Raw genomic sequence first — 60,948 nt, forward strand, 5'->3', positions numbered from 1 at the left:
GAACGCCTAATTGGCCATCCGTATTTTGAAGACTACATTCAGAGTCAAAGTAAAGCAGATGTACCTGGTCTATCACGAACAAAGTCTAAGGTGAATACTGAATACTCATTGGAACGCAATGGTGTGCAACTAAAATTGATTTTTGTTTTTATTTTTTACAATTTTTAGCAATCAAATATGTCGTTGCCATTACTTTCGTCAACGACCGAAGCAACAAAAACGTCTTTGAAAATTCAAAATATTCCGTCTGAACATCATTTTCCTACGATTTAGAGCAATAACAGCAAAACATAAAAATGAAGTTGATGATTACGGTTCGAAAGTGACTATATAGTTTGTCGATGTTATGAAATTTTAACTCACAAATTACAGTGAAGCGCCAACTGAACGTTTAGCTATAATGTTAGGTAGCACTATGGTCTCGATATCAAACAAAATATTCAAATTACAGACATTGTCAACCAAATTTGTGTATAAATTTGCTTCAGCTGTTTTACCAGCTGGTGAACCGATCCAATTACACTGTGTGTGACGATGAAACCCGTATAAACACGAGAAATCGGTGTGTCTGTATCAGTGGACCAGCTGGTGAAACAGTTAAAACAAACAAAATCAGTTGACATTAACTGTACCTTTGATTTTAACAAGCTACGGACGGCTATCAGCTGTCTTATGTTGTTAAAAGCATTTTTAAAAATATTAAGTAAAAAATTTGAAATCAATCTCTTGAAAATACTTAAATTAAATGAAGTAATGACATGCTGATATGATTGCCGTCTGGGAAGGGTTAAGTAAATTGGTAACTTGATGTATTTTAAATAGATAACTACGATAGAGGTGCGTCGATATTTATATATAAAAAGAGTTATGAAACGGGCGGTGAATATTGACATACTACAAATGAGGTTTCCATAATACGAACGAAGTGATATTGTTATTTGACTAAAAATACGAACCAAGAAAATGGTAAAATTATGCGACCGAATTGCAAGATACTTCTTTGGCGCAGATAAGTTCAAACATCGTTCTTTCAATATCATTCAAATTTACCTACTTTTCTCCGTCTTTCCTTTTTATCTGTCCCTGGAAATGTATTGCCAAATTTTCATGTATATTTTCAGCCGACTTGTACGGGTTTTACAATGTTTCCATTGCATTTACCCTTTGCTTCACTGTAAAGTACTTTCTAAAAAAAATAATTGCGACTGCAAGGCTGCAGAGACTAGCGAATTATTTTCCTTTTATACCTCAAATAGTACGATTTTTTTCTTGTTTTAATGTAAAGGAAAATATATTTCAGCGATACGGGGTCATTCAAATAGTGTGTATAGTCCTGTAGGGTACTATTATATGAACACTAGAAAGTGGTACACACTAAATATCGTAGAGTGTACGGAGAGGAATCGAAAGATTGTTCGTATGCGCACTTATTTGGGTGATTCTATAACAAAGTATGGTGTCTATGGGTACGTGGGTAGTCAAAATGTTTAATTTTTTCAAATTTTTTCAAATTATTTTAGATATTAAATGTAATTAAATGTAAATGTAATAAAGGGTTGTTATCGTAAGACGTACACTTATACCATTTTTTGAACAGTTTTGGACGTCGCATGTAACGGAAGGTAGAGTTCACGCCGTAAGTGTGCCTAAAATTTGAATTTTAAGTGAACGATTCGATGAAAAAGTGAACCAAAAAATACATTTCAACGCTTCATTGAATGAAAATGACGCTACGTTAAAAAGACCTCCGCACTTTCCATTTTGAATTTCGACCGCACTTACGGCGTCAGTTATACGAATAGCATTAAAGAGCAAACAATGAACTTGTCGAATCTTTTGGTATGGAACACTTTTTCGATTTTAACAGAGCAGATCGGTTTATAGACCGAGAGTCTGTATGCATAAGAAAAGCATTTCTTCTGCGGCTTTTGTACATTGTAGAAGAAAATTTTCGGGAATTTAATTCCACTAAATAAAGTATTAAATTTTCATTAAAAGAAGATCTACCTATAGTGTATAGTGAAGGACAAGTCGAGGGGCAAACCACTCAAAAGAGTTGCAAATGAGTTGCAAATAGTTGCAAAGAGTTGCACGCGAAAAAAAGAGTTGCATCGGAGTTGCACGCGAAAAAAAGAGTTGCACCGGAGTTGCACGCTCAAAATGAGTTGCAAAAGAGTTGCATTCGAGAATAAAAAACGAGTTGCACTTCTTCCGCTAAATAATAAATGTTATTCAAACGATTACTTGAACTACAAATAGTGAACACTGTTATACTCTTCAATGAGTATATAGAAGAGAAATGGGCAAGGCAGGTTTAGTCCCAAACACACCGAGAAAAGAGAGAAAATAGAAAGTTATTCAACAAGTCTTGATATGTAAATGTCCATTTGTATGTAAAATTTGTATGTAAATTTGTATGTAAAAGTCCAGTTTACTAGGAATAAAGCAGTTCATTTAAGTGAGCTCGATGAGGGCACACTATTTTGTACATTCTCTTTCACCACTGCAAAATTCTTTGATCAAATCAACGGACATCAAGAAAAAGATTTTCGAGCGACAGCTGTCAGACTGTCAAATTTTTTTACAGTGCCAAAATTTATATGATACACTGTCGGCTTTAAGTGCTCTATTGAGAGTATTGCTCATGCTTGAAGTGCCTTGAATATATGCCCGTTTTTGGCAAAAATACAAAAAATCAAGATGAGAAAAATTGAATTTGAATGCCCGCCCATTGATTTTGCATTCCACATCGTTGAAATCAATGGGATTTGCCGATAATTAACCGATAATCCTTGTAAATTTTACCCTTGTCGGTTCCATTGAATATTTTTGTCGCTCCTCAGGAACATCGATGTCGGCATTTTACAATATCTCTATTAGGAGCGTTTAATGTTTGGTAGATGCTATTTGCACCCGGGTGCAAATAGTCATATAAAGACTATTTGCACCCGGGTGCAATTAGTCATATAAAGACTATTTGCACCCGGGTGCAAATAGTCATATAAACACTATTTGTACCCGGGTGCAAATAGTCATATAAACACTATTTGTACCCAACTATATCAAAATCCAAGGAAATTACGTTTTTTTTATATGGAAACTATTAGAAAAAGCTGCCGTTTAAGTTAAAAGTAACAATGGAAGTACTTAGTGAATGAAAATTGTATTTTTATTTATCAAAAATACAAAAAGAAAGAATTTCAGTGTGGAAAAGTACAAAAAAAATTAGATTCTGCAAGATTTGCAAAAGAATGTCACATTTACTTGTTTTGCTGCAGCGGCAGTAATATCAGTACATAACAAATGGAACCAATCGAGGCAAGTACACAGCACATTACCTGAAATGTGTAGATAAACAAGAAAATTCAAAGCACTGCCGATGGTTTTGTACTGATACGATAATCTGTAGTAGAACAGAACTTTGTTTTTGAAGTAGATACATTTTGGATAAGGTTCAGACTCAATATCTGAGCTGCGATCTAGTGTGTTCGGACCCATTCGTAAAAGGAAAAATCTAATTGCTAAAGTCCAACAGAGTATTTTCGTTCCTATTCGTAAAGGGATTAATCTAATTGCTAAAGTCCATCACAGTATGTTCGGACCCATTCGTAAAAGGAAAAATCTAATTGCTGAAGTCTATCGCAGTATGTTCGGACCCATTCGTAAAAGGAAAATTCTAATTACTAAAGTCCAACAGAGTATTTTCGTTCCTATTCGTAAAAGGATGAATCTAATTGCTAAAGTCCATCACAGTATGTTCGGACCCATTCGTAAAAGGAAAAATCTAATTGCTGAAGTCTATCGCAGTATGTTCGGACCCATTCGTAAAAGGAAAAATCTAATTGCTGAAAACTACCGCAGTATGTTCGAACTCATTCGTAAAAGGAAGAATCTAATTACTAAAGTCCAACAGAGTATTTTCGTTCCTATTCGTAAAAGGATGAATCTAATTGCTAAAGTCCAACAGAGTATTTTCGTTCCTAATTGTAAAAGGATGAATCTAATATTGCTAAAGTCCATCACACTATTTTCCTATTCGTAAAAGGACGAATCTAATTGCTAAACTCCATCACAGTATGTTCGAACTCATTCGAAAAAGGATGAATCTAATTTCTAAAGTCCATCACAGTATTTTCGTTCCCATTCGTGAAAGGAAGAATCTGATTGCTAAAGTCCAACAGAGTATGTTCGAACTCATTCGAAAAAGGATGAATCTAATTTCTAAAGTCCATCACAGTATTTTCGTTCCCATTCGTGAAAGGAAGAATCTGATTGCTAAAGTCCAACAGAGTATGTTCGAACTCATTCGAAAAAGGATGAACCTAATTTCTAAAGTCCATCACAGTATTTTCGTTCCCATTCGTGAAAGGAAGAATCTGATTGCTAAAGTCCAACAAGGTATGTTCGAACTCATTCGTAAAAGGAAGAATCTAATTACTAAAGTCCATCAGACTATTTTCGTTCCGATTCGTAAAAGGAAGAATCTAACTGCTAAAGTCCAACAGAGTATGTTCGCTCCTAGTAAAACGGTCACTTTTTTCTTATTTTTCCATAACAAAAGCGGGATTATGTTGGAGTTGGCTGCAAATAGTGTTTATATGACTATTTGCACCCGGGTGCAAATAGTCACTTCGTTAATGTTTTTCCATTTTTTTTGGTTTTTAAAAAAGGTTGTTGATTTTCTTAACATTTTTTGGATGAAAACAAGTTAAATACGAAAAGAGTTGCACAGAAAAAGAGTTGCAAAGAGTTGCACGTGAAAAAAAAAGAGTTGCATCGGAGTTGCAAATGAGTTGCAAATCGAGTGGTTTGCCCCTCGGGACAAGTAAATATTTCGAATTTTCCATTTGTTGTGACTTGACTAGAAATGCAATTCTTATGTTTAATTCGTCAATTGGCACCACATAAAAGCAATGTGGATTTACTGATATCGGTAACGGCTGATACTTATACTTTCTCGTTGGGGTTGTGCTAGCGCTCAAAACGAAAATTAGTCAAACCAATAATTTACCTAACATTTTACCATGTCTTTGAGAACTGAATAGTATTTGGCATTACATACTTACCGACTACCGAACTGGATCGACTGCAATAAAGCCAACCTCCTAGATGAACTGGTGATTCGTAATTGGAGTCAATCAAAGTCCACTTTCGTTCACCATGACCGTTTAAGTCGAATGCAAGTACAAATATCACAGTGCAGTTTCTTCATATCATTTAATTCAAATGATGATCGATCACACATTAAACTCATGGATCACAAAACTTGTGTTAATTTCAAATTGATACGACCTCTATCTGCATCCACTTTCAACACGATACATTCGACTCTGTCCCCTATACGAGGCGCCATACGCTGCAATTGACTGGAATGTATCAATGCATCTCTCCCAACGCCAATGTCAACGAAACAACCGAAATGAGTGACATTTGTTACAGCACCACTTACGGTCGCGTTGACGGCCAGATCGGAGAGTTTGGTTAGACCTTGTTTGAACAGTGGTTCCTTACGAAAATCTTCTCTGTAATCACGGAATCGTTCTCGTTCCAGCGCTTCTATCACGCCCTCAATCTGAAAATGAGAAACTTTGGAGAATTTTCTTTTGTTGAAATATTTCCACTTTCTCGTACTCTTTCTTTCGGCTTCTTGAACTCCTTTGCCAATTGTTCGCTGGAATTCTTTTGCATGAATTCCTTGATCTTGGCAATAAATGGACCCGTTCCAATGTCCTCTTTCTTCACACCACATTTGCACATAATTCGCTCAGCAAGAATGTAACTTTCTGGATGAATCCACGTTGAGTCCAGCAAGTCTACGACGTCGTCTTCCGTAGTCGGTTCAATTCGAAGAAAACCAGCACACTGCTCGAATGTTTTGCTGCCAATTAACTTCACCTTTTTCAATTCTTCTCGAGATTTGAATGGTCCATTCTCCATACGATGTTTGAAGATGTTTTCTGCTCGAGATTCTGTTAGGCCTGCGACATGTCTGCAAAAATCAAGGATTAGACGTGTACGATGGTTATTAGTTAGTGCATAGTATGATCTACCTCAGTAAGGTCACACTCGACGTGTTAACATTCACTCCAACGAAACTAACACATTCTGTTACGACCTCGTCTAAAGACTCGCTTAGATGGCGTTCATTGATATCATGCTGGTACATACCCACACCTAGATGTTTTGCTTCAACTTTGACCAATTCACTGAGAGGATCGGCCAATCGTCTAGCAACTGAAACTGGATTATAATTTGTTGCGGTGAAATGGGAAACACGTAAATTAAAAATGGAAAATAACTGAAATCTTACCGGCACTGATGACATTGACATCCAAATCCGGAAATTCTTTTTTCGCCAGATCGCTGCAGGAGTATATTGAAGTGCCTTGTTCATTGATGATACTGTATCGAATGCGTTTCGAATCGAGAATTCCCTTATCGAAGAGATCGGATATCCATTTTTCCGTTTCACGACATGCGGTGCCGTTGCCAAGAGCAATAGTCGTGCAGCTAAGAACGACTTGTATAAGCGGTTTTGAATTGTGAATTATAAGAAAAAATCTTACCCGTGCTTACGCATCATGATCGCTAACATGTGACCGTAATTTAAGCTTTGATTGGTTTTGGTATGTGGATAAATGACATCCGTATCTAACACCTCATTACACTCGGATATCAGCGCAATTTTACAGCCATTTGTAAAACCGGGATCGATTCCAAGAATTCGTTGACCTTTCAGCGGCCCGGTAAGCAGTAATTGCTTCAAATTGGTGGCAAATACATCAATTGAAGCTTTTTCCGCTGACTTGGTTAACTCTTTTCGAACACGACGAGTAATCAACGGTTGTACTGGAAGAGCAGGAACAATTTTATGTTAAAATGGAAATTGAATTTTTACGTGCGAGGTAACATTACGCACGTTTTTTCGAAATGTATTCGTTGAACGACTGACTCAGCACTTGTTCACGATCTGAATATGAAACGTCTTTGTTATACTTTTTGTACAGAAAATTGTAGAGGGCGGTTTTACAGCGATCCGGTATATCTACGGTCACTTTCAAGATCTGAAAAAGTTTCTTGTGAGAATTTCACCGAAGCGAATCACCCCAAAATCAATCACACGTACCTTCTGACTCTCTCCACGATTGATAGCAAGTGTTTGATGGGGCTTTATCATTTGAGTGGTTGTGTGGAAATCGTAATAAGTCTCAAATTTACCATCGTTTTGATCGGCATTTTGAGAGGATTTTTTGCCATCATTTTTGGACGACTTTGACTGCTTTATTTGTGTTGAATTTATGCGAATCGTGTTCACTTTGAGTCTAAGAAAAGGAAAGTGAGTTAAACAGCCTTTTCCTTTTCGTGGTCAAAAATAAATCAAATCAAAATGCTGAAAAAAAACCCAGCTAGAGCTTTTAATGCACAACCGAGACTATTGCGTGAATCGGATCGGGCTAGAAAATGAGATAAGTGTTTCGGCTACACATCTGTTCTCGACAGCGACGATAAAAATAAGCCTTTGGTTGATATTGTTTTTTATAAGGCATGAGCATGAGCAAATAACAGCAGTTTTCTCTCCTGTATGGCGAATACCATCATCTGATTGGTTCAAGCTCTCTGACGTCGATTATTGTTTGATTGGCTTGTTTACCCTATTCCAATCTCTGCACTTGTCTTATATCAAAATGTCTGCAGAAACTGTTACAGATGTTGTAACAATCACCATGTGATACTTTGAACAAACGAAGTACCAGATTTAATGATTATATTGCGGAACGTTGGTCGTTAGTATACGGTTAACTATACGTGAGAAGAACAGCGAGCGGGCTATTTCCGAAAGTTCTATGAATTGAACCCTCTCATTCGAACGGGCCAGGCCATTCGGGTCGAGAACCTTGTCAAAATAAAAATTTAAAAATTTGGAAGCACGGACGTAATGTACTATTACAACAAAGTTGACTCATTACCGCACAATGAATTACATTAAAAATATCACTAGAACAATGCTACTGCTCAAACAAACTTTTACTTGACGATAGCTTTCATTTGACAGTAGCAATGGAAACTGGAAATAGATAAGTTGTTGCTTGAATCATTAGTTAATGTCAAATTATCAAATTGTCAAATTAATCCGATGTAAAAAAAAAGGAAAATTATTTTCTTGATGTCCCTAACAAGAAAGCCTCAGATTTGCAAACTGCTGACACCTTACAAAGTCCTCCAAATAAAATCATCCTACGAAAAACTACACTTTCCTTTACAAGACACTTACAATCGTCTAATCTCCTCCAGCACGTCCACATCCTTGTTGATGATAGTCAATATGATGTTCTTGAGGCCTTCACGAACGGATTGCACATCATCCAATCCGTTGGCAGCATTCACAAAATCACTTAACTTCACAACGCCTCGTCCGTACAAAATCTGTTCAGCCGGATCGAGTAGACCTTTGGATTTAGCCTTTTCGGATAGGGACGTCTTGCTTGCTGTTTTGAATGGTTCATACTGGGATGGATAGAAAAGCAGTGATGTTACTTGTCGGTCGACAACTAATAGATGTTGACGAACAACTACGAGCGAACTAAAGGTTAGCCTCAAGATTACAAGTCAAGGTGAGTGTTGTTGCAAGGGAACGGATTCCGAGATCACATTTGCATTTACAATTAGTTTCTTGTCTCCTCTACACAAAACATTTTCTGGTAGATCTACATACCAGATGATCCAATTCATCGGAAGACTTAACAGCCAATATGTTTCGATGCAGTTCATCGCTCAGTGTATTCGCTTTTTCCAATTTAGTGATCACACTTTCCTGCTTAACTTTCAGCTTCAACAGTTGATTGTAAGTGGCCTTAATGTCTCTCATTCTAGAAGTGAATCAGTGAATAAAATGCACAGAAATTGATTGGTTATGATGCCCTACATGTCCGGTGTAATGTTTCCAATCAATTCCTTGCGATACCGACATATGAACGGTATCGTATTGTCTTCCCGGAACAGTTGTACAATGTTATTCATCGTGTGTGGGGATGTGTTGTACGTTTCCGACAGTAGGTCAGCTTCGTTCCACGTTGGTAATAAGGGTTTCTCAACTGGAACATCTCTGTCGGAAGGTTGGACCTTCGTTTGCGATGTTTCAGTAGAATCTACCAAATTAAAATCGTTTTCTCAAGAGGAATTATGGCTTTTCAGTCGTTTGATGTATACTGACCCGTTGCTTTCAATTTACTCGACTTAGTAGTGGTTTTCGATTCGGCTTTCGTTTTGCGAACCTTCTTTGTAGCAACCTCATCATTTTCATCCGAACTGCTAGCTCTGTCTTCAGCCGGCTTTCGTTTAGGCCGCAACACTCTCGCTGATTTGGTGGTTGGTTTCGTCGCTGTGTTTGTTTTGCGAACTCTTTTTGCAGGAACATTGTCAGTTTCGTCAGAGCTGACATCCTTATCCTTATCCAACTTTCGTTTCGACGGCGGCATTTTTGTCGATCACACAGTTAATTGTTTTTTACAAGACAAACAAATTTGAAAACAAGCAGAGACAGTAAACCGGACAAAAAATTGATTTTAACTGACGTTTGAATTAGATGGCGGGTTCGTAGTGGTTTACAATGGTAAGTTGAAACAACCAACGGCAACACGGGCAATACACCGTAAAAATATTCAGCTTCTACAGAAACTTCATGAGCTATAGAAGGTATAATATGAATTCCAATGAGTATAATGAAACGCGTTCGATGGCTTCGCCCAAATTTCAATTGTGCTTGTCCATAGGTTACTAGAATGCAAATCCATTTGGTTACTTTTGATTGAACGTCCGACCGTTAGAGAAACACTGACACTGACATTTCATAACTCACTCATATTTTGCGGAAAGTAGACACCGTAGATAGAAGGTAACATAAATTGACTCAACACCTTAGTTCGAAATTCCACAAAGTACCAGACTCGCTCATCCGAGAGAAAACAGAGATCCTCACAAAAATAAATTAGTCCTCGAGAAGATCCGCGATAAACTTTCGTCACTTATCAAATTTAAGACTTGAATTCAAAGACTTGAAATAGCCAGTGTAACGACAAACTCTTCAGTGAAAGTTTAACATTCTCATATTACAAACAATCAATTCGCTAATAATTGAAGGAATCAAATTTTCGCGCCTTAAAGCATTACATAGATGTCCCGCTCCTACCGCTCCCAGCGAAATATTTTTTCTTTTGAAGTTTCTTGATTGATTTGTAAACTAACAGATGGCAGAAAGGCAATGACGTGTCTTCTCTTCTATATGTGATTTTTTTCTCCAGCCGGAACGTGGTAGTTTCAATGTATTTCTGAAGCACTTTCGAATGAAAAATACGTGATTGACCGTTTCACCGGTTAGATTCATCAATAAAACAATCATGAACAAATCAACGAAATCGTTGATAAATCGCAAAACGGCGGGCTACTCATCCTTGATAACATTTGCGGTATTGTTGTTGGCATGGATTTCTGGATTTTCGTCCAGACTGTTTGCCGTGATCCGATTCGAAAGCATAATTCATGAATTTGATCCTTGGTAAGTGACATTGTCGGGACAATTTTGCTTCGGGTTTCATTCAAATTATTGATCTGATCAGGTTCAATTACCGAGCTACGGCTTATATGGTACAACATGGATTTTATGACTTTCTGAATTGGTTCGATGAACGGGCTTGGTATCCATTAGGAAGAATTGTCGGTGGTACTGTGTACCCCGGATTGATGATTACGTCGGGCGGTATACATTGGTTATTACATACGTTAAACATTCCTGTCCATATTCGCGACATTTGCGTGTTCTTAGCACCAATTTTTAGGTGAGTTGTAATGTTTGGACCTGTTTTTGTATGGGTTTTTTTCGATCACATCTCAAGCTGTCATTCGCCGGCTTTGGAGACAAATATTTTTTTTAAACAAAAGTCTGTGTTGATTTAAGTGGCTTTCATTTGAGATGTGTGTTTTAGATGTAATTTCATTTTTTTTGTCTGTATTTTTGTTGCATTGTACGTATTATACGCCTCATCCGGACAAGTGATTCAATTTACGTTTTTTTCTTCTTAACTTTGATTACAGTGGTTTAACAGCAATCTCAACATATTTCCTTACAAAAGAGTTATGGTCGCCAGGTGCCGGCCTATTTGCAGCAAGTTTCATTGCCATTGTACCCGGTTACATAAGTCGATCGGTGGCTGGCTCGTACGACAATGAAGGTATCGCTATATTCGCCCTACAATTCACTTACTATCTGTGGGTGAAATCCGTCAAAACCGGATCGGTATTCTGGGCAGCTATGGCAGCTCTGTCCTACTTTTACATGGTATCCGCCTGGGGTGGCTATGTGTTCATCATCAATTTGATACCGTTGCATGTATTCGTATTGTTGCTGATGGGTCGCTATTCAGCCCGATTGTTCACCAGCTACACAACATTTTACATTCTGGGACTGTTGCTGTCCATGCAGATTCCATTCGTTGGATTCCAGCCGATTCGCACAAGTGAACATATGGCTGCGTCCGGTGTTTTTGTCCTTCTGCTAGCGGTGGCATTCCTGAAGCATCTACAGACGATTCTGTCGAAGCAAGAGTTCAAAAAGTTATTTATCATTGGCGGTTTGGTGTCCGCAGGAGTTGTATTTCTGGCCGTAGTGTTGCTGACTATTAGCGGTGTCGTTGCACCGTGGAGTGGTCGATTCTATTCGCTTTGGGATACTGGCTATGCAAAAATTCACATTCCAATTATCGCTTCGGTGTCCGAACATCAGCCCACCACCTGGTTCTCGTTCTTCTTCGACTTGCACATATTGGTGTGCACATTCCCGGTCGGACTGTGGTATTGCATCAAGAAGGTGAATGATGAACGAGTGTTTGTCATTTTGTACGCAATATCGGCGGTATACTTTGCCGGTGTCATGGTACGATTGATGTTGACATTGACTCCAGTCGTTTGCATTTTGAGTGGTGTTGCATTTTCGGGATTGTTGGAAGTGTTTTTGAAGGAGGACAACCAACCGGATCGCATTCAAAACGAAGAAACGGAAGACTTGGAGAAGAAGAATATGTACGACAAACCAGTGGTAATTTTACTGTAGCAAATGGCATGTTGTACCGATTCTAATCTAACCAATTTAATCATTCAGAATCCAACAAAAACAAAATTGCGACCAAAGACCGATCAACAATCAAACGATTCGACTGGCATCGGATCAACGCTGAAAAGCATTGTAAATGTTGCAATTCTAATGCTGCTAATGATGTTTGCTGTGCATTGCACTTGGGTACGTGTTCAATTTGATTCGTTTTTAAAATCACATATTGTGGAGAGCGATTGTCACGCATTTATTCCCCTCATCAATTCACCGAACGATTAAATTAACGTTTTCATACTCAACAACGAATGATACACCAACGAGTCGGCGAAAGATAACATTCTCGGTGCGCTACACGTATAATATATAATGCGTTCGGTTAGAATTATAGTTTTCACTTATCTCTCCATTTTTTATAATGTTTGGGAAATGTTTTTCGAAAATTATGTCAATGTAGCTGACGACAAATGTAATGAGTTTGTGTCGATAATTACAGTTAGATTACTACCTGTCATCGGACGGAATGGAAATTATTTTTTTTTGAAAGAAAATTTAGCTCGGCGGTTAGTTGTAAAACGGTTGTATCAACCTCGGACACTGTTCTAGAGACTACTAGGCTTTGTGTATCGTTTGTATCACCTTCAATTCGTAGCGGGGTGAAGCAGCGGCAATTTCTCTTCATGACAAGGTAATCGTAATTGCGAGATTAAATCGTAGATGGGCGAAATCAGTCGAGTGCGTGCGGAGATTGTGACTCGTGACACTTGGAGGGTCCTCAAGGCCCTCTGAGCACATCGTCCCGAATCATCAAACGAAAAGTAGTTATTTAAACAGGAAATGAAAGTTCTTGGAGGACATGAATGACGAAGAAAATTTTTATGAAAATCGGTTCATTCGATCATGATTCCTGCGAGTGAGTTTAAGTTGATCGACTCGGTCCCAGGATGTTCAATAGTTTCGATTTTAATTTTATGGCTTCCCGTCTTATCTTGTAAAGTATAACTTGACGGAAATTTTGTGTTACCCAAGTAGGTGTCTATGACCTTTGTCTGGTAGTTTAAAAATTTTCACTTTTCACTGTATCTCCTGTATGGTACATTATATGCGTTACGACCTGTGGTCTTTGGACAGATTCTACTATAGTATGTATGCATGTCTCAGTAGATACGTTGTTTCTCTCGATATGAACAAAAATCAAAATTTATCTACGCTAACTACGCTAACCAGTAGTATTTGAGACTGAGCCAAATTCGAATTTCAGGATGAGCCTCGTGATGGCTAGTATCGAATAATTTCGGTTGTTGTCAAGGACTGAATTGAGTGTGATATTGATCAACAATGATGTCTTCCTGGTCAATTTGATTTACCAAACATTTTGTGTGTAAAACTAACTTAACGAAAATAACTTTCCTTTCAGGTTACCAGCAACGCCTATTCGAGTCCATCAATCGTATTGGCTTTCTATAATGGTGCTGACGGGTAAGGGAACAAAGTGTTTGTTCTGAGTCCAAAGAACTTTTCTAAATTCTCTCTACAATAGAACACGCAACATTCTGGACGATTTCCGTGAAGCCTACTATTGGCTGTCTCAAAACACTGCTGATGATGCTCGAATAATGTCGTGGTGGGATTATGGATATCAGATAGCCGGAATGGCGAATCGGACAACGCTAGTGGACAATAACACTTGGAACAATAGTCATATAGCGCTGGTGGGGAAGGCAATGTCTTCCCCGGAAGATAAGGCTTACGAAATTATGACGTCGTTGGATGTTGACTATGTACTTGTGATATTCGGCGGTGTGATTGGTTATTCGGGTGATGACATTAACAAATTCTTGTGGATGGTCCGTATTGCCGAGGGTGAACATCCAAAGGACATCCGGGAAAGTGACTTTTTCACAGACAAAGGAGAGTTTCGCGTCGATGCCGAGGGTGCACCGGCGCTACTGAACTGTTTGATGTACAAATTGAGTTACTATCAGTTCGGTGAGCTGAAATTAGATTACAGGTAACGTTACCGACTCTGCCACCGACGACCTGAATCGATTTTTTTTTTTAACACTTGTGAATTCTGTGTGCTCTGTCAGGGGTCCACCGGGCTTCGATCGAACTCGGAACGCTGTCATTGGAAATAAAAATTTCGATTTAACATATTTGGAGGAGGCATACACATCGGAACATTGGCTGGTTCGAATTTATAGAGTTAAGAAACCACATGAATTCAATCGACCAGCTATCAAACCCGATGAGCGAACAGTCCAGTCGAATTACTTTGCATCGAAGAAGGTTGGTTTCGAATGTTTTGCGATCGTACCGTATTTTCAATTTTGATTTTCGTTTCAGACAACCAAACGGAAGAAGGGAGTCATCAAGAACAAACCCGTGATTGTGAAGGGAAAACGACCAATCAAATAACCAGAACATAGTCCCGACTCACACCTCAGCATTTAAGTCTAAATAGAAAAGAAAATGTTTTGCCAAAAAAAAGAGAAAGAAAGAAAGCGAAAATCGTAAATTGAAACAAGAACCACATGCACACACATACACTTAACAACAACTTCAACAACAAATAAAAATTAAAGAAAATCTCACCATTGAATCAATGTTACAACAATAAATCCAACAGCAACAATTACTGAGACACGAAAGAAGTTAATTTATAATGTGGCCTTAAATGAAATTACATTTTTCCATTCGACATTTTTTAATTGAAATTTGGAATGTGAAATTGATAAGGGAACACCATTTATAAATTAAAAGAAAAGAATAAAAAAAACGACGAAAATTTTAATCCAAAAACGAAAAATAGGGACATTGACCACACACACACACACACTGACACAATTCGATGAAATTTTCTTTCTTTAGGTTCGAGTTTTTTTTAAGTACGAAAGTAAGTACGGAAAGAAAAACCAAATTTTCTTTCTCGATTTGTCTTGTGAAACACACCACTTACCACTTGATTTAAAAAAAAATGTTTTTGCCTTTTTTCCACACACATACACAAGAAAAACAACGTCACATTCAAACGAAAAATTAAAAAAATTAAAAAGATTTGAACACAAAAAATGTTTCATGGAGCAGGGGAAGCAATTAAATTGAATTCGGATTTACAGCCCCATATAAGGGATGTTTCCGTTTTTTTTTGTTTTTTATTTTAAGAAAAAAAAAAAGAAGAAATTACGAGTGTCGATTGTTCAATTTTTATATTTTCTTATTTAATTGTAAATTGATTGAACCTCCCCCAATTTTAAAGTACAAAATTTCGTATTTTAATTGAAAAATCGAAAAAAAATGATTTGAATTGATTGAACAACCAAACAATTTTAAACTTTAAAGTCAATGAATGTTGTTGTTTTTGGTCCATTTATGATTTTTTTTTTTGTTGCATAAGAACAATTTTGAAACTGAATAAAGTAAGTCTATCACAAAAGACTGATTGAATGAACTTTATGGCGCAATGTTGTTTCATTTCAACCAGCAAGGTCCATTTGTGATTCACTAGGCAACACGTTTTTTTTTAGTTAGGTTTTGTCAGTTGAGCTACCCCCATCTTAGACCAAACACTACACACTCACTCACTACACAAACATTTCTCGGATGATTTTCTGTTCTGCAAAGCCTACAACATTACCAAGAATTTATCACGTTGCCGGTTATTGCGACTTGTCAACTTTAGGCACGCCGGGAAGTGCTAAGGGAGTCGAGGAATACCTCCAAATAAATTTCTAAAAATCAAACATTTGACTTTTGATTTTTAGAAATTTATTTGGAGGTATTCCTCGACTCCCTTAGCACTTTCCGGCGTCCCTAAAGGGCCTGCTCGCGCATTATCCCCTACGTGTTAAGCCCACTTGAGCAAAAATCGAAACATTTTCTAGATGAATTTTTGAATTTTCAAGTTCAAGATTCAATTTTTCATAGTCGGCGAATTTTGACGACTCACCAAAAAGATTTTTCGACAAACTTCGTCCGGACTTTATTTTTTTCTGTAGCACTCGAATCTAATTAGTAGAATAGGACTAATACAGCTAACAAAAATCCAATTGAAATTTTTTTGTAGAGGTCGAAATAGGTAGGAGACCAAAAGCTCGAAAATTTCGCTTCTATGAGTTGTCGCAAGTTGTAAATGAATTAAGAAAAAAAAATCAATCGATTTTTGACATCTCGGGATGATAAGAATTTTTTGTGTACTACGCCAATTTCGATCCTATATCCATCGCACACCCCTATTAACTGTTACTGACCGCAACTCGATACATTTTTTCGGTTTCAGTCAGTTTTTAAAAAATTGTAAGACCCACTCACCTTTTAAAGAACTCACGGTGCACCATCGCTTTTCGACGAAAAAACTGTTTACTGAAGAGGAAAGAATTGTGTCCAGAATGAAATTGACATAGTCATCACCTTTCAATTTCTGATTTTGACTAAAGGGAAAATTGAAGACCATTTAGAATTTTTTTGAAGCGAAATGTTAGAGACGTGATGCTTATAAAAATCTATCAAATCGTCAGATCACCTAAATTAATTCATTTGACATTTCACATAAAAATACATTCAAAACAGAAATTAGATAAATGTAAAAAATGTCAATCTTAGTGGAGGAAACCCATTTCAAACATCGAATGCTATCTATTAAGAATTTGGAGAGACCATGATTTAATATAAACTTCTGTAAACGGTAATCTCATCTGTAATCTGGGTAATCTGTTACTTCTTTTGTTTCATGTATCCCTTAGACTTGATGCCAAACAACCAAATCTTTTACTTCACTTTTTTTTAACTTGTCGGGTTCCCATCGGAATACAAATTTTGTTTGTATTGTATTCTTTTACTTATAAACACTTTCTAATAAGGCATCTAGCAGGGCAGTTCAATAGTCTACTATTATTTTGCTGTACATACATTTTACATTCTTATGCACGGTATAAAATATTTTTCTAACGCATGCTCACCTCCGGCTCGAGCTGGAAACCTCTTATTCGCTAAAAAAGCCTTTTAGCATAAGTTAGGAACAACGTTTTTCCTAAACGACAGTGGAAATACGCAACAAAGTCGCGATATTTTAACACTAGTTAGGAAAAGTGAATTTTTCGTCACTGTTTGTGACAGTAATAATGCACTTACTGTGCACAAGCTTGTGTGGTTACTACACAAGCCTTCGGCTCGTTCCGCAATGCGTACACTTTACAAAAAAAAAAAAAAACTTACAAGCAAGGACGTAATGTACTATCGTATCCCAACCTTCACTGTCATTTAAATTTTTACAAAAATTCTGTCACTCGCACCATGCTTAAAAAGATCAAGATTTTAACAATCACAATTATATCGATCCCAAATAATATAGATTACCTGATAGCAATTTAAATATTTTCATGTGTTACAGCAACAGACAGTTGATAATCTATGCCAAAATTTCCCAAAGCCGATATTGAGTAAGTGCAATCGTTTTTAAACCATTTTTGCTCACCAAATATTAGCAAACACAACTGGTTCATGGTTCCTATTCCAACTGTTTTTTTTTTTTTGTAAACTTTTTAAGCATATAGATGAATCGATAGATCTCATGTTCGTTTAGTTTCCAGAGTGATTTATGCGGTACTTTGGTTTTTCCAGAAATATTTAAGAGAAAGGTAAATTCGTCGGTTCATTACCGTCTAAATTATCAATTCTTGTGTGGAAAAACATTTCCACGAATCTCGATAAATCTTGTAGTCTGACGTGACGACAATTAAACTGTTTCGAAATCTAAATGTAGTGTAGCAAGAAACTGAGTAATATTTATGAATGAAACTTTTGGCGTGAATCTATTATGACGAAGTTACATTCTTCTTTTGATGAAATTGATTGGAAAATAACAAAAGCGATAACAATGTTAAATGAGACTTTTTTGTTGGTTTAGATAAAAAACAATGTTCCTAGTTACAGTTCGAATGGCCTTTAGAAAATACAGAATCACAATAGAAATATTGTACAGTGGATGTCAGTGAAATTTGGACATGAATCTGCTTCAGCAATTTCACTCGTATAAAGTAGCTGAAAACAGTTGAAGTAAATTTATATCTAAATTTCACTTACGTCCTGTAAACTAAGAACATTAAATTTATTAAAAATGTTTTAAAAACAGTAATGGGAACTTTTTACAGAATTTTTCACATTTGCTTGGAGGGTAATACCAAATACGTCAATTACTATAATTTTCTAGTTTTTCTGGTTCAAGCTCAAAAGCCTCGAAATGAAAATTAGGTCCAACCTTCAAAAAGCACAGCTTGGTGAGTGGTAAACTTACAGGAATAATAATATTCTCCTTTAAAAAGCTCTCTCTAATGTCTCAGAAGGCCTTGATAGTTGATATATCACATAAAAATACTGTACACAAAATTTATAACTTTTGCCATTAAATGTTTTAGTCTTTTAAATTGGACTGCGCATCATTACGTTCAAAATACTAATTTAAAAAAAAAAATGTTTGTTCTCTCTTCAAAAATTCATTATAATGACTAAAGGCGCCGGAAAAAGACGTACACCTGTAGCCAATTATGCAGCATACACATTGCAACAGTTAATCTAAACTTCTGTTTCCTGTTTAATAATTCAAAACCCATTCATGTTGACAAATGTTTTCTCATTCTCCGATATTATGTATACAAAATAATAATTTATTGGCATTGAACTTGACCGTTCTCATGTTTCATTTAGGTACATAAAGTATACATCATTGTATATGCATAAACAGAATCGCTCAATCAACAGGTATACTTTCATACGTAGTTGAGTGCACATGATATATGAGTTACAATTTTCAAACTTTAAAAAAAGTTTCAGTCGTCCAATTACGCAATGATAGAGGAGAATCGGAAATCAATAAAATTGAAGACTCAATTGAATGACTTGTAGAAAAAGAATTGTTTGTAATTTGTTCAGCCAAATGATGCAAGTAATTTTTCGAGAAAATATTGGGGTTCTATTAGCGCTGCTAGTTTCAAGCTGATATAGACTGACGTTTGCATATTTTGTTTCGTTAAACAGAAAAATAAATCAACAGAAAGAATATGAAATTGGCTTTCACTAGCTTATTCGTTTGCAGCTGTAACTGATTCAATTCGAAAACGAGCCATCAGAACAGTCGGAGCGTTTGCTGCGACTGAGCCCCGTACAAACCCGTATATCTATTGCGTACGTGACCCTATTGCGTCTGTCACCCTACTTTGACCGTAAACCTATTGCGCCGGTTAATGTAGTTAAAGTAAAATTATTATGGAATGTGTACATCTTAGAAATTGCGCATAGCGCAATTACGAAGCCCCGTACGACGTTCCTTTCAAATGAAACAAAAATTTCAAATAGCCCTAAAATTTTAATTTATTGAGTATAAATACACATAGGGCCCTAGTACCGGCCTTAGTCCGAGGACCCAAATTTATTTTTTTTTCTCAACTACATTCTATTCGGCCTTCGATTACCTTCTAAATTAAACAAAAATTACGACAAACGGATGAAATTTACGCGAGTTGTATGTAAAATACACATAGGGCCTTAGTACCAGCCTTAGTCCGAGGACCCAAATTTATTTTTTTTTCAACTACATTCTATTCGGCCTTTGATTACCCTCCAAATGAAACAAAAAATACGGAAAACGGATGAAATTTGCTCGAGTTCTATGTAAAATACACATAGGGCTCTAGTAGCGGCCTTAGTCCGAGGACCCAAATTTATTTTTTTTCAACAACATTCTATTCGGCCTTTGATTACCTTCCAAATGAAACAAAAATTACGAAAAACGGATGAAATTTGCTCGAGTTATATGTAAAATACGCATAGGGCCCTAGTAGCGGCCTTAGTCCGAGGACCCAAATTTATTTTTTTTCAACAACATTCTATTCGGCCTTTGATTACCTTCCAAATGAAACAAAAATTACGAAAAACGGATGAAATTTGCTCGAGTTATATGTAAAATACGCATAGGGCCCTAGTAGCGGCCTTAGTCCGAGGACCCAAATTTAATTTTTTTTTCAACAACATTCTATTCGGCCTTTGATTACCTTCCAAATGACACAAAAATTACGAAAAACGAATGAAATTTACTCGAGTTCAATGTAAAATACACATAGGGCCCTAGTAGCGGCCTTAGTCCGAGGACCCAAATTTAATTTTTTTTCAACAACATTCTATTCGGCTTTTGATTACCTTCCAAATGACACAAAAAATACGAAAAACGAATGAAATTTACTTGAGTTCTATGTAAAATACACTTAGGGCCGTGTAGCGGACTTAGTCCAAGCACCCAAATTTTAAATTTTTTTCAACAACATTCTATTCGATGTTCAATTAATTACCTTTTAAATGAAACAAAAATTAGGAAAAACGGATGAAATTTACTCGAGTTATATGCAAAATACACTTAGGGACCCAAATTTTTTTTTTTTTCAACAACATTCTATTCGGTGTTCAATTACCTTTCATATAAGACAAAAACTAGCAAAATTGGATGAGATTTAATCGATTTATATGCAAAAAACACTTAGGGCCGAGGAGCGGCCTCAGTCCAAGGACCCAAATTTCAAACATTTTTCTCATCACATTCTATTCGGTATTCAATTACCTTTCATATAAGACAAAAACTAGCAAAATTGGATGAGATTTAATCGATTTATATGCAAAATACACTTAGGGCCGAGGAGCGGCCTCAGTCCAAGGACCCAAATTTCAAACATTTTTCTCACCACATTCTATTCGGTATTCAATTACCTTTCAAATAAGACAAAAACTAGCAAAATTGGATGATATTTACTCGATCTATACGCAAAATACACTTAGGGCCGAGGAGCGGCCTCAGTCCAAGGACCCAAATTTAAAACGTTTTTCGTCACATTATATTCGGGCTTCGATTACCTTTCAAATGAAACAAAAATTACGAAAAAAGGATGAAATTTGGTCGAGTTAAATGCAAAATACACTTAGGGCCGAGTAGCCTTTCACTTCTAGGGCCCTAACTCACGGTCCATTCACCCGATTTTAATACACTTTTTTTCCTGGATCGGTATCGACAATACCTATCATTTGCCGTGTCATTTACATTTCCATCGTTTATTTTGCCATAAATATCACCAAAAGACCTTAAATCACTTAGGTGGCCCTAACTCACGAAGGGCCGACCCGAATATGCCCATCTTCGAACTTAGCCTCACTATTTTGACTATCTTTCAGGGGAAAAAAAATTTTTGAAATCGGATTTGATTTATTCAAGATATCGACGTGACGGACAGACGGACAGACGGCCCAAATTTTTATTGCGGATTCGTCATCTATGAACATAGGCAAACACTTTGCCCTTACCGTCTGCTTCGAATTCCATCAATTACACACGGCATCGTAATCCTATAAGCCCCTTCGTACTTCGTACGGGGCTAAAAATTGCTTATGCTCATCAGTCCCAATTTTTTTGAGCCTAATTAAAAATTATGAATCTGCCTTTTAGCCTAAAAACAATTGATTTGGGCAACTATCCTGACATACCGTGGAAACCATAATATTTTGTTACAATTTTGTTGAATTATTGTCTTAATTCTAAGTGGTTCGGAGTAGAAAACCTTAAAGCTTCTCCTTGCTCTCTTATAAATGTTTAATAAATCGGCACACATAAGTTTTCAACTAGTTACCGAAACACATTAGCGTCGTTAAATTTTTTTTGTTATTGTTTGCCTAGTCAATAAAAATTAGAATTTTCGAAAGAACATTCCCATAACCGATTTCATGTTTTATTTATTAATTGCCTGATGCATTGTTTGAATGAAAGTTTTTTTTATTATCATTTTACCACAACGCAGCGGAAAAAATAAACAAAAACATTTTGTTATAAGCAGGAAAATAACTCGTTGATTGAACACGCATTTTTTCCTGTGCATTTTGTAAGACAGACAGACCTATTAAAAGAAAATTTTTCAGATTCCATTGATTATATCTTAGGTGTAATCTTAATAACCAATCTAGTAATTATAGATAATTCAATAATGCAGATATGCAGTTCGATTTTGCTAACACTTTATATAGATAACAGATAAAGCCGGATGAAATATTTTCACGTAAATCGTAGTTTCGTTTCAGAAACTAACAAAATATGTTGTTAAAATGATAGATGGGTTAAATTGAATGCTTTAGTCCAACATATTTTCTGAATCTTTTACTTCAATAGTTTTCACAATCACATACACATCTAATACAGTGGTGTAATGTGGTTTCGTAGTTACACTCACCTCAAAATAGCCAGCAAGATTTTCAAATGTCTCGTGGTACACACACCACTTCACAAACAAATTCACCAAAATTGAACTAGTATGGTGAGTGAATTTTTTGTATGAAAAGTGGTGTATCTCCCCCGTATCTACATCTGCATGACCTTCCCAAAGTTTACAGTTTTACCAGATATATCTACTCTATGCGTGCTGCTATAGTGAGCAGTAAATCCAAGTAACCATAACATATGAAACGTGTGGGAGTAAGACTGACAGAGAGTCGCTTGATTATAGCTAGGTATTTTGAGGTGAGTGTATGTACATATAAATATAAAGTCACGTTTACATGTGATTGTTGACCTCGGCTTCACACGTAAACTCGTTTTTTTAAACTTTTAATGGTAAATAGATCACTATGTAATCTATTTACCATTATCAGCCCACATTGCAATGCCCCCAGCTCATAGTTTATTTTTATGATTACTGTTGATAACAGATGGCATTAGATGACATGTACTGAATGAGTTGAATTCCGTCAAGCTTTAGGACTTTAGGTGTTGTAGCTTACCTAATTTTTATCAAACTTGACGTAAGAACAAAAGGAAAATTTGGATTACTTCTGTTTTGCGTTGCTATGTGTAGCTACAGTAATACAAATATTTCATTTTCATTTAACAAATGAAAACCTAGATTCTTATCTTTCATTCACATTCACATTTCGTCGAGTGTAATTTCTACTCTTAGATGTAAAATGTTCGGTCTGTGTTATAACAGTTTAGCAGTCATAACAGTCATAAAACTAGAGTTTTTTAGCAGATGGATTTTGCTGCCACAAACGATCGAATCCGGTCAAAAAGGTACGAATCTGCTCTTTAAGGAACAATCGTCAATTTAGATTATTAAAAAGAAAAGCACCTAGTCCACTGCTCATGCACATTGCACATAGTATTTTCAATATGTTCATTTACAGATGACATAAATTGAGATATTATTTCGTCTTAAATCATAAATTCTCTCTGTTTTCAACAGACATTACATAATTCCACGAAAAATATAACAACGAAAAATTTCCCATTAAGTAAATGTATCTCGTTATATTTGTTGCATTTAAAAACAGAAAGGAAAAAAAAATCATTCACAAATTGGTGATTGCTGTGTATACAACACGCTCACATTAATCGAAGCTTTCGTGCCGCGGGTAGTCGTGAGTGTATAAACAATTTTTAAATATTTTCTGTCGTATATCTGCTGTATTGTGTCAAATCTAATAAGATCATTGCTGGTTAGTTTGTGACGGTTAATTTGATAATTGTTCTTTATTCTAAGATTGCAGAAAACGTATACTTTTGAATGCAAAGTTTAGCTGAAAAATTGTTAGTCTCGTTAAGAACGTCGAATCCGTACATCGCGCTCAATTTTCTTTTCGTTTTTTTTTTCTTTTTGCTGTTTTCAAGTCTGTGAACATTTTTGTTTTTTTCTCTGATTATTTAACTTTTGTTATGATCGGTTCTTGTGCTCTGAATTCGCAGTCAAAATATTGTGATAAAAAAACATTCTATAATTAAAATTGTTTTCATTTCGATTTTTGGCAACGCATTGCTTTTTTCTTCTTCTCCGAACTGTGTTTACGAATTTATATGGTAGGTTAATACGTACACACTACTCTCGCAACATTTCTATTTTCAGTTTTCTTTAGATTTAAGTCGTAGAATCGATATGATTGGTGCATTTTAATCTGTCTTTTACAGAGTCGGTAGGTTGAGAAAATTGTCGATTTCTCTCGCTTTCTCACTTAAAAAAATGCAACCATCAAAGTCAAAAGGTCTTGATAGCGCCGCTGATGGCCTTTTATTGGTAGACCATGTGTATCACAACGAAAAGAAAAACAATAAAGGGACTTTTGAAATCGTCTTCTTAAAGGAACCTCCGAGACAACGGATACAACGAGAGAACAAACTCTTTTGTTTAAATTGCACCTAAAATTTCCTTATCTAATTTCAACCGGGTTCCGACTGCCCCGAAGTCATCATCAGTGACTTGTCTTATCGACTAAAAAATAAATAAAACTTTTTTTTTAAATATTTCTCCACAACTTTGAAACTTTTGATAAAATATGCTTTTCATTTCCCATCCGTCTGATCGTTCATCCGTATCAATTTACATAGTTTTCGCATAATTTTCAAGACTTCAGTTGTTATTCTTATAGTGGGAATGGTGGACTACGCTGGCAAATAAATTTACCGATTGTTAGTGATTTGAAAAATTGACTTTCCCGCCTTTTTCACATCTTTTTTCATCAAGTGTTTGAGTAAAGAAGTGATTCATGTTCTTTATTTTAGATGTTTATAGATTTACGTGACGTGCTAGAATCTCGGTGGAAGTGACTAAATGTATCTGACCTATATATGAACGGTGTTTTGTACATGATAAACGAAAACAAGTATTTTAGTGCGGCTTTCGTCATTCAAATGTTAGTTAAATGAACTTAACTAAACGTTTCTCACAGTACTAATCGTTTCCAATGGTCCGTTTAAGTATGTTAAAAACTATTTACTGCAAATTTATCAAATCAGATTACTGTAACCGTGACGTGACGTCATTCACCATCATAGTGAATAAAGATGAGATGAGGAAATTGCAACATATAAGTATTCTTCCAGCTGCCGCAAGAACAATTTTTTTGTCTTGTGCAATGATAGCTCTTAATTTGCTGGAGTATTATTCGGAAAATATTGAAAAATGTAAAGAAATCGTTTTTCTTACGAAATAGTCACCGTCTCAAATACAAACCGTAGAACAAATTACAGGTCGACTTTGTTGAACGACTAATTTAACATCACAATTTATCACAAAAACACTTATGAAATGCCCAAAAGTTTTATGAATTCTTTTAGTGCTTTCTTTCGTAAGTGACTTTTATGATAAATTGTGATGTAAAATTAGTCGCTCAGCTAGGTCGTCGAGATATTTACTTATTCTACGGTGTGCACTGTGTATTCATTGTTATTTCTAGTCAAATTATGCGCTGAAGAAACATAAAGTTACTATAAATCATATTAAAGATTATAATTCCTACCTACGGTCGAGAAAACAGCCCCCGTCAGAGAAAAATTATAAAATTATTTGAATGAAACAGAAAACCGATCAGAAGAAATTTGAATCGATTTTGTAACGAATACCTACCTAAAACCCCAATGCATGCACAGTGATATGGTATAAGGTACTCAGCCACGCGCCATAATTGTTGTTTAATTGTTTAAGAAATGGTCGGTGCTGCAGCGTGTTTTACGATAGTATATTTCATATGTTCCTCGGCTAACATTGTAATACCTTCCGAACAATTAAGTTCGGTTAAGTAACTGAGAATATCTGGTCAGATTTCAAAGTTATATCAAACATCAGTGCTTCATCCATCAGAATCGTTGTGGTATATGGGTTCGGATCGGTTCCCACATCTACATCAATTTTGCATTTTAAATTGCATGTCCACTGTCCACCAAACACACTACACTTTACTTATACATCATAAACAAGCGAGCGCATGCTATTCGGAATTAATGCGGGAAGTACACAGATCTGAACAGGGATTGTGGATGATAGTATTAGCACTTGAGTTAGATTCTCCGATCCGGACAATTGGTCCTACGGAATACATTTCGTTGCTCAACCAGAGTTTGCCATACCGTGTGTCAGATATCGACGAAGCATTGAAGGACTTCCCTATTAATTACTACCATTAGCCACTCAATCCAATTGTTTTGCCACAAAAATGAGCTGAATTGCCGAAAGATTTTGAGGCGTACACCCATCCCCAATTTTCTTTTCTCATCCTAATACCTATGCTGGTGCGCGGGTCGCACGAATAACAACGAAGCAACCTCACTTATCAATTCAATTTCTTTTTCAAAATTACCCCAATTAACATTACAATACGGAATTATGTAAAACATGTCATAAAACATTTTCTAAATGAAAGATTCGAATATTTACATGTACTCAAACAAGTTGTTCAGTCCACCGTTTAATATACAAGTTTGTTTTGCCGACATATAATTTCAATAAATATTGAAATAGAATTTAATTAATTGAGCAAAGATGTTTAAACATTTAATTATTATTTTTTCAGGTATAACTGTTTGCTGATAACAATGCAATCGGATAAATAAAATTTTATGCACAAAATTACGTAACACTTAACGTTGAACAGTGATTACAACAACAATCACTAATTTATATGCATAGAAAGCTATAAGTGATTAAAGCAGGTATTGTAGCATTTCATGAACGTATTTAATGTACCGAGGTACATATTATACACTTGGGACATATTGACAAAACTTTTGTCGATTATTTACTTTTAACAGACGTCGAGAAACAGTGATGGACGTTGAAGGAGAAAAATTGGATTATTTTCGAGCGGTTCAGGATGAGAATACAAGTAAGTTGAAAATGTGTGCACACATTCAAGTCGTTATCTGTGTTGGACGATTGATTTTAGCAACGCACTTCAAGCAAAAGTGCTATTAATGACAGCTGCCAAATAGAGTACTATTTTGTATGAAATTTTATCCCAATCTTTTTACAGTGTAAAATTTTGTATGGAGCACTGTCAAGTTTCAGTACCCTATTAAGAGTACCACTTTTGCTTGAATTGCGTTGATTTTAGTCAATCTCGTGCCTAAGATCAATCGTCCAATAGAACTTTTTTTCTTACACGAGAAAATTTCCAAATTTCCCTTACATCGAGCATGAAAATTGTTATTTTCTCAACTCTAGCGCCTAAAAACGCATTTATCACTAGGTGGCATAAATGCTTCTTTATGTCATTGGGTTAAGAAAACCTGTTTTTTCAGACCTAGTTCAAAAAAGAAGCGAAAATGCATACAGTGTGTACAATTTGCAGTATAGGTAAAGATTGTGATGTAGCTTTACCCCTGAGCTGTATTATAAAATGATGATTGGTGGGAGACAGTGCCATTCCGTCCTAAGCTTTCGTCGAGTCTTTTGTGCTTTCACATAGAAATACGCAAGGTATTATCCAAAGTCAATGAAGTCAATAAATAAGCAAAGTCGCAATTTCCGAGATAGACAATTGTCTAATGTGAATGTTACTTAAAAATTCAGATTTTAGCCGATAGATTAATATCGATTATTAGCATACCTAATTAACATGATTAACTTGATAAACGTAATTAAACAGTTATTATACACTTGATATACAGAATGCGTATAGCTCGTGTGACGTTACAAGTCGTCGTTTTCAACATCTCGCCCTCGACTCGCTTAAAATCAAACTTATTCGACTTAGGGCTCAATCAATATAACAGGTCGATACCGAAATTGTAATTTTAAAATTTGGTATGTCACAGTCTCGGTAATTTGTAGGTCGCTTAGCATTACATGTCGTAATAGGTACAAATCAATTATTTATACCTGCAAAATATAGAAATTTCGTTTTAAAGTCATTAAAGTAATGCAACTTTTTCAATTTCACGCTCGCAGAACAATTGCAGCAATAGTTATTTCAAAAATGTTTCTTATAATGTTCGATTGTTCGAAGCACCGTCATTGCTATATATTTTACTAACGGCGTCTGGTCGTTAAATCAGATGAGATGATTCGATGGATTTGATATCTGAATTGAGGTAATTAGAAAAGAATGTTAGCAATGGGCCCTGACCACGCTGGCTGTGTAATTTACCATTATTATCGGCACCGGAATTTATCTACAATTTTTACCTGTGAAATAAAATCAATTTTACATTGCCGAAACAGAAAGAGACAGTGTGTGAATTTCACACCGTGAAACTAGTTACGATGGTCAAGATCAGTGTCACAATTCTTAGATATTATTTTTCGATCAACAATTTGTCCTTCCTGTTTACAAATACTGGTCGAAAACTTACGGTTTAACCAGTAGTTATCATTGATTTTTGAGCGACTTACCTTCATTAAAGTTTGTTGAACTTTGAAGTCTGTGTTCCGACGACAGATCGTCTAATTTATTGTAGTACTCGTGCATACAGTTATCACCTCTTTAAATTGAAAACTCCTCTTGAATCACCTTTAAGTTACTCTATTGATAAGAAAACTTAGAAAATGTATTTAAAAAAAATTATCTGTTTGATATGGGTAATCGTAAAATGTTAAAATTGGATCGGAATCGTTTCAAAAATAAGTGACCATACACATAACACCGTGACCGACAGCCCACACGCAGTTTTTCATTGAAATAAAATAATTTAATTGTTTTCATCTAAATTAGGCAAAGATGAGCCATAAATTGATTGTCTTTATTCGTAACATACATATATTGATTGTCGTTCGTATTGACATTCAATCACAAAATAAATTTCATTGTTTCTCCTTCGATACACGATTTGGAGGTGCCTACCTTGATATATTCGGGTTGAATGGACCAGCATTGATATAAAATAATTGAAAACAAATATTAAGCTGACTTTCCGCTATCAAAATGACTCAGAGCAAAATTCTGTTGAACTTGTCTGCGTGCCGCATTTTTACCATTAATCATATTCAAGCACTGAAACGTCTTAAACGTCTTATGTTGTAATAATGGACTTGTAAGGTTACTCTTCACTAATCAATAAAGTGTCGGTTTGGTGACAATTCACGTGGTATATCTAGACTTTCCGTTGCCCTCTGGGTTTATTTATCAATCAGATTCAAAAATCAAGACTTGTAGCGATAACGACACGATGAAAATTGTACTTCCATAAAATCAATTATTTTTTTAATCAAGATTACAGTTTTTAACATTCAAAAGTGTCGACATATTATACATTTCTTATTTCGCTTACTTCTCTCATTTCTCCATATACTCGTTATAGAGAACTGAGAGAAGTTGGAGAAATAAGAAATGTATAATATGTCGACACTTTTGAATGTTAAAAACTGTAATCAAATGAATTGATAAAATTAGTTCAAATAGAACTTTTTTTCAGAAATTTCATTTAAAAAAAATATCTTCTGTATGCCCGAGTAGATTGAATTTCTTTCTCTTTTAATGCACGTGGTAAGTCATGTCCCGTTTTGGCGCTTTTCTTTGAATAGATGAAGTGCCAAGGATATCAGAAAAGGCAGACAGATTATAACACAATAACTTTTCGGTTAGATGATGCTATTGAGATGTTGACTTAAATTGTTCGTAAATCCATAAACCTCAACACAATACCCAATATTTGGTAAATTCGATTTAAAATGTCCAGATCTTACCTCGGCTTGAGCAATATTTTTCTAAAGAAACTTACCGAGTGCACATGTTCAGGTTTAACACTGAATAATGTGAAACCTAAAAAAAACTGAAACCTATCCTAAGTGCATGGAACTATTAAGAAATTCGCATTTTTTTTTGTAATCCCATCGTGTTATTGGGCTGACATGTGTCATTTTTACTTTAAAAACTTTTCGACAATTTTTTGTATATTAGCATACAACTGATGCGAACCAGTCAGCAGTCAGTTCCAAATGGTCTCTGTGGCTTCTCATTACATGACAAGAGATACAAAGTTAAAAAGTCCAGTTTTCGTAAGACGTTTCAACCCGAGTTTTGTAATGGATTTTTCGTAACTAGTGCTAAAATATCGTGACATCGTCTTTTCCGACGTCATTTAGGAAAAACGTTGTTCTTGACTTATGCTGATGGCTTTTTTTAGCGAATGAGAGTTTTCGCCTCCGGAACCGAATTCGCTAAAAAAGCCTTTCAGCATACGTCAGGAACTGCACTTTTCAACTTTGTATACCTAAGAGAATTTTTGAGCATAATTTAGGAAAATAACTATTACTTACAAACCAATTATCTCGTTTTCCCTAGTAATATAATAACTTATTAATAAGCAATTTTCGACACTAGTGTTCTTGAATTATCCTCATTCGCTAGTATACTATTCACAAATGGACAGCAAAGTACTACAAAAGCTTTCGCGGCAAAATGATCAACAAAGGGATGTAATCTTTCACCACTTGTACTCGCTAGTCGTCTGTCTTCGAAAACGTGCTTAAAATAGTCGATTGGCTGTGAAAATGTACTTAGTCGATAGTTTAATCAAACGAATTAACAGATTACCTCAACTTACTGTTCGTAAAAGGTTAAAAGTTAAAAGTATAGCGATATACGAACATATGCACAGACTGAAACTAATGCCAAGTTCATGAAAAGTAAATAGATCGTTACTCTAAAAAGCTCCATTAATCTTGCACAATTCTTTCAAGGGTGAACCGTAAACGATACAATGAGAATGTATAGTATATTATTCATGAGTTCTTCAGAACAATCTAAAGCATAGCCGATTTTTGCTGTACTTCTGAAAGGAGAAAAAGGCATTTAAGTCTCAAATTAGAATGAACCTTGTGTGTGCACATAATATTATCATATGTGAGAAAAAACAATAATAAAATTAACCGCAAATGGGCTATAACCACATAAACATCTAGTGGTATATACCTATTACGCTATTTCATTTTCTTTAGAACCAATTTGCAATTTGCATTGACCTTTTTCCATTCGAAATGTGAACATACTTTTTAATTAAATACTGAAAATTTCCAGAAATTTTTGTTTAGCAACCGATTTGTTATAGTAAAATAGATTGAAAAATTGATTTCAAGGTGGTTGTTAGTTGTTTTATTTACACATAACGGTGCACCATTTTAATAAAATGATTTTTATCGTCGAAGAACTGCATCATGCGTCTGTTAATACATGTTTACTTTGAATTGATCTTCCCTTAAATAGAAGTATAGATGCTAGACAATTTTCACAGTAATCAGTAACAGTACCGATTGAAATGAAAAGAGTAACTTGAGTAAATGGCCCGGAGAAAATGTGCAATTGTAGACTGGTTTCCCAAAATCGATAAAGTTTTTGTAAAAATCGGTTCACTGGATCAGACGCCGAACCCGAGTATAAATTTTAACCGATTGTCAAAACTGTGAGGTTAACAACGAATAAAATGTAATAAAAATGTTAACGTTGTGGACATACTCGAATCCGTTTCAATTAAGGGTTTCGCTCTGCCACGTAAAGCATAGCAGTTGGAAAGGGTAGATTATAGAGCGTTACGACTACGAGAGTATATAAAGTTTCTATCACAAGATCTTTCCCTGAAAAAGAGTTTTCATTATAAGCCTCATCTCGGAAAGCAATGATTTCTGTACTTAGCAAAGACTTGGTCTTCTTTGGATAGATAATACAGCAGTAGGTCTACGTAATAGGTCATATTATGTTATTAGTCGTGCTATATGTACATATCTATCGCATTAGTATTAAGTAAACGCACTTGGTATACAGGATTGTATACGGCTCTAACTTCACAAGGATCTGTCTATGTTCCCCACTGGCATATTGTAATTTTCTTTGTAATAATTTTCAGTTCCTATGGTATCATCGGACGGTGAACCTCATGAAATTCTGACTTTGATAGCAGTTGGAACTGGTCTTGTGGCGGCAGTTATAGTCCTGATATTTTTAATAGTTTTAATCGATTGCAGAAAAAGGTAACCCACCCTCAAGCGATTCAGGTAGTGCAGGTAGCTCAATATATCGAGAATTGCATCGAAAGGATAACACAAAGGAATATCAAAACCGGGAGATTGTTATTTGATGCAATTTTCGTTTGATTTGTGTGACCTGCATAAATCTTTGACGAACGTTCCAAACAATGAATGTGTAATCACCATTTTTGAATTTACAGAAGTAGCAAAGTGACGCTACACACACAAAACCAGGAAGTATTTTCGATATTCGGCAACAATGAAATGCTAGATGCACGAATGTACGAGTACCCGAGTGAACGATTTATGATTTCTTCAACAATACCGACAACTTTGAACGAAAAGCTTGATGTTGGCGAGACAATATTCAGTAAGGCGTTGCCGGAAATTTCGACCGTGTCTTGTTGATTGATTTAGCATGTAATTTAGATGTAAGATGTAAGATGTAAGACATAACAGAAGACTGACACAAAATTTAATTGTAGCCGATTTATACGTCGGATGATATACCGTAGGACTTAGGACTCAATGCTGTTGTCTATGCATTTCATTTATTATTTATCATTAAAATAAAATTGTTTCGGAAACAGATGTGGAAACGAACCTTTGCTTTACCATATGTCTTTTGATTGTAGATCCAACTGTTGGGTGATTTTATCGGGACCAAACTCAAAATACCACAGTCGACGAAACGAATACACCACAAACGTACAATACTTTTGCCAAAACTTTATTTGATTCTTAACCTAATTTCGATATACTCTACAAATAGTCAACTCAAGACGACTTTCCCAATACCATAGCCAGCAAAGCCATTCGAACGTACATTCCGTATTCAGCTTGTCGGAAATATGCAGCCCGTGGATCCGTGTCGAATTCGGTGCTGATCTCGAAAATTCGCGGTAACGGATGCATGACCACCATGCGACGCTTGGCCTTGGTCATTAATTTCGGTGTTACCACATAATGACCGCACGATCTGTTATAATCTTCATCAGAAGCGAAACGTTCTCGTTGTATTCGCGTCATGTACAAGACATCGGTTTCGGGTAGCACTTCCTCCAAGCTGCTGTAAAACTGTTAAAAAAGAAAACTTTACAACTGGTAGGCCGGTGAAATAAATTGTTTGGCTCACCTTTTGTGATATTCCTTTCGAATCGACGAAATCGACAATATTTCTTGGCATTCCCAGATTTTCAGGACTTACGTACCGCAACTGAACGTCGTATAGAGTCAACAACCTCGCCAAGGAATGTACAGTACGACCATTCTTCAAGTCTCCAACCATTGTTATAGTTAGACCGTTAACTGTTCCGATCTCCTGTCTGATCGTGAAAATATCCAGCAGTGCTTGCGTGGGATGTTCACCAACACCATCGCCTGCGTTTATCATGGGCTTACGACAGTGCAATGCAGCCCGAGTCGCAGCACCTGGTTCGGGATGTCGAAGAACAACAACATCGGAATAGCCAGCTAGAGTTGCAATACTGTCTTCAAGCGTTTCTCCTTTCTTCACTGACGAACTGGTCTCATCCATGGTGATAACCTTTCCACCTAATCGCTGCATAGCTGCAGCAAAGCTGCTACTCGTTCTGGTACTAACTTCGTAAAACACCAACGCCATAATTTTGCCCTTTAAAATATCGTTCAATGGTCGATCTTTGAGCACCCGCCCTTTGAAAATTTGCGCCAAATCAAAGATGTCATTCAAGTGCTCCTTCGTGAACATGTCTACGCTCAATATGTGTTTGTGTGTTAACCCTTGAAGTGGCACCACACTTGCGGCTGTTGTATGTTGTACCAATTCCTTTAGCGTTGGATTGCTTGTAGAATCACAACGAACTCGAGATGGCAACGGTGATACGGGACGAACACTTTTCTCGCCGAAGCTTACGGTAAACTTGGGCGATGGCTCAGCCAAAAGTTTTGAAAACGCATCGTTGGCCTGAACGTCTGTCACTAGATCAGATGGCTTCACTTCAGATCGGGAACCGTCCAAATTGTGATGGTCTATTTTTTCTAGTGATTTGTGAAACTCGGACTTTTTCATTGGCCAATCTCGAACATTTTTACCATACCCTGCATCGACTAAAACTTCCCCATCAACATATGCAACTTCTCCTCTCAAAACTACTCGATGCACGGAGCCTTTGATTTTCATTCCAGCGAAAGGAGTCCATTTTGCTTTCGAATATGCCGTTTCCTTCGGAATGACCCATTCCTCATCCATGTCAACCTCCACGTATGTATTGCTTTGCTCCGGCAGATTGAAAATTCTTTTCGGATTTCGATGGAATTTATTAATTACATCGTCAATCGTCAAGCGATTTTGGTTGACGGCGTTCAGTAGTAATGGCAAAATCGTTTCTAATCCTGGGAAACCGGGCGGTGGATTGATGGAATCTTTTTCGGCCCGAGTATGTGGTGCATGATCGGTAGCGAAAACATCGATGTAGTCTAAATTATTCCACAATGCTTGTTGATCCTCAGGCGAACATAATACTGGCCTTACTTCGGACCGTCCACCACCAATTCGATCAATATCATCGGTGGAAAGGAACAAATGGTGTGGACAAACTTCGCACGTGATATTAATTCCTTGTTTTTTGGCTGCTCTGATTACAGTAATTTCTTCCTTTCGAGCCACGTGCGCAATATGAATTGGTCGATCCAAAACGCTTGCTAAAAGAATGGCAGCGGCCATTGTCTGTCTTTCAGCATGCACTACCAACGGAGCTCGTTTCGGCCAGTTAGTGAAATGCTTCTCCCACACATTCATGTCATTCAGTTGTAATGTTGAAAATGTCTGATTTAAATACATTTTTAACGCTGCAGCTTGCGGAGCAAATTCGACAATTGATGAATAATTATCAGACGAAGCTCCCACGTACAAAGCATAGTCACATCTCGCACCTGCCTTGGCTAATTCCTGTACTAGCTCAAAGGAACTGCGATCCACGATTGAAGGATTTGTATTAGGCATGGCACAAATAAGGGTCACACCACCAGCCAACGCTGCTGCTGTGCCAGAAGCAAAATCTTCTTTATGGGTAGCACCTGGTTCCCGAAGATGAACATGAACGTCAATGAATCCAGGTAAACGAATCATTTGTCGCGATGTCATGCAATCGGTGAATGTTTTCATTGGAGGTGGCCCACGAATGGAACACATGGCATCGACTAACAATTTGGCGCATTTAACATCTGTGACCAGGGGAATAGAATAGTCGACGGCTAATCGGCGAGTTCGATAGCCATGTGTCATGAACGAAGACACCCGACGAGCACCGCTGTTTCGCATAGGTAGATTGATCACCATATCGAATTGTTTGTTGGCGAGGAACTCAGCTAAGTGACGTAATTCACCGCCATCCTCACTAAATTTATCGAAAGTCCATTGCACTGACTCAACCTGTAAGCAGAACAAAACAGAAAATGGTTGAGGAAGGCTTTTTATTGGATCATGATTTACGATTTTGTAAAAATTGAAATTTCATTTTAAATATCCGAGTCTTTGTCACGCATTTTATTAAGAAATCGGTAAATAATCGGGAGTTTGCGTAATCAGTGCGTAATGCGGATAAGATAACGTCAGAGGAAACGGTAACTCGTTTGAAGTGTTAGCACAATACAACCTTCTTCCTAATTCGATAAAATATGCAATAAACGTTTACGATGTTTGTTTATCATTTTAGTTCAGTTCGAAGAATGCTATGGCCAGAGACTCATAAATTTTTGCCACAATAAAAATTTCATTTTGCATTCCTATTGTTAGTCTCAGTTTCTATCCAAACGGGCAAGACAAATAAAAATCAGCACATCCTCAATTACGTTATTTTGAAGGCGATAACGAATTTTTATTGACACCAGCGATATTAGCTATTGTCGTGGCTATTGTATTGATTTAATTCATTTGCAACTTGACATGTGATCGGTGCATGAAAAATTGGTTGTATTGGGGAAAGAAATTGAGAAGAAACGGTGAACACAAAATTATGAAAAGTGGAACCAAATTTTCCCGGATAAACTATCCCTTTAGTAATGTATTTCAGTCAAGCTGACCTCATAACATCATATAGGTACACAGAGACTTGATATTTCATCTCTAGATGAAATTTTATTGCGATACCCTCGTGCAGATCTATGACGTATGTAGATACCTTTAGACCAATAAATCTAGCGTGGTCTATTTTTGATAACTTGATTCGGAAAATTCTTAAAATTCATAAAACTTCTAAAATGTATACAGTCAGAGGTAGTGAAACAGCATGAATTTGCTTCAGCTGTTTATCAGCTGATCTACACATAACAAACAATAATCGAAACTGTCTTTACGGTTCTGCCACCACCACGCGCGTGCGGTTCGCAGCTTTTATTGTTTATTGCATGTGTGGATCAGGTGAAAGCCCGCTTAAGCAAATTCTTCCTGAAATTTTACTGCCCCTGACTGTGCGTAAAATTTCCTAATAATTCCTGATATTCCTAAAAATTACTGAAATTTCTAAAATTACAAAAATCTAAAAAAACAAATTCTCAAAAATAGCCCCTGCATCTAGAGATCTGATAACATTGGTTAATGCATGTGGAATAAATAAAGAGAATTGGATTGTAATTTTGATTTGTTATTTTTGTCCGCCTGTCGATGTCGAAAGAAAATTAATTTAAACGGAAAGACTACGAGGCTGGAGAATAGTTCCAGAATTGCATCCCAGGTCTTCACATCTTTCATCCTATCGATGAAGGTAACCACATGATTTTGGGAATATTATGACACTTGTCGCTATCATCATAACCCGGTTATTGTCTCTACCATGTCACACTTACATTCGTATATATGTTCGTCTATGAATGGTAGGTACCGATATCACCTGAACAATCTCGTCTCATGGTAATACAGGGCCTATTTTTGAAGACATCAGTTTCTTGATTTTTTATTTTTTTTTTAGAAATTCTGATTTCTTGAAAACAGGTTCTGGATCATCCATAAATTTCGTCCTTTTTGAAAGAAAATGATGCAGATCTAGGAGTGTGACACGCCATATTAAAGATAAAATCGTCGACGAAGGGGGTCTAAGATCTGGAAAAACAGTGGAAGTCCTCAAGAGGAAAATAGTGACGAGCATTCCATTCAACAGAATTTAGTGCATAAATCAAAATAAATCCACGAAATTTCCGAAAATAAAAAGAAAGACAAAAGCTTTTCTCAATAGAAATAATTGACCAATCAAGCATTGTGATTAAAAACAAAAGTCATAAAATAAGATAAGGGGCTAATTAGAAAAAAAAACTGATAATTTCTATCAAATAGATTTCGTCTTGCGAAATTCTCAAATCAGTAGTGAATTAATTGCCAACGACAACACACTGAACAATGCGTAACTTTTTGAAATGAAAACTTTTGATGGGCTCTTTCAATTGTTTTTTGTTTTATTTTGTTGTGGAACTAGTCGTAAACTAAGCCTAGAATAATAATTCGGCGAAAACCAAATAAAAATATTAATGTACGTACGCGAGTGACATCATGTGATTTACCTCTGAAGAGATTACAATCAATTCAATAATTATTTCAAACAACGAACAGAACTCAGCCATCATATGTTTTTATATTTAAAGAAAAAAAAAATGTTAGTAAGAGTGAATTATTGTTTATTGGTTTCCTGTTATAGAAATCGTGTATGTTCTTTATCAATACGAAGAAAATGAAAATTACATCGACGCTGACACATAAAAATATTATGAAAGTTTTTGTATTTTTGATCTTTATCACTTTGTGCATGTGAAGAAAATTGGAACAAAAAAAAAAGTTTACGAAACACAAAAACAGGACTAAACACAAACCTAAAACACCGAATAGCGGTTACACTCGGCAACAACAAATTATTTTTTTAATCAAATAATGGGAAAGTGTCAGTCGAAGACAGGACTTCCCAATAGTGCTACAGCAAACGATGGTGTGGATAAAAAAGCAACGGATCGAAAAGAAAAATTAGAAGCAAAAAAGAAAAAGCGAAATGAGAAGCGAATGAAAGACATGCAAAATTTAAAGAATCCAACAGCACCGCACGTACCGAAAAAGATCGACCAAAATACCATCAATTTGGACTATGATGCGGTGGCGAAACAAAGAATGCAGGATCAATTGGCAAACGACAGTCAAAGTTTCATATTGAATCAATTAATGCTGGCCGTGCAGTTTTTCGAATATTACGAAAAGTAAGTGGAATATCACTCATTTCCTGTTTGTAATTAAAAATAGACATTTCGGGCCTGACTTAATTGCAGCCAATTTTATTGAATATAACAACCAAGCTCTCGAAAATGATAACTAATCGTGAGTCGTTATCGTATGGTGTAAAAGTTTTTGGTTATTTTAGGTATCCAATTGAAATGTTCATTCATCAACACCTGAATCAGATGTCATTGTTTAGTTTTACAAGCGGAATTTCAATTTATTTCTATAAAGTTTTTCTGAAGAAAATAACGATAAAATCTGATCTTTATTGCCTCAAGTCGACACTGTACTTGTACAGTGTACACACTTCAAGTAAATTATCGCATTATCATCAAGTGTGTGTACTCTCGGCTGAAGCATTGGCCGACGTTGCTACTATTGCGGATAAAATTTGCTTACTGTTTTCACATTTACGAATGTCATTCTCAGAATAAGCGGTAATGGTTCCAATGATTTGCAGATAGGACTGTCTTGACACCTACCTGTAGTCGTTTTTGATGGACATTAGGCGAGAGTTGTTTGTTTACATTATCCATAAAATCATCGGCTAAGTAGGAGAAGTCTATTCTATGACTGTCCTTTTCCAATTTTGTTTAAAAATGTCTTGTTACTGAACAACTACTGAACAGTCGTCAAAGATTTAGTAAAAAAATGAGGTTGAAGCAAAATTTTACTCAAGTTTACTCAAGGACTTTCTACGGTCCTCAGGAAAATACATGAAATCATAGAAAATCGTTTAAAAGGCTCAAGAAAATTCAAATTCAAAATCAAATAAGTAAAATCCTTGAAAATTGAAAAAAAAAAAAAAATTAGTGAAGATTCATATAGAATCAGTAAATAAAACCATCTGAAACTCCTTGAAAAACAATAGGAAAATCCTCGGCTTTTTTTTGAAAAACCTTTGTCTACTAAACTTACAAATATCTGCCACTCGATGGCATCCAACAACTAGATTTAGTTTAATATGGTACGAGCGTTGCTATTTTTAAATTCCAAATATAAAGGTTTTAAAGCATGAATTGCACACACACACCGTTTACAAAAAAAGTTCTCGGTTCTCATTCTCAAACACAGAAGGTACGCAGACCTTCAGGGAATAGCAAGAAATCGGATCCCGACTTTCGGGTGAATATAAGATTTATAATGTTGCATATGTGATGTTTGGCGTAATAATGTTGTCAGAACTGTATTCAGAACTGTCAGAGTATTGAAGTGCAACCTAACAAAGTGATTTTTACTCGATTTTACTTGTGTTCAACGTTATGAAAATTATATTCACCCGAAAGCAGGGATCCGCGTGTTTTTGCGGATTTGCGGTACCTTCAGTGTTTATGTGTTTATATATGTACTTTGGATTCACTGGCTTTTGTCTAATTGTCATGTAAATGGATGAACCGATTCGTATACTGAGTGTAGTGCGATCCATGCGTTAAGCTTGTAAACATTGCTATGTATGTTTCTAACGTTGTTTTGTTAGCTCTAGAACCGGTTTAATGTGCGGTCCTTGAAATCAGGGCATATTATTAGTGATTGTACTTACTATATACTATACGTGCAAGGGTGTGTTAGTGTGAATGTAATGGTGATATGTGTATAACAAGGAAATTCCTCACACAAAATTAGTAACAAAAGGAATGATCATCACATATGTAGGGAATCGCGTGTATAGTAAAAATAATACATCTACATGAAGTATATAACATAACTCAAAATGTGCTACCACTCGCGCAAGCCTCGTCTGCGTACATGTCTCGTTATAATAATTCATGTAAGGGGCCGTTCATAAATTACGTAACGCAAAAATCAACATTTTTCAGACCCCCCCCCGGGTCTGTAACGCTAAAAGGGTCAAGTTTGACCCAATTTTGTTAGAACCGTAACGCTTGCCTCATACCCCCCCCTCCCCCCTCTAGCGTTACGTAATTTATGAACGGCCCCTAACTGTAACATACTATTACCAAATTTACCTGATTTTTCTAAAATTTATCGAATCTGATTTTCGATAAATTCAGTAAATTTTCAGTAAAATTCAATAAATTTTTAGAAAATTATTACAACGAAGTGCATATTATTGGCATTTACCGAAAAAGTTTGTCGTTAAAAATTTCGGCAATATTCAGGAAATTCGGTAAATAAAACTTCCAATAATATATTTGTCACTATCAAACTAATAAGAAATAAGAAATAAGTCAGGTCAGAGATAAGTCTAATTTTTCTTTCACAGTCTTCCCCACACTTTTTATCTTTCAGTCCACTATCAAAAGCTATAGCACTTATATACAAATGTACACATATAGCCACTCTCTCCTAACAAAAGCTCCGTTTATCTATATATATTGCGGTATTTCCGCCTGATAGTCTTGTATACACCACCCACAGCAGTTAAGTAACCATCATAAAAATGTCGATATTTAAAACGGTGACTTTTTCTCTTATATTTCTCTTACATTATGCCGTTTGATTCGTTTTTCGAAGTATCACTGATTAGATTATTTTTCTGTCCATCAAGTTTACCGATTCGCTATGTAAAACAATTCGCAATTCATGTCAAACAAAAAACCAAATAGCACGAGAACGATAATTCAATTTGTTTGTAAATTTGGAAATTTACACTAACGATCAGATTCTATGCCTAATTAATTATCAATTACGTATCGATAACATAGAATCTAGTAAGTAGTTGATGAATTATTGTCATTTTTTTTTTGTTATTGTTGATCGGAATGAATCGAAACAATTCGGCTTATCATTTGAAAAATTGCCGAGTAATTTATTTTACACTGTCTGTAAATGGTTTCATGAATGGATTTAACTAATCATTGTGTTTCTTCTTGATTCTATAGAGAATTGGGCGAAGCATTCGCGAAGAATCGTCAGAAGGAAAGCGAAGAGACAGACAAAATTTCCAGACACTGTAAAAGTGTACGACTGCCGGATCAATTACATGAAGCTGTCGATCAACGAGTGCGATTTCGTGCAAGGTAAAAACAAAACATTAAAAAAAATCTCGTGACTATGTACCAAAATGCGAAAGACCGCTTCTCTTAATGCGTTAGTTGTGTTTACAACAAAAGAACGTTAATTTCCACTGTTTTATTTAAGTCAAATCCAGAAATAATATTGTTATCAAATGAAAATAACGTTTGATCATGTCGAATTCATTCAAGATAAACTTAATGGAAGGACGTAGTGTTTTCTCTAACGTAATTCAGCGGTGTATTTGATGAATTTTTTTTTCAAGTTTTATTTTTTGTCAAACCTTTCATGACGAAGTCTTTTCGTTGTTTAACAGAGGCAATTATTTTATATGACGTCAATCGCAGGAATTTCGGTTACATGTTTCTGCAATACCTTCGAATTTCGGGTGCAATTTTTCGAAAAAGAAAGAGAAAAAGTCAGAGCGTTGCATTTACTACGAATAAAATGACATAACATTAGCTGGTCCTATAAAGCATCCCACCTAAACTGTTTTTCTATTTCCAGTCATGGTCCATCGAGTGGAAAAATCGTTTCAATTCAAACGCAAACAATGTACGTAGTGCATGAAAACATCGAGGTTACAAATTCCGGTGAACGATCTGAATACAGTAGTTTGATGGAAGCACCCGTTTATCGCATGGAAATTGATATTCCGACCGATCGAAGTCGTCACACCGGTTACGTTCGACTGCGAAGCACCGAAGTGATTTTAAATCCCAATTTTCACAGTAAGACCATTAAAGAGGACGACGAAACCAGCGTTGAGCATAAAAATGACGAAGACAGTGACGACGACGAGTGCTTGCCGAAAATTAATCCCAAGTTCAGAGACAGCATACTGATATTACCGAATTCGAAAAGGCCGGCATCACTTTTTACCGGAACATACCAAAATAACTTTAGTCAATTATCGAGTGCATCAACGGATAGTCTAACGCCCGATGGAAGCGAATATGATTATGCAACCATAACAGCTCTAAATACGCGACAACCATTGAGTGTGGTAAGATCTGGACTCAGTCCAAGCGATACATTTAGCACAACAACCCTGCCGGACATCTGCATTACAAATATGCCGGTTTCATCGATCGGCAGTGATGATATTGAAGAAGATGAAGCATGCGAAATTAAGCAATTCCTGAATTCGAAGTCATTCTGCACATACTTCGCCAATATTTTCTACGACACTTTGGCCAAGGATTTTGGCTTGACAAAAAATCAATTAGCGAACGCTACATGCAAGGGTCCGGTTATTCAAATGCATCCATGGGAAATTATACCGGCCATACAATGTCCATGGCCAAGAGAAGCTTTCGAATGGATGCATCGACAGCGTGAAATAAAAGAAAATCCAGTGACGCGACAAAAGTTCCAATGGCCCAAGCCAGACATGGTCAATAAGGTCGTACAAATGGGCTGTCATGTTATACCGTTGGGATATGTACCAAAAAACGGTATAAATCCGCACAGAGAACTGGAATGGAAAATTGTATTTCCAGATGCAAATAGATACCTAGAGAGCTGTCTCACTAGTTCACAATCGAAAATTTATCTGATTACAAAAGTGCTGCTGCAAACATTCGTCGAACCGCATTTGGACAGCAAGTACAACATGTTCACCGATGAACATCTGAGAAATCATCTATTCTGGCAATGTGAAAATAATTTTGCTGCATGGCCAGAAACCTATCTGGGTGAAGCACTAGTTCGATTCCTCAATTCACTATTGGAACACATTAAACGACAAAAATTGCCGGACTATTTTCTGCCGAAACGTAATCTGTTCGAAAACATACCGGAACGAATAATGGTCGATCTGCATAAACGCATATTTCGCATCGCTGAAAATCCACTAATGTACGTTCTGAAAGCGGTGAAAAGTCTAAAGTATCTGAACGAATTCGGAGTCATGTTTAACTGTCGAAAGCTGTACACGGCTATTACAATTGACGATCCTTTGAAAATGCTAAATAAACAATTCAGAACCGAGCTGGAAAAAGATTGGGACGAGCCAAGTGATTCGGATGATGGCGAGGAAGATGTCCTCGGAATTATTGGTTATCACAAGAAATTCGAGAAATCTAACGAGGTCAAACGTCGTCCATCCCGAAAGGTTCGATTTATAGAAGCTGAAAAGATCAAGCAAATGGAAGAGGCGGCAAGGAAACCAATACCTGACTATATTGACTTGACGGTAAAATTTAAAATTGTCATTTCTTTGAATCCCTTGATCTTATTTCTTGTTTTTCTTTGATCCTTAGTTTCCCGTCATCAAGCACATGGAACGAATGCGCCGTGATATTATTTATAAAATCTTCATCGATCACTATCTACAGTGGGCGAAAAAAGTTCGATCCGTCCGATCGTACAGTTTGGCACTAATTTTTCTGTTTCAAGCTCGTAGGCTCGCAAGTCTTTCACTAGATGACGATCCAATGAAAGATGTGAGCGATAAATGTGACGAGATTGAATCGTTGATCGAATTAGTGTTGATCGACCAAAATCGTGACAGTCAAACGAAGCCACAATTGCCGCGTCGTGAAAGTTACGCGGATGCTGGTAGTCGAGCTTTGTTTAGAGTAAAAAACCACGGTCAGAAGGGCGAAGATCCATACACCAACATCAATGGCGAGTCGATGAAATTCAATAATACTCCAGACAATACCGATGATATTGAGAATGTAGAACAAGTGAGAAGTCCGAAATTCCGAAAATCAATCATCGCATCGCCACGGCTCAACGATCATATGGCCCGAAAAAATCGAAATATTTTGAAAGTGCAAATCCACGCGGATTCGAATGCGCCCAATTCTCCAATTATGCCTCGAAGCTTTTACTCGCCGATGACACCCTGTTCCCCGTCGTCCATGTCTACATCGCCAAAGAAATCGAAATTTTTCAACAACAATAACGAGGATGATATGAAGCCAATTCCAAGTATTGAGCTAGCCAATTTCATTAATGGATTGATTCCAGCGTCCAAAACGAATGGATTCGAGCCATCATTTCATGCCAATATCAAGCGAGAATTCAGTGTGACAAGTAACGCATCGGAGGATTATGTGACAGAGTTGTAGTTGTAGCGCAATGTATGTCGAATTTTATGTGTAAATGTAGGAGAGAGATGGAGTGCTTTTGCAGTAAATAATTTGATTTTACTTAAAGGAAAACTGTTGATTGAATTTCAATCAATGAAATAATGTTTTTGTGATAACGTATTATAATGATAGGTTGTAGGATGTTGTGTAGGATGTAACGCATTTTTGTATAAAATATATTTTGCTGAGAACATTTTCTTGACCACTTTGTGTATGAGAATTATTTTTGCATACGCGGTTGTTAGCTGAATATTTTCAGTAAGACGTAAGGAAACCCAAAAAATACCATCAAAAATCATCAACGATAAATATGACCGTGTCTAATTGCCATACTGGAAGGAGATGTGTCGACTGAGTTATCAATCTGCTGTTCACAACATCTACGGATGCTTATCTCTACCAATTCGACCAATAAACCGAAAAAAATGGTATTAAATTCAATAAAAGTCCCAGACCAATATGTTGTGTCATCCAATAAATATTCGACTACACAAATTGTCTTATTAATTGCATGGACTTTAACCGGCATTGCTCGGTACCATTTCTTTTATTGATTTTATATAAATCACAAAGTTAATCGTCTTTTTTCAATTTATTGTTTAATTGATGATTCGTTGCGTCTTTGGGCGATATTTTAAGCCGAAACACCAATTACACCCTAATAAATACATAAAATTGGTGCCGATCGAAAAGTAGATTATAACAACAAAAAGCCATAAGTTAGATAAAATTCCGCTTTGTAATAAAAAAAAAGTTGGAAATTGTTGCCATAAAATTCGAACCGAATCAAGCATATAATGTCACTATCGAATGAATTTGATATGTTAAATAGGTGTCACGGAATTAATAAAGCTCGACCAAAATGAACAATCTGTTGTCAACTAGAATTCCCTCAGAAAATAAATGTGCAATGCTCTGTCGCCGTATCCACAGAAGTTCGACCAAATTTCGTATCTTATTTTGAAAAAGCAAAGTTACATTGTAAAATTGATGTTTTGCTTAAGTAAAATTTCCTGTGAAAAATGGAAATCAAGGGACCAAGGAGAGGTCGGACTGCTGACCAAGGTCAATTTTTTTCTTTGTTCATTTTATTACGGAATTTAAACAGTGGATAGGGTAGAGTGAATTGTACAGAGTAGAGAAAATCACAGACTCGGACCCGACTAAAAGATATTTTATCCTCTTTCTGGAGGAATGGCACAGCGTACAAAGACTTGAACAACAACATTTCCTTTCTTTCTTTCTCTCTTTATTTCATTCATTAATCAACAAAAACAATGTAATACAGCATTGCTCCAGTGTGATGGAACAATTCAAAGGATTACATTGCCATGAGAAAGAATCATAAAACTTACAACCAGATCTATATTTTTCTCCATTTGACCAAAAATGAGCCATCACGGCTTCATGGTGAAAAATCGATTTTAAGAATTATCTTGGCCAGAAATATGTCAGTAAGTTTTATGATTTTTTTCTTAAAAATTATATTTTTGGGGCTATGGAACATTAGAACTATCTGAGGAACGATTTCTTTCTAGTCCCATCCATCCATTATATTGAATCAGAGCCCATATGTTATTGAAAATGCTTTTGCGAATTTTTGTGAGACTTCATGAATTTTTACGAGCGGGAAGGAGGCCGTTAGACAAAAAATTCAAGAAAATATATTTTTCAGACTAAGGTAAAAGCAACATAAAAACATAGCTAACGCCGACCCGTACGAAACACCTATTCGTATCAAAAGCCTTTAATGTGAAACTCTTCATTTCTCTTACTTCATTTTCTTCTCTGCTGAAAAACTATTCTCCCTTTTAAATCACTTACATTATCCACTCTTTGCCTTGTTATCATATACAATTAAATTGCCGGAGGCAATATAGACAGCCCCGTACGAAGTCAAATTTCATAAATTCCTATTTAAACAGCTATATACCGCTATATTTACCTATATTTCACTGTAAATAAACATTTCACAGAGGAATATGCTATTATATAGCTCTATATGCCTGTATACAGCTCAATATAGCTGTATATAGGTATATATAGATGTCCATGTATGGAATCCCTGAAACCCCTCACACTTAACACATTATTTCCATGTTAACAGAAACTCTCTTAGTACCATTTTCAAGATACTTCAATTTTACTAAAATCCAATATGGCCGCTGGCAGCCATTTTGTTAGGAGACCGGAAGTAGTACCGACGCTTTACATTCGTTAATACCTTTCAAACAAAAAAAAATTCATGAAATTCGGTCAAAATTTACTCGAGATATTGTCAAAATACACCACGTTCACTGTACTTCCGAGTAGCCAGATAAGAGCTCACTCCAAGAGACCTAGCTCACGCTCCGGAGCACATAATTTCATAAAAAAAAATTTTCCCTGATTGGTACGGTCAATACCTATCTAATAAAGCTAAAACAGACGAAATATGTTCAAATGTGGCCGACCTACAAGCAAAAACTGCTTGCCGCCCTGTGCCTGTTCCACACCAAGGGGTCTAACTCACGAGTTGGTCATCCGATTTTCATAAACTTTTTTTTTGTCGATCGGTATTGTAAATACCTTTTATTTGACGTATCACTTACAAGTTTAACGTTTAAATGTCCGGAGATATCTTCGAAAAACCGTAAAGCACTTATTGGGTAACAGCTCGGGAGGGGTCGATCCAAAATCACTCATCTTCGAACTTAGCCTGTCTTTTGACATTACCAAACGGGAAAAAAAAGAATTTTCAAAATGGGATGCGTTTTACTCAAGTTATCGTGCAGACAGACAGACGGACAGACAGACGGACATTTTTTTTTCGCGGATTTGGCATCTCTAGACAACCACGATAGGTTTCCCCTTACTCAGGGAGTCCAATTCGACGTGTTACAAACGTATGCGTAAACCTATAAGACCCCAGTACTTCGTACGGGTCTAATGATCGAGTCTGGTTTTTGACAATTGAATTTCAATTGTCAAAAACCAGACTCGATCATTTTATTTTGCTTTTACCTTATGATCCGGAACTACTTCAGGTGGCGAAAAATCAAAAACTGAAAATTTTCGAATAACGGTACATTAAACCACTATCACCTTCAAAAAAAAAACTTTGATATATTTTTGTCTCGTCGAGAATATTTCCATAAAGAAAGCTGTAAAATTTTGAATTTTTTGATTTTTCGCCACCTGTTTGTTCTGTATGAATGCAGGCTCATCCCTATCCATTTAGAGAAACACATAAATCAGAATTCACTTGCGACAGATCGCTAAAAATTGCAGATTGTTTTTTATGAATTTTTATTCAAAATTTTATTTTAAAAAAAATCCTGCAAAATCAGCCACAAATAATGTTTGAAAAAAAAAACGATTGTTTTTCTTCCAAATTACGGTTTGGAATTACGGCCAGAATGGCTTTTTTCGGGGTCTATGGACCACTAGAATTTTTTGTGGAACGGTCTCTTTGTTGCTTCGCAGATTCGACCTCTCCTAGCCTGATATAAGCAAAAAATTTAAATCTAATGAAGTAAAAGGTCATTCTGCTTAAAATACAGATGAAGACAAGTTTCTTATCGAGTTCCTCGATAAATATAATGACCATTGCCGTCTGTGAAAAGTTGATACTTTTACAAAAGATTATGGACTTCTCGCAGTGCTACTTTTGCAAGGCAAGTGAGTACTCTCAGTCTATTTTCTCCTTCTGAATCTTCAATCTTAAAATTCCCTGCTGGTCCTGGTACACAGCAGGTTTAAAACCTTTGAATGATAGAGGTTAGAAGACTACAAATGATGTCATACGCTCCGAAAAGGTTGATGGTTTGATAAATGAATGATGGTAACATGATATGTACCTCGTCGTATAGTCACATCTTTTAACGGAATTGAGTCAGTTGTTTGTTACTGGCAAAAACTCAGAGGAAAAGCAAACACGAATTATATTACCCGACTCAATGATTGTGGGGTATGACTCTCGAAAATCTCAAGAGGTATGGTTGTAGATAGTATAAATTACAATCCAAATGGCATAACTGCCACAGTGTTATCGTTCTCTTAATTAATGAATTAAGTACCGGATGTCGATAGCTTTAATCCAGTAATTCAATCGATCCATTGTAACAGAAATTATCTGTTGACCGTTTTTGCGTCGTATCATTTATCAACGTCTCTTTCATCAGCCTTTAAAAATTGTCTTTATTTTTAACGGCGGCCTGAAAAGTCTGTGAAATCAGGATAATCAGGATGTGCATAAGGAACGCTAGAACGCTAGTTTTTAGAAAGATTTCGAGAATAGGGAGCTGACGACAAAAAATATTTTCCTCAAAATATCAAAAATAAACGATACTCACATCGACACCATGTTCCGTGTAAAAATCTCCAGTACCCATCGATGCATACAATTTGTATCCCATTTTGGCCAGTGCCCGAATCGATGGAAGTAGCTCAGTTTTGTGCTGAAATTTAATTGAATTTCAATCATCATTTCCTTTACATAAAAATCTTCGGATTCTACCTTGAAGCTGCCAATACTAAGCAGAATGCCTTTGGTTGGAAATTGGAAGCCTGTCGACAGCATCGCCTTCAAATACGCCTCGTTTCGGTTATCTCCGAAGCATGCTACTTCACCGGTTGAAGCCATTTCAACACCTAACATAACATCCGCTCCTGCTAGACGAGCGAAACTGAATTGAGGAACTTTAACACCCACCTGAAGAATGAATATTGTTAACAATTTTGTCAGTTTTTTCAATTATTTCATCGAATTACCTTTCCAGTACCATGAAGAACATTGACTGGTTCCACACTCAATCCCACAATAACTCGAGTTGCGATAGCAACGAAATCATGATCAAGAACTTTCGATACGAATGGAAATGATCTCGATACTCGTACGTTGCACTCAATGACTTTCAGTTCGTTGTTTTTCGCAATCAATTGCATGTTGAATGGTCCGGTAACATCAAGCAATGACGCAATATCACGTGCAATAACCTTGATCTGCTCCAACGTCTCAGCGTTTATATCTTGCGGCGGTGTAACTAAGGTTGCATCTCCCGAATGAACACCGGCATTTTCGACGTGTTCGGACACAGCCATACATAATATTTCACCATCAGCAGCCACAGCATCCACATCAATTTCTTTCGCTTCGGTTAAAAATTTCGAAATAACGACCGGATGCTCCTTGCTTACTTTTGACGCAGACACCAAGTATTCCTCCAAGTCTTTATCACAGTGAGCAACATTCATCGCTGCACCAGACAAAACATATGATGGTCGAACCAGGCAGGGATATCCAACGTCTTTGCTGAACTCCAACGCAGACTTAAGGTTTGTCAATTCCTTCCAGCGTGGCTGTAAAATTCCCTTCCGATCTAACATTCTCGAGAATTTGAAGCGATTTTCTGCACCATCAACTGATTCTGGTGATGTTCCCAAAATTCTGGCCTGTTGCCGATGTAAATCCATAGCAATGTTATTCGGTAACTGTCCACCCATAGACAAAATTATTCCTTCCGGATTCTCAACGTCGTAAATGTTCATCACAACTTCGAAAGAGATTTCCTCAAAATACAATCGGTCACACATATCGTAATCGGTACTGACTGTTTCAGGATTGTAGTTGACCATTATTGTCTTCCGACCCAAATTCCGTAATTCACGCAAGCATCCAACCGCACACCAATCAAACTCAACCGAACTACCGATCCGATACACCCCTGAACCGATGACCATTGTGTAGCCACCAATAAAATCGATGTCATGAGCAGTTGCGTTGTATGTCATGTATAGGTAGTTTGTAGACGCTGGCCACTCACCAGCAACCGTATCAATTTGTTTAATGAATGGAAGAACACCATACTCCTTGCGTTGACTTCTAACTGCCAGTTCGGTGCTTCCTTCCGAATTTGCTATTTGCTTATCCGAAAAGCCCAGCTGCTTCGCTCTTAACAGTAGCTCTTTGGGAATGTTCAGTCCATGTTTTTCAATCTGTCCGTAAACCTCAATTATATTCTTCATTTTCTCCAAGAACCACCTGTCGATCTTGGTCAACTCATACAACTTCTCTACCGTGTAGTTTGCGTTTAAAGCGGCTGCCACAACAAACATACGTTTATCTGTTGGTTCCTTTAGTTCCTCTTCGTCGACAGGCTTCAAATTCGGATCAAAGCCGGTTACATTCTCATCTACCATTCGTAATGCTTTTTGGAAAGCCTCTTCGAATTTGCGACCAATTGCCATCACTTCACCAACACTCTTCATGGATGAACCGATGTTTTTACTGACTCTGGTGAATTTTGAAAGATCCCAACGGGGCATTTTCACCACACAATAATCTAAACTTGGCTCGAAGCATGCTGTTGTCACCCCAGTAACTGAATTCTTGATTTCGGGCAATGGAATGTTTAATGCTAGTTTAGCCGCTACGTATGCTAACGGATATCCCGTCGCTTTACTGGCTAAAGCCGAACTTCTGGACAGTCTCGCATTGACTTCGATGATGTAGAACTCCTCTGACATAGGATTGAGAGCATACTGAATGTTGCACTCGCCAACGATTCCGAAATGGCGAATAACATTTAAAGCTGTTGTTCGCAGCATGTTGTACTCTCGATTAGATAGCGTCTGCGATGGTGCTACCACGATACTTTCTCCAGTGTGAATTCCCAACGGATCGACATTTTCCATATTACAAACGGTAATGCAATTATCATAAGCGTCTCGTACAACTTCGTATTCAACTTCCTTCCATCCTCTGAGCGACTTGTCAATGATTAGTTGACTGGAATGTGCTAATGCTTGTTGGGCAAGAGTTCGAAGCTCACTTTCGGTGTCAGCGAAGCCAGAACCCAGGCCTCCTAATGCAAATGCCGCTCTTATCATCACTGGGTAGCCAAGTTTCTCAGCAGCTTCTAATGCTTCCTGAACCGAATAAACAGCGCAGGATGGAGCTACTTTCTCTCCGATTTCATTGACACGATCGGCAAAAATTTTCCTGTCTTCAGTTTCAATAATTGACAGAATCGGTGTGCCCAATATTCTTACGTTGTACTTTTTGAACACGCCACTTCGGTCTAATTCAATGCCACAGTTCAATGCAGTCTGTCCACCGAACGTTAACAATACACCATTCGGCCGTTCAGATCGAATTACTTGTTCCACATAGTTCGGAGTCAATGGCAGGAAATAAACTTTGTCCGCCAAGCCTTTCGATGTCTGCACAGTAGCAATGTTGGGGTTGATTAAAATTGTTTGAATTTTCTCCTCTTTCAATGCCTTAATGGCCTGTGAGCCAGAATAATCAAATTCACCAGCCTGCCCAATCGATAGACCACCAGAGCCAAGAATCAACACTTTTTTCGGCCTTATAGGATTCACATCACTAGCACCATCGAATGCGATTTTGTCCGTAATCTGTTTTTGAATACCTTCAGCAGCTGCACCTGATTTCATTACGGAAACGGCATTCAGGAACACATCGAAAAGTAATTCTAGATCTTCTGGACCTGATGTATGTTCCGGATGAAACTGGACGCTGAAGAACGGTTTCGTTTTATGAATTATTCCCTCGTTAGTTTGATCATTTGCATTGGTGAAAAGTGGAATCCAATCATTCGGCAGTGTGTCAGCATTCACAGCGAATCCATGGTTTTGGGATGTCATAAAGCAACGTCCAGTGCCATGATGTATGCAAGGTAAATTATGGCCACGATTGCCGTACTTCATTTTGTAAGTTGTACATCCGATGGCAGTGGACAAAAGTTGATGGCCCAAGCAGATACCGAAGATTGGTTTAACTGACTTGTTTGCGAGGACTTTACGAATATTTTGAACCGTCTTGTTGCACATGACTGGATCGCCAGGACCATTGCTTAAAAATAAACCGTCATATTCCGATTGATCAAGTGGATGGTCCCACGGTACAACGTCAACTCTAGCGCCCCGACTCAAAAAGCAACGAATCTGATTTAGTTTTAATCCACAATCAACGACGCATATCCGCGGCGTACCAGACTCATTGTACGTTTTCACAGCCTTAACGGATACTTCTGCGACCAGATTTCTTGCATTTTGATCGTTGAATACAATCGATGTCGTTGATTCGATTTCGCCTTGTACGATACGGCCTAATAAAGCAGAAACAATCAGAGACTCACAAAAATGCATTCAAAATTTTCAAATCGTTTTTACCGAGAATCGTTCCATTCTCACGGATCTTTTTGGTCAAGGCTCGCGTGTCAACTCCAGATATGCCAGGAACATTATTCTCGATCATCCATTTGCTCAAAGTTTTCTTCAATTTCCAATGTGACGGCGTTTCACACAGCTCGTCCACAATCAGCCCAGCTACCCATATCTTGTCAATGGACTCAAAGTACTTTGGCAAATCAAATTCATCTAAGTCATTGCCTGGTATTCCATAGTTTCCGATCAATGGATACGTTAAAACCAGAATCTGTGCATGGTATGACGGATCAGTCATGGATTCAGGATAGCCGACCATGCCCGTTTGGAAAACCACTTCACCGTCAACGTCCACTTCGGCACCGAATGGCACACCGGAAATAATTTGACCATCTTGTAGGACTAGTGACGCAGCCATTATTTATTTATGGAATCTAAAAAAAATAATTGAGGATTAGTTTTGAGTCTGAGAAGATCTTCAAAACGTACAATGATCACAGATAAAGTCTCTTTTCATGCTCTCTTATGCCAAAGTATTTAAGTGTGGTTTCCACTCAACAAAAAGTACTTCGTGTGAGAGCCGTGAGAGAGCGAGCTGTCAAGTAAACAAAGCAAAAATGAAAAAAAAATCAATTTTGTCTCTCACATAGAGTACTTTTTTGGTAAGTGGAAATCAAGCCTCAGTAGTAAAACGTTTCCCATGTCATATAAGGTAAGCACAGAGAGCCGTTGTCGTTATATTTCCATTGTTTCATCTATAAGGCAAACCAACAGATGCTTACAATTGTTGAGAAATTTCCCCTCATTTGCCTTTTAGAGTGTTAAAAGAGAGTAGAAATGTTGAAGTAACAGGGAAAAAACTAATTAATTTAACTGAGCTCAATGAGTGATATGTCAACATTTCTACTATCTTTCAACACTCTTATAGACTGTTATGATCAGAGCGAGAAAACCGAAGACTAGTTATTATAACTTGCCTTGGGGTACTTGTCAAAGTATTTGCTTCTCTTTCAACATGGTACGTTGAGAGCGAGAAGACAGAAGACTAGTTTATTTTAAGCAAGAGACTATTGGCACCGGGTGGCATTAGCCACAGTATTATAAAAAGACTATTGGCACCCGGTGCCGATAGCATATTCGTTATTTTAACTTGCCATCATAACCAAGGCTGTATACTTTGGGAAGGTCACGCAGATACAGATACGCGGGTGACACACCACACTTGATGATAAAATGGCCGATTTCATGCAAAAATTCACCTACTGTGATTCTCATCGCCGTGATGATGTGGTGAATTTTTTTTGTATGTAAAATCATCAGACGTGGTGTGTTCCCACGTATCTAATAAAATGGCGGTCTGCGTGACCTCCCCATAGTTTACAGCCTTGATCATAACAGTCTATAGGAGAATGGAGTTTAGAAACTAAGGGTAAAATCTATTACAATTCAGTACTTTTCTTCATCAAAAGTCTGCTGTCACTGAATTATTTTTTCATGAACAAACTTCACTGCAGTGACATTTCATGGGAATGAATCAATGTGAAGTTGTTACACAAAAAAATAGTACGTGAGAATGAAGTACTATAAAAAAATGTGGCGCCTCTACAGGCCAACCTACTAGGCGAATAGAGTATGTTTTACTCTAACCTTGACATGACCTTGAAACAGTGTAAGAAATGTGATATTACACTGTTGTGGCCTACTATGTTTGTTTGTTTTGTTCCAAATTCGATGTTAACGCTAATAGTGTCTCGCCATAAATATTTAAACGAATGATCGTGTTACCGATAACGTCGAATGTAAGATAAAATTGATTGAGAAGAAATTCTGTTTGTGGTATCTATATCTATTTATGCATACGTTCGGTTTAAATATCTTTCAGTAAAATTTCATGTGAGCCTTAAGAATACGCGATATGTAAGAAAACGTAAACAAAAGTTCAATCTATATATTCCGATGAATTTCTTTGTCACGTGTTAAGAACCGTGTAGAGAACCGTGCAATAGAGCTACAAGTTGCTACCACGCTGATTTGTTTTCTGTTTATAATTAAACTTTGTCGAATGAATTGTACGAGGGTCACTTAACTATTATCTGAGTAACTGAGCTTGGATTTACCGAATTAATGCTTGGATTGTAAATTTAGATACAATGAAAATATCGAACGCAAGAGGTTATGGAGTTACATAGATGGCCTAACAGCCATCAACTAAAAAAGTATCATTGAAAAATTGATAAAACACATCCGACTCGAAACTGCACCTTTGCTGGAACAATTTATTTTTCTTATGTTGTCAAAAAAACATGTTGTCTTTTAACCCATTTGTGTATGAAATAATTAAAACGTGTATGAGTTGAGCTATCTATAAATTGTCTGATACGTTGTGTGTATAGATTAATAATATTTTCGATGGGATATAGGGTGCTTCTTCGTTTAAATGTATGAACGCATCACCGTCAATAGGCGTTACGATTATTCGTTTTAAATTGAATAGTTACACAGTGGACGTCAGTAAAATTTGGATAGTCATTTGCTTCAGCTGATCATTTCATACAAACAAAACGTAATAGTTACACGTACCAGTGTAGCAATGGTGAAATCGTGAAATCGACTTGTAAGCAGTTTTGTTTATATGAGTGGACCAGCTGAAAAAAAATTGAATCGAATTCCTGTTTAAATTTCATTACTTCGACTGTGTTTTAAGCCTATCTTTCTTTCGAACATGGCCTATTTTCGATCATGAAAATCGGCTCCGATTTCTAGCAGTAGAAAAGATACCAGAATCCTCAAAAACTTTAGCATTTATTTATGCAGTCGGTGTTGAATAACGTTTAACTAGACAGGTAAAAATATTCGCCTCAAATTGTCTATTTTCAAATTAGAAATTGTCTTTCGTTGTGAAATTTAATCTTTTATGGTCCTTCCTACTACAAAATATGTCTAAATGAATTTACCTGTCATGAACTTTTGTTCATAAGCTATGCTGTAACATCAGGATAAAAATCTTTTCGATTACATGCTAGCGTCCGGTAAGCAATTTTATTCAAAAGCTTGAGGTAAAGTGAATTTTTGTGCATGGATCCAAAATTTTACTTCAAGTTTTGGAATAAAATACCTTACTTGACAATAGGATAAATAATGGAAATTGTACTTCTTCGGCTACGCCTCGATTGGAAAATTTCACACAAGAAGTATCATTTCTATCTTTCGCCCCATTGGTAAGTGTTGTTCTATTTCACAGTCACAGTGATGTAAAGTACCGCGCTGGCATGTAAATGACTATCCTTCACAGTCTTCGTGTGTAGTCAATAAGCCTGTAATTTCTACGTACACTTCTGTAAATTACATCCCTGATACATAGTACATATGTGTACGTGTGAGGATTGATAAATTTTTCTTACAAAAAACTGAATACAAATCATCAGCTGTTAAAAATCACCTGAAGCATGCAACTAAAATATCGAACTTTTTGAACAGCTGATACCCAAAATGGTAAACAAACATTTTATTTTGAAGTGTTTTTCGACGAGTTGTTTCGCGTGTTATTCCGCATTTACAATAGAAAATATTTTCTTTATGAACGGAGAAACTATGATTCCCTGATACGCTTCTACGTATGAGTATACTTATTACATTGTAACGTATTTTGACGACAGTATGCATGTATAATACATAATCAACGTGTTCTTATACTGAATGTGATAAGCGGAACATAAAATGTTATCCGCGAACAACAACTAACTTTTACACCCTGTGTGCGATCCATACATTTTAAAGTTTTAGTTTTTTTTTGTCTAATTTTTCCAGACTGACAGATGCAAATTAATTGCTAAAAGTGTCTGGGAAGGTTCATTCACTACTCGAAATTAGACAAAAAAAAATAACCAAAACAAAAAACCACATTTGCTATTATGCTGTGCATACACATCTAATTTATAATAAACTCACCCAACAGGTTTCCCTAAATTTGACAATGTTCGGAAAAAAATCAATAAAAATGAAATTATATGACTGCGTAGCTGTAAGTGTTCTGAAGTGTCGTTCAATAGAAATTCATTTGTCGAATATCAAACTATTAAATTCACGAATTTCAACCGTTTCAAATTCGATCGATGGAGCACGTTGCTGGGCAATTTGCTTATAATGTTTAAATGATAATTGATTTCATCACACTGTGTCAAATTGAAAATATCATAAAAAACACGTGGTGCCGGCGTCTTTACACAGAGCGATCGCAAATAAAATACACTTTAACTTATTGGCCGTCAATCAACGACTGAGTTTCAAGTTCACAGGAAAATTATACGTATGTTAAGAGTGTTTCTAACTGGTTCAAGTAACGTACGAGTGGTATTATATTTCATGGAGGGAGAAACGAGGGAAACATATGTACAATGACGATGAATAAGTACCCTATGGGTGGCATAGAGATTTACCCGTCTACCGTCAGGAATTTTTAATCTTTAGCTGTTAAACAGTTTCATTCTGTCATTCTTTTTCATGACAAAACCATGTACCATCAGAAGGAATCGGTATACAATCCTCATCTCGATAATAATTTATGGTAAGAAATATCATGCACAATTGCAAAGTGCCATTTACTCTAACCACTTAAGTCAGATATTTTAAAGGTATAGATAAGGCAAAACTTCCATGTATGGGAAGTAAAGGTTTTTCGTTTGAATACTTAGATGGAGCCATAAACGAAAGGTTTTTGTGCGCGATAAATAACTCAAATTTCTATGCTATGAAAGAAAAGATCTATGCAGCATGCAAAAATAGTCGAGCCACTTGTACATCTTTAGAAGTGCATTATAACATCTCTTTAGGGAGACAAACGTCTTATATAAAAGAAAGTTCTGTAAAGCTTCACTGTAAAATATATTTAGACCGACAGAGAAAAACAAAGAAAAAATGTTGTGGTTGAACCAAAAAACAACGATCCTTTTATTGCAACAGCTAGGTCCTTCATTTCGAAGTAGTTTTTTGTTGTCGAATAACTAGGCACATACATGTTGATGAGACCAGCCTCCCGATTCATCTTTGGTATATAGAATTCGATCGGCAATGGAACCAGGCATGGAAAAGTAAAAATCTATTGATTTGGGTTGAATCTTTAGGGCAGTGCTACAATTGAAATTAAAGTTAAATTCTCTTTCTTGGAACGACTTCAAAATTGACTCACTAATTCTCGTTCTGCTCAAGTTTCTCAGTGCCATTGCGAACATTTTCCAGCACTTCATCATGTTGTTTCTTTAACTCATGCCAGTCGCACGGTTTACCGCATACGCAAATTTTGCAACGAATTCTTCCTGGCAGTTCTTCTTCGGCATAGAATTGTCGGATCTGTTCCGCCGATACCTCGGAGACGCTTCCGTTTATTCGGATCTGATGAAGAAGATTTTTAATTCTTCTGAAATTACCGTAAGTATGGCATTTGATTAAAACGAGAGACCTGCTTCAGCACAATATTGTCATTCAGTTTGTACTTCCAATAAAGTGTGGCCGCCACCTTAGGATTCTCCATCTATTTAATATGTAAATAGGTTTTCAGTTATTCCTCTTGCACTAGAGGAACAGGGGGAGTTTGTGATTGTTACCATATCTGTAAATTTACGACTATTTCGCTCTGTCACAAATACGAATCCAGTTTGATCAAATTTCAGTAATATGACACTTCGATTTAATACTCCGAATTCTCTATAGAAAACAGAAATCGTTAATACGTCGCATAGCTATTTTAGCTTATTGAACTTACTTGTTCACTGTCGCAAGATTCATTACGTTGAGCCAACCGAGGTCGTCTTTACTTTCAGCTTCATTGATCCATTTCTCAAATAAAATGAATGGATCGTCAAAGTTATCAGTAATATGGGCTAATTGTGATGACTGATCATCGAAATTATTTCCCTAGTAGAAAAAGAAAAGATTTTTTCATATGTTTGTTTAAAGCAAGACGACGGCAATACATGCAACCAATAAAAAGTCCCAATCAAGAACGAGTAATCTACTACTATAACTCGGTTGCATAAATATCTATTATTGTGTATGTAAGGGTGTATCATACGTTAAAAATACTATAGTATACTATTTAATGAAACTAGAGGCTAGAGCGGTATGTAATGGTCATTGGCTAATCGAACGATTGCTATTGACTGATTTCATAATTTATGTCGAATTACCACAAAAGACGAAACCTTTCTGAGGTCCAGACGTCATTTGACCTTAAATTCTATACTTTCATTGCTGATATCTGATATCGATAGAAAAACAAATGGAATGAACTCAGCTTGATGTATTGTTATTTAGGAAAATCTGTGCCGAAATAAACGAAGTAATAGTAGATTACATTGGATGCGGAGGAAAGCATTCATTACATGAGGGATCAATTTGTGAAACGAGCCGAACTCACAAGTGTGTTTTTAAGCAACGGGGTTTGGAAACTGTTATTTTGACAAATGTAGAAATTACATATCCGAGCCGAAGGCGAGGTATGTAACTTCACGAGTCAAAAACAGTTTCCAAACAGAGTTGCTTAAAAATACACGAGTGAGTTCGCAAGTATCACAATTGATCCCGAGTGATGAATGCTTTCCAAGCATTCAATGTATACTATTTTATTGCCTAACCACCCGGAAAGTTGTAGTTACAAGTACATTTGCCCCCCGAGGAAGTAGAAGTTCCAACATACATTATTTCAGGCTCCTCAAGGAGCTACAAAGTCTCATACATTTTGACAGCTAACTAAAGCTAACTCAAATTCGGTACTACCAACACAGGTTTTTTTGTTCAGCGAATTTTCAACTTTGTCGTATATATCACTCTTTCATGTATGGAATAGGTTTGTTCCAAATAACTGTAAACGCGAACTTTGACAACCCAAACTACGACGAATTCATCCACAGACGACATAACCTTTGTTTTTTGAAAAAAATTTGAGACACCGTATACTTATAGTGACAGCTATCAAAAAATTATAAGTTTTGAAGCTGCTTCGCGCCAATTTCGGCAGCTCATTTTTCATGAAAAATTGTTTAGGTTATGTTGTCTATGGATGAAATTTGGCAATTCGTATGGCCTTGGAACAGACCTATAAATAAAAAATACAAGCAAAAGTGTTTAGTGTTTTCGAAAAAGGGAAAAAAGCAAAATTAAAATACTGCTAAGACCAATATTGGCCGACGCGTTCAATTCCGTGCTTTTTATTATTTTTGTTTTCGAAAATTTTAAATCAATTTAAATCATGTATGTGCTTTCTACGTATTTACTCAAGCCACAAATTTATGGTATCACCAATAAAACAACAGATATTTCGATATATTTCAGATGATGCATTTTTTCTGTGAAAGAAGAACTTTCCTTCACTTGGGACGGAAGAGCTTTCCCTCACTTGGTAGGGAAAGAGCTTTCCTTCACGGTAACAAAAAGGTCCCTCATGTAATGACCACTTTCGGTGGGGTAAATGTATATGTAACTACAACTTTCCGGGTGGTTAGGCAATAAAAGATTTTACCAGTACCAATCGGTTGAAAATTTAATAAACGAAAAAAGTATCAGATAACTATATTGAAGTCGAAGGAAACATGGCTAATGGTCATACACATGCAATACTGGCTCTCTGTGGTTGTTCTAAACAAATTCACGCTTATACTCATATCTGAAATTACAGTTACACTGGGCATAAATGATTGGATTATATTGGTCTAAGTTGTTAAGCCTCAGCAACAAAGCAAAACTCTGAATATGTCATTCCATCAGATCTGTTACCACTTAAAAATATTGAGAATATACTTGATTGTAATGCACGAATGGTACGTATAATATCTTCGTTTCATACGTATAGTAACACTCCTCTTCGGTCCTACTTCGGTTCGAATTTAAATTACTATTGATCCGTCGAATCTCTACATTTGTTTGTGGATATAACTGTTCAACTACTGTTACACACTGCAAAGAAAAATCTGATTCATTCATTCATTCATTCATTTAATTCACTCGTTGAATGGTTACCAGGACAAAAGATTCAGGTGTTTAAATAAGTTCTATTCTTATTCAGAAGCTACTAATATTTTGCTAATACCTTTGATGCTTCCATTTTCTCAGGAAATGTACACTTTAAAGTCTCGCTTCGAACAATCACATTAGGCGACCGCTTACGTTCACAACAAAAACGATACTACACCGAAATCAAGTTAGAAATTTCGGTTATCTTCTCATTTATATATTTGGCTAAAGTTACATGTATAGCTTGGTATATATGCCTACGATAAAGCATGAGAAACATATAATTCATTTCGTTGCGGCAAGGCAGTACAGAGGCGGATGTTGCAGAGGATGTGGTTGATTTATATATTTCAAATGAGAAAATATAACGAAAAATTTAAAAATTTTCATGTTTTTCCAAACACTTTTAGCATATAGTATTCGGGAGCAGTCTGCTCATAGAGATTTTGTACATTGTACACTTACGACTCGACTCTTGTGAGTACGTATACCGTGATTGTAGCATGTATGGATGTAAGTGATATAGACAACAATATTCGATAAGCCCTAGAGTGGTAAAATATTGGAAAATGTAGTTTTGATAATGAAGTAAAAGTGGTTTAACAATTCGCTTGT

The 60,948-nt window shown here is 36.5% G+C and overlaps 6 protein-coding genes and 1 long non-coding RNA gene across 7 annotated transcripts in view; 4 read left to right on the forward strand and 3 right to left on the reverse strand.

Annotated features, from left to right (window-relative positions):
* Positions 1-287, forward strand: part of LOC119067197 (cyclin-dependent kinase-like 4) — a 2,918-nt gene extending 2,631 nt beyond the window's left edge. Inside the window, exons 9-10 of the mRNA XM_037170028.1 lie at positions 1-90; positions 169-287. The exon at positions 1-90 is cut by the window's left edge and continues 39 nt beyond it. Coding sequence (XP_037025923.1) covers positions 1-90; positions 169-273 — 195 coding nt within the window. The 3' untranslated portion in view covers positions 274-287. The remainder of the gene's footprint in view (positions 91-168) is intronic.
* A 4,911-nt stretch (positions 288-5,198) lies between these two features.
* Positions 5,199-9,696, reverse strand: LOC119067259 (uncharacterized protein YdcI). Its single transcript, XM_037170136.1, has 11 exons — positions 9,212-9,696; positions 8,924-9,146; positions 8,714-8,867; positions 8,273-8,505; positions 7,127-7,322; positions 6,920-7,064; positions 6,567-6,849; positions 6,311-6,510; positions 6,051-6,240; positions 5,632-5,989; positions 5,199-5,572 (listed from the first exon to the last, which is right to left on the reverse strand). The coding sequence occupies exons 1-11, from the start codon at positions 9,474-9,476 to the stop codon at positions 5,258-5,260; spliced, it is 2,562 nt and encodes an 853-aa protein (XP_037026031.1). The 5' UTR covers positions 9,477-9,696; the 3' UTR covers positions 5,199-5,257.
* Positions 9,697-10,216: 520 nt separating this feature from the next.
* On the forward strand, positions 10,217-15,551 carry LOC119067260 (dolichyl-diphosphooligosaccharide--protein glycosyltransferase subunit STT3B). Its single transcript, XM_037170137.1, has 8 exons — positions 10,217-10,552; positions 10,614-10,832; positions 11,089-12,088; positions 12,152-12,289; positions 13,518-13,579; positions 13,641-14,111; positions 14,191-14,389; positions 14,447-15,551. Exons 1-8 carry the CDS (start codon positions 10,395-10,397, stop codon positions 14,516-14,518), a joined length of 2,319 nt encoding a protein of 772 aa, XP_037026032.1. The 5' UTR covers positions 10,217-10,394; the 3' UTR covers positions 14,519-15,551.
* A 7,898-nt stretch (positions 15,552-23,449) lies between these two features.
* On the forward strand, positions 23,450-26,721 carry LOC119067215. The gene is made up of 3 exons (XR_005085893.1): positions 23,450-23,617; positions 26,462-26,600; positions 26,700-26,721. It is a non-coding gene; the product is annotated as an uncharacterized LOC119067215 (long non-coding RNA).
* A 5,836-nt stretch (positions 26,722-32,557) lies between these two features.
* LOC119067212 (CAD protein) lies at positions 32,558-56,623 on the reverse strand. The gene is made up of 7 exons (XM_037170056.1): positions 56,278-56,623; positions 52,336-52,763; positions 48,910-52,271; positions 48,656-48,850; positions 48,492-48,596; positions 32,984-35,260; positions 32,558-32,925 (listed from the first exon to the last, which is right to left on the reverse strand). Exons 2-7 carry the CDS (start codon positions 52,745-52,747, stop codon positions 32,626-32,628), a joined length of 6,651 nt encoding a protein of 2,216 aa, XP_037025951.1. The 5' UTR covers positions 52,748-52,763; positions 56,278-56,623; the 3' UTR covers positions 32,558-32,625.
* Positions 37,014-44,373, forward strand: LOC119067213. Its single transcript, XM_037170057.1, has 4 exons — positions 37,014-38,061; positions 40,924-41,061; positions 41,564-43,253; positions 43,321-44,373. Exons 1-4 carry the CDS (start codon positions 37,745-37,747, stop codon positions 44,134-44,136), a joined length of 2,961 nt encoding a protein of 986 aa, XP_037025952.1. The 5' UTR covers positions 37,014-37,744; the 3' UTR covers positions 44,137-44,373.
* A 578-nt stretch (positions 56,624-57,201) lies between the features above and the next one.
* Positions 57,202-60,498, reverse strand: LOC119067214 (pyridoxine/pyridoxamine 5'-phosphate oxidase). Its single transcript, XM_037170058.1, has 6 exons — positions 60,410-60,498; positions 58,088-58,239; positions 57,930-58,029; positions 57,785-57,856; positions 57,515-57,717; positions 57,202-57,456 (listed from the first exon to the last, which is right to left on the reverse strand). The coding sequence occupies exons 1-6, from the start codon at positions 60,422-60,424 to the stop codon at positions 57,330-57,332; spliced, it is 669 nt and encodes a 222-aa protein (XP_037025953.1). The 5' UTR covers positions 60,425-60,498; the 3' UTR covers positions 57,202-57,329.
* Between the last annotated feature and the right edge of the window lie 450 nt (positions 60,499-60,948).

The sequence above is a fragment of the Bradysia coprophila genome (assembly GCF_014529535.1).
Source record: "Bradysia coprophila strain Holo2 chromosome X unlocalized genomic scaffold, BU_Bcop_v1 contig_12, whole genome shotgun sequence".
Classification (NCBI taxonomy): domain Eukaryota; kingdom Metazoa; phylum Arthropoda; class Insecta; order Diptera; family Sciaridae; genus Bradysia; species Bradysia coprophila.

Excerpts from the sequence above, each read along its gene's own strand:
- LOC119067259 (XM_037170136.1), bottom strand. The coding sequence starts at position 9,476 with ATGCCGCCGTCGAAACGAAAGTTGGATAAGGATAAGGATGTCAGCTCT. Across the intron at positions 6,511-6,566 it reads ATCATGATGCGTAAGCACGG|CTGCACGACTATTGCTCTTG; the intron begins GTAAGATTTTTT and ends AGTCGTTCTTAG. Across the intron at positions 6,241-6,310 it reads TGTCAATGTCATCAGTGCCG|TTTCAGTTGCTAGACGATTG; the intron begins GTAAGATTTCAG and ends ATTATAATCCAG.
- LOC119067260 (XM_037170137.1), top strand. The coding sequence starts at position 10,395 with ATGAACAAATCAACGAAATCGTTGATAAATCGCAAAACGGCGGGCTAC. Across the intron at positions 13,580-13,640 it reads TTCTATAATGGTGCTGACGG|AACACGCAACATTCTGGACG; the intron begins GTAAGGGAACAA and ends TCTCTACAATAG. Across the intron at positions 14,390-14,446 it reads ATTACTTTGCATCGAAGAAG|ACAACCAAACGGAAGAAGGG; the intron begins GTTGGTTTCGAA and ends TTTTCGTTTCAG.
- LOC119067213 (XM_037170057.1), top strand. The coding sequence starts at position 37,745 with ATGGGAAAGTGTCAGTCGAAGACAGGACTTCCCAATAGTGCTACAGCA. Across the intron at positions 41,062-41,563 it reads CGAGTGCGATTTCGTGCAAG|TCATGGTCCATCGAGTGGAA; the intron begins GTAAAAACAAAA and ends TTCTATTTCCAG. Across the intron at positions 43,254-43,320 it reads CTGACTATATTGACTTGACG|TTTCCCGTCATCAAGCACAT; the intron begins GTAAAATTTAAA and ends TTTGATCCTTAG.
- LOC119067212 (XM_037170056.1), bottom strand. The coding sequence starts at position 52,747 with ATGGCTGCGTCACTAGTCCTACAAGATGGTCAAATTATTTCCGGTGTG. Across the intron at positions 48,851-48,909 it reads TTCTTCATGGTACTGGAAAG|GTGGGTGTTAAAGTTCCTCA; the intron begins GTAATTCGATGA and ends TTCATTCTTCAG. Across the intron at positions 48,597-48,655 it reads TTAGTATTGGCAGCTTCAAG|CACAAAACTGAGCTACTTCC; the intron begins GTAGAATCCGAA and ends ATTAAATTTCAG.
- LOC119067214 (XM_037170058.1), bottom strand. Across the intron at positions 57,718-57,784 it reads ACAATATTGTGCTGAAGCAG|ATCCGAATAAACGGAAGCGT; the intron begins GTCTCTCGTTTT and ends CTTCTTCATCAG. Across the intron at positions 57,457-57,514 it reads CTTGAGCAGAACGAGAATTA|CACTGCCCTAAAGATTCAAC; the intron begins GTGAGTCAATTT and ends TTTCAATTGTAG.